The following is a 56829-nucleotide window of genomic DNA, read 5'->3' on the forward strand; positions in this document are numbered from 1 at the left end:
GCTGCTTTAAAACCTGTCTAACAACACTGATACTGCAGTTTTATACCTCAGAGGGTTCTCACTTCACACAATGAGTTGTTTGTCCGTTCAAAGACACCGTAGTTAAAACATGGCAACAGCCATGAATGTTGACCCATTCTAAGAGATTATAAACCTTTCCTGCTACATTTCCAAAGTTTTAGATTAAATCTCAAATTATTAAATGACATTTTGAAGTTTCTGTTGTATTTTAGCACTCTTTTCATCATTTATAAAGGTGTTACTACTGCACTGTGATAAAAAAAACAAACATTTAGACATCGTTAAACTAAAAGAATACAAAAGTACAAAAATATGAAAGAAAGCTGATTTACACAAACTCTGCCTCATATGTTCAGTTTTGAACTAAACTTCTAACCTTAAAAAAACGTTGTGACAGCATTAAAAAAGAAATGAATACAAACTTTTTTTTAAAACAGGGAATCTTTTGAGTTAAATCCACTTTTCAGTGTTTTTAAGCCAGAATGAAAAACCCAGTTTAACCCCTTGTACCCTACACACACAATCCCTCCTGCTAAAACACATATGGAGAAACAAACAGGGTGACCTTCGTGAGATAACGGCCCAGCAGAGTGTTGCGCTCCAGCTCGCTCATCTCCACCTCTGCCTCCAGTGTGGCTGGACCATTGATGGGTGTGACCAGTAGGAGGGTGCCGGTCTGCCGACCTGACCTCTGCACGCTGAAATGGCCCCGTCCACGCCCACCGGCTAGGCCAAATCGCAAGGTGTCTCCCAGCACTCGAGCTGCAGAGACTCGGAAAAGGACGCGAGGGGCAGACATGTTGGAAACCACGGCCAGGTAGTGGAAGGAGATGGAGTTTGGAGCTTGGGTGCATGCTTTGTCTCCCAGCATGCACGGGTTCTTCTCACAGCGCCTGAAGAAACAAGAGAACCATGGCTCAGTGTCTGTCAGCAAGCATCAGGCTGCTGCTCTCCACTTTATTAAACAAACCTGTTTTTATGCGACTACTACAGCAAGACAGCTGAAAGCATAAGGCAGGGGGGTCCACAGTCGGTCCTCGAGGGCCGCTGTCCTGCAGGTTTTCAGTGTATCCCTGTTCCAACACACCTCACCTCCATTAAATTGATCCAAGATTCCTGACGAAATCCCTGATTGATCTGAGTCTGGAGCATTGCTGGAAAATGGATACATGGAAAACCTGCAGGATTGTGGCCGTTGAGGACTGGAGCTGGACAGCCCTGGTATAAGGGTGCTGGAACTGCAGTGCTTTCTAACCAGTGCTGGTGCTATCCTGGACATGTCACTGTAAAGGAGAAGAAATCCAGAAAGGACACCAGACTATTCGCTGTGAGTTCTCCTCCATATTATTTACCCAGAGATTACCAGTGTTTTTCTGGTAGGGCTTTTAATCGTACGTGGTACTGCTGCAGACATGGCCTGTGACATGTCAGCTCCAGCGTTGCTAGGATACAAACACAGCATCCTATCATATTCACTGCGATCTGATTTTCTCTCCCACCAGTGTAAATAGGATCTTAATGTTAAAAATGTAAACACGTCGTGTACTGTGGAAAACATCCTGCCTTGGATAACAGATTTCCTATCAGTACAATGGGTTTTAAAGGCGGTTGTATGAATCTAATCCATTAATAGAAATGACTCCAGACCAGTTGTCCAAGGACATCACAACATGAAAAACCCAGTGCAGTTGGTTTATCATGATGGGGTTGGGATGCAGCTTCTTTTTCTGCTGCCACACTGTCTGCCAGTGTAGTGTGAAATCTAGACGTTGGAGTGAGAGATACGCTCCTGAAGTCATGTCCTGGTGATGTACATAAAAAATTCATATCCACATTTCTGCCACATCCATGTTAGCACCAATTCTCTTCATCTGAAGGTGTAGGGAGGAGTTTGGGGATTTATTCCAGACATTAGCTGGGCTTTTCTAAACTAGTCTCTTACAACAGGCAAACACAGCATGGCTGAGGAAGGCATGGACTGACAACTTGAGTAACGGACACTTGAAGTGTGTTTGCGAGAAGAAATGGGATTAAACAGGACACTAAATGTGTTAAAGCTTATTGCTACAATGTTTTTTGGATACTTTGTAGCCATTAATAAAACAAAAATAAATAATGTTGATATTTTAACTATGAAATGATGATGAGAAAAAAACAAACAAAAAAAAATGTTGGTTGTGTAAATCCAAGAGGGGTAGTTAGTGTAAACACAGTCAGGCACAAACGAGGGCTGTTTATATTCCATTTAAAAGCCTGATTCCTTTGTGTGATCCATGTCTCTTTTCCTGACACTTCCTGGACTTCCCATTCATGGAAACATCCAAAGGGGACATCTCTCGGATTGACAAACTGATCCGCAAAGCTGGACAGGTGGTTGGCTGTCAACTGGAGACATTTGTGACATTTGTGACAGTGAGGGACAGGGGGACTCTGGACAAACTGCTCTCTATTATGGACAATCCTGCTCATCCACTCCACCGGACTGTAGAGGGGCAAAGGAGCTCCTTCTCCAATAGACTTTTACAGCTGCGCTGTCACAGTGAGCGCTACAAGAACACATTCTTACCATTCTCTATACAGATGTACAATAACTCCCCACTTTGTGACAGATAACTAACATTCATTTCAAAGCCTCTGTGTAAACTGGCACTGCATTTAGTCACATGTTGTATATATTGTAAATTTCTAAATTTCCATATTCTATATTGCCAATTTTACTTGATAGTTTTATTTATCTTTTATCTTTGTAAAAGTGTACATATTCCAGATTGCTTTATGGATAGTACCTATTCTATTTTATTATTATTATTTACTTTTTTTTTCTCTTACCTACTATTGCTGTTTCTATTTCTTCCTCTATTGCTGTTCTGAGCTACTGTGACAACAGAATTTCCCTTGTGGATGAATAAAGTCTGTCTAAGTCTAAGTCTAAGTCTAAACCGCAGGCGTCCAAAGTCTGTATCTTTCTTTTCACACCCTGCAAGCAGTTGTGTTATTTCTGATCTCTCATCCTGCAGTCAGTGTTGTATGTGTTCATCTATCCAGTCCAGTGTGGGTTTCCTGGAGCCTGCTAATCTCGCCCATCGTACTACACTGCTCTGACAAAACATCCAAGACCAGTCTAGTGTCAATGACTTCCCTTAAATGATGTGGTTGTGGTTCGAATTGTCAAAAAAAATATTTGAGAACTGTCTCCACAAGTAAAAAGCATCTGACTGGAAGCTCCAAATTGCTGAGGTTCCCCAGGGACGACATATTTGTTTATTCCTTCTCAGAGTGATCAGCTCAAATCCCTGAATGATTTAGATTTAATTATTGTTTTCTCACATCGGACAGGCTAACATGGTATACTCTGAAAAAGCTAACAGGTTTGTGTGTTCACATGTTTACTGGATACGTTTGGGTTTGTTTCACAACCACTGGTATAATCAACCCTGAAATCTTGCACTGGTAAATTGTGATGGGTCGCTTACCCTTTAAGTGATCTACAGAATTTTCCAGGCATTTATATCCCGTTCGGGAGGTTTACAAACCAGCCACAGAATATAGTATTTATGATATGATAAATCCCAAATCCAAAAGATCCAAGATCCAAAACAGATCCATGATAACATAATCTTTTATCACATTTTCATCATTTGATCATGATAACAGATCACCATTATGTTGCCAAGAAATTTATATTTGCACCCAGAAATCACAATGAAGCCACTTCCTGTTAATCTTTTCACCAATCAGTTTAATTTGATGGTAACGTCTAATTTCATAAACATGTACAGGTAAATCCCAACTTTACCTCAGTAATAAACAGCACAAAAAATTGACACTAGTCAATTTGATAGAATATTTCTATTATATAAATAAAGAAATTAAAAGTTAACTATGTTAAAGACAAAGAAAACTGTCTGTACATGTTATATGTGGAAAAAATGTGGCTTTAAAAAAAATGCATCTGAGGGTTAAAAACAGGGTGACCAACAATAGAAAAAAACATATTTGGAGTTTTCCAGGCTGAAAGATGCATGTAGGAGTTTCATTTTGAGATGCTCTTAAATGCACGCATCGGGACTCCAACCCCTCCAAAGTATGGCAGTTTTTTCTCAAGATTTCTGACGTTATTTTCATCTCAATCTGCAATCTTGGGTAAATTTTGAGACTGTTCCATTACACCAAGCCTTTAGGCTTTCCAAGCTCTTGGTTTAAATGCTCCCCTGGAGACTCTTTCTGCATCCCAGTCAAATCCAGTCATGATTCTTCTGAAGTAATAACTCACAACTCTGACAATGGTAAACATGGAAGGCTATAAAGAGGTTCACGCCTCTCGACCAGTCAACCTGACTGGAGCCTGAAAATTCAGCAGTTCATCTCAGGCCAAACCTCAGTCTCAGCCCAGTTTCTGTGTCAAAGCAGCTAAATGATGGGTTCAGAAGGGAAGTGGTTGACAAGCAGGTTCAGCTCATTGTTTTCCAAATGGATGTCCTCTGAGATGAGAGGTTTTTGGTTTTCTTTGTCTCATCTGCCTAATGTGCATTCCTTTTCTACTTGATTTGTTTGCAGTTTTATTGTGCTGCTAAAATGCGACATTCATCTGTCTTTATGTTCAAATTGTCTGACTTCAGTGGAAACATCTTCTACCAGCTCTTTGGGTGACTTTGTGTTGTATCTATCTGCAGCAGCTGACTGAATAAAGAGAAAGTTAGAGGTAATCGAGTTTGAAAATTTTGAAGAGAAATAAAGTATTGTAAAAAGGTAAAAAACTTTGATGCCACAAAACTGTTTCAATAATTTATCCAATGCATAAGGATGACACTTAACGTAAATATAATATCAGCAAGTAGCAAAAAAAACCCCGTAAACTGCCAAAAATGACATTCAAGTTTGTTTTGGTGTACAATTAGGACAGCAAAGATGCTAAATGATGTTGGAGAAGCAAGAACACAGGGATATGTTTTAGCTAGCAGAAGACTGCCTGGAGGCTCATAGCGAATTCAAACAAGGATGTTGATCTTTGCTAAAGTTTTACAGATTGGTACTTTGTCAATCTTCTAACAGGCAAAAATCAAAGTGATCTACACGACCTTCTGATTTTAATCTATGCTTTAACCAGTCACCTAATGATGGGACACAGACGACATGGTATGTGTCTCTGAAACATGCTAACAATATTAGCAACCCAGATAAAACAGCACAGTAACAGATCTATTCTGCATACAGGTAAATCCTGCACAGAAGATGCTTCTCTGTTTATTCTCCATGATGTCTTGACAGTTGTAGTTACAGTGACAATACATCAGGTATTATTTGGAACATGGATATGGATGCATTGTTTCCAGTCTTAAGGTATTTACACACCTACTCTGACTATTTCATCTGAATAATTCACATAGTAATATTTTTGTTAAATCAGTGTTTACATTTACATCAGTGACTAAATTCTGTCCAGTTTTATATATTCAAATTGAAGGAGATTTTTCTTAGTATTAGCATCTGAAAGATACAATCGGCCAATCACAGAAGGCAGCTTGACTGGTAGATTTTGTTCACTGAATGGTTGGTTTGCTTTCACACTGGAAAAGAACTGAAACCGGAGATCCATTGTTTTCAATCAGACTGGATTTCAGGTTTGGTCCAAACAAGCATTCACACTGCTCCAAACAAACTGTACTATCTGTAAAAACAGACCAGTATAGGTTTAAAATGGAGCAAACAGCACCAATGTGAATTTGGATGTGTTGACATCTGAGTTATGACTAAATTAGTATTTGTGTTGTCCTCTGTTGGTCTGTTCATTCAGATAAAAGTTACAGTCATGATTATAGTCATTTTAAAATAATGAAGTTTACCAATACTTTAATTTAAATTAAGTAAATTTAAAACCATTCTGGTTTCCAGGACTTTGAATGTACTCCTTGTGTATCATCGCTAATAGTGGATATACAATAAGGAGTCTTTGAGCTTTAGATGATCAAGCACCACTTTCTATCAGTGACCTTTTGCATCCTTGCATTTCCAGCAGGTCCCTGAGGAAAGCAATCATATTGCCAGCAATCATATTCTATGATTGCTGGCAATCATAGAATAAAACCACGCTTTTACAACATTTCCCTTCCTCTGAAACATCTTTCCTGCCTGAGCACTGCAGACTCAGTGATCTCTTTAAAAAGCAGCTAAAAACCCTTTTAAACATGTGTTTGTTTAGTTTGATTTGTTTTTATGTCTCCTGTTTGGCTTTAATGTTTTATTGTTAAGCACTTTGTGATTTTTCATTTTAAAAAGGTGCTAAAAAATTACTTTTCTTCGAACAAACAGTCAATTTAGCAGCTGGATTGTAAACTTCCCGGAAAGGATATAAATATATGGAAAACTTCTGTAGATCGGCTGCAGGGTAAAATATCCATCACAGTTTACCCCACAGAGTTACACACAGCAGTTCTGGGAAGACGGTTGACCATGTAAAAGAGAGGACTTGGAGATGCCAGCTAATGACTTTTCATAATTTTTGGAAACATAAATGTTTCCAGAAATGCTGGAAATCCAAGAGGAAATATGGTTTATTCTTACATGGGAGACGTCTTGATGTATGTGGCGTTTCTCATGTGGGGACATTCCACCTTCACACACTGGAAACCGCCGAAAGTGTTCACACACAGTCGGTCTGCTGGGCAATTGTGGATCCGGTTTTCACACTCGTCGATGTCTGAATGTGAGAGGTCAGGGGTGAGGTTAATGATCAATTTTCCTCTTTAATTTCCCCTCAGCAGGAAGGTGGGGGGTCTCTGACCTGTGCAGCTGCGACCGTCTCTAGCCAGGCTGTAACCAGCCGGGCAGACGCAGTGGAAACTCCCGGGTGTGTTCACACACTGATGGATGCAGAGTCGGCCGGGCTGACCGAGAGGGAAGAGGTGACACTCATCAATATCTGAAACACACACAGATATTCACATAGACCTGGAACTCCATAGGCTCTTTATAACACTGGTGCGGGACATTATTGGCCTGGAGATTACCTGTGCAGATGTTGTTGTCTCGACCTGATATGGTGAAACCGACATCACAGGTGCAGCGGGTGGAGCCCAGGAAGTGCGTGCAGTTAGAGGGTCGGATGGAGGAATAGGAAGAAGACGATGTGGGGGATGAAACAGAGTTGGCAGAAGGTGAAGATGTGGGGGAGGAGGATGCTGACAGGGCAGCGGAGGCAGGGAAGGAGGAAGCAGCTGAAGAGAAGGAAGCCAAGGAGTTGGAAGTGTTGTTGAGACCTGGAAGGAGAAGAAGAGCTAAAAGAAAAATCCTGAAGCGGTCACAGGATTATCGCAAAACTCGGTGTGGGACTCACGCCTGCACATGGGCTGCTGGCCGCTCCACTTCAGAGACTCCAGGCATATCCTGGTCCTCGGACCAATCAGCTCATAGCCAGGCTTGCACAGGAAGTGGACCTCATGTCCGACATCGAACACTCGGCCCAGTCTGCGGCCGTGAGCCGGAGGTTCAGGTTTGGGACAGGATGCTGGGAACAGACAGAAACAGCTTTATTTCCTGGTCTAATCTTATTTCTGCTTCCTGACATACTGTTTTAGATCATTTCATGAAAACATTGTTATTTTTCAGCTTTTGCTTCTCAAACTGGTGGAGGTATTCAGGTTCTGTTTGCTTTGTAAGTCACTTATACGCTTCCTGATGAGTAAAATATCTGCACATCTTTCTGCAGGAGTGTCATCCCTCACCATTTTTCCCATTTTTAAAGATGGCCATAGTGCTGTTGTGAAGAGCACTGATCTTTTTCCGGAGGGAGCGCAGACCCTGCTGGTACGATGTCTCATGTATTGCCAACATCTTCTCCACCTGCCGCAGTGAGTTCAGCAGATCATGAGTGGATGGGCACTCCTGTTCGGTGAGCGGAGAGAAGTTGGAGTACAGATTATACTGCTACTGTTTTCCAGCAAAGATATGTACAGCTTGTAACCAGAGCAGCTCCGTATTAATCTTCCTGCTTGCATAAACTAATACCTGGCTGTAAAACTGTCTGAAAGCTCCACAGTCTTCTGTAAAATGTTTCAGGCCAAAACGAAAGCGGAAAGAAGCTTGGAAGCACTTCATACATGAGAAATACAAAGGCATATTAAAGTAAAAAAACAAAACAAAACAGAGACGTTTTCTAAAATAAAATGTTAACTATAAGTACAAAAAGTGCAATAAGTACAGTAACCTTCTGGAAATATTTGTGTAGAAAAAAAGGCTTGTGTCCGTATACAGCAGGTTTCAGGTCTGAGGTTGTTATATAAAGGTGAGTTATGATGAAGAGCAGTAACACCTGGGTGAAGACTATACTCTCAGGCCTGCTGTTGACCTCACATGGACAGCTGCAACAAGGCTGCACCTTAAAAAGCTGTTTGGAAAAGCTGTTTCTCTGCACACTGATGCAGTTGAAGATGAAACAGACTGAACTGGAGCTTAGTTTGTTGGAAACCGTTGCAACTAAGCAGATAACGAAATAAATAAGGAACTACATAAAAAAGAAGATGAAGATGTGTATGGGGTGATATTGTTCTAGGAAGAAATAAACCAATAACAAACAAGCATGAAAATCCTGGTTAGTTGTGCATTTAAAATAAATCCAGCTCTTATTTTCTTTTCTTTAAAATTTTTTTGCTTTTTAAAATTTAAATTTTCACATATATAATGAGGCTTGCACACAGAACACATGTGGTACTACTGCTTTTTACTAGAAATAAAATAAAATTAAATAAAACCCACATATTTGGATCTCAACATGCTGCTGTGGTTAAAACATGAAAGTCAAAACTGGATAAAGTAAATGAATTGATAGTGATTTTACCCAAAATTCAGTACCCTGATATTAATAGATATTTAATCTCCCTCAGCCTGGATATAATACAGACATATTGGGTAGTTAAGAATATCTGGGCTTATGTGGCCTTCAGTTTAAATAAAGACATTTTAAAGATGAACTCCTGCAAAATGCAAAATCAGAGCAGTTTTTTTCCTTGCTGTCATGTGCAGATTACAAATTATTACAAAATATTCTAAAATGTTTAATAAATAATTTTTTACAAAAATAAGTTACAATTAAGAAACATTAATTTGATTACATGAAGGCAAAAAGTAAAAAAAAAAAACAACAAAAAAACAGACGTTAAAAATGAGTGAATTCAACATTAATAACTCACCTGAGCAGAAGATTTTGCAATCTGATGAAGAGTCATCAGTAGCAGGACGACCCCAGCAGCCTTCATACTGGAAGAAAGCTCCGTGCTGATCCTCATGAACCAGCTCCGGACCAACTCTGCAGACTACAGATCAGCTTTTGGTCTTCAGCTCCTGCTTCCTCCAAACTACTGCTTCTTTTCGAGGGCTCTTGCCAAATTTCTCCTCCACACACTTTCAACCTTCATCCACCTCCACCCACCTCCTTGTCAGACATTTTTGATTTGGGAGGAGGAAGAAAATGAGAGCAGTAACCACATCTGGAGCATGCTTTCACTTCTATTTTGATTCATCAGCATCCCCAGAAATAGGCACAAAATTATAAGGACAAGTGAGCCACCAGTGGCGGCCTTTAATCATGACCAGTGAAACAAAGCAGCTACATCTCGCTGACTAGTTCACTTTCCCGCTCTGGAATGTGACTTCTGCTCTAATCATAGCAGCTGTAAAGTCCCACTTTAATTCTGAGACCTTAAACCTGCCGTCTAGTAGGAGCATGTATTTTGGCTCCGTAATGACAAGGCAGTTTTATCTCAAGCAGAGGCTGATATCCCCACCTCCCTCGCTTCATGCCAGACAAAATCCTGGAACCTGGAAGAATTCCCTGCAGCTACTGCAAGTCCAGACTATATATAACATAAAATTGTACATTGAAAATGTAAAGGTTTCAGGAAAGTCTATAATCTAGTCTAAGAAGAACATAAAGACTTGGAAGAAAGGCACTTCAGGGTATTAACACATCTGTAAGAAAAAAAAAAAAGTCAAGAGAGGGAAAAAAAAGCTAATGGATAACTTTAAAGGTGCAGTTTGTAAACATTACTGACATCTAGTGGTAAAGATAATTATAGCATTGAGTTAAAAAAACCAAGTACAGTTGTGAATTGGCAGAAAAAATTCTTCCAGACATGAACATGTTTTTATCTGTGCATGGATCCGGTGTCTTCAGGCACTGCAATAATTGTACATTGGGTACAACTCTACTTCTTATACGGTCCTTTTAAAGGTGTAGTGAGTAAAAATTAAATGTCAGTGAGAGAAAAATGCAGTAAATCAGGAGTGCCCACAGTCGGTACTTGAGGACCTGCAGTCCAAAACACCTGGCTTCCATTAAATGGATCCAACAGCCAATGAAGTTCTGAACAATGACGGATTAGTTTAAGTCATGTGTGTTGGAGCAGGGATACATGGAAAACCTCCAGGATTATGGCCCTCAAGGACCGGAGCTGGACACCCCTTGGGGTAACTATTTCTGTTGGTGTGTAAATAACTGCTATGGTTTTATTCTTAAAATGAACCAGTCATATCCAGGGATAGGTAGAGAAGCCAAATATTGTACTTAAGTAAAGGTAGTGCTACTTAAAAGTGACATTACTTTTCACTTCAAAAACTTTTCACTTTCAGTTCACAGAAATTTTCTCACAGACGGAGAGATGATTTTCGGACTTTGTTTGCTCGAACGACACAGAAGCAGAGGTGTGTGTCTGTTTATGGAGCTAAGTTATGGGACTCCTTAAACAAAGAGCTACAATGTTGCACAAGTGCTTTCATATTAAAAAAAAAGTACAAGGATAGATTTATGAGACTCTATACACAATTGTAAGTTTATTGAATCTATCTACAGATATACAAGACAAATGTTTTTCTTTTTTTTTTTTTTTTTGTTTTTGCTGAAGTAGTGTGTGGTGACATGGTTAAGGTGGGGGTTAATTTAATTTAGTTAAGTCAACTCAACTTATTATTATTTGAAATGTGCTTTATGGCGCAGATTACATAAGATTTAATCTTTTATCTGTGCCAATTTGTTCATGTATAACAATGTAAAGTTAAACTGAACATGAAATGAACAAATAAATTCATCAGCATCAAAAACATTACTCAAGTAGAAGTAAAAAGAATAATTCCAAGGAACCACTTAAGTAAGAATAAAAAGTATTTGATGAAAAGACTACTCAAGTACTGAGTAGCTGTTTGATTGCATCATGTTTTATTGATTTTTTTTTATTTTTAGAAACAATGTCAGACAGACAATACTGATATATATTCATTCACAGAAAAAACAGACAACTTTGACAGCCGTTTTGTGTGTTGCACCATCTTGAGGCGTTGTTATTACTGAGTTTGCCAGTCCTAATAACAATAAATGACAGAATTAGACATTGATATGCATATGTTTTTATATTAATGAGACATCAGAGCATTCATCTAAACTGATTCATCTGACAGAAACTGATATAATCTAACAATTCACACTGGAATATAAAACACAAATCGGGTTGCCATAGTTTATTAAACGTTGGTAATATTTTTTAATTGACTATTTTATCTGAAATTTAGCATAGTTTTGTTATGACTAATTTAGGCTCCAGGACACCAACTATGTGTTACTGACTGGATGATTTTTATTTTCGGGTCAGATCGTTGCCCTGATAAGAAAACAAATGTCAGACAGATTCAGAAACTTTATTGTCATTGAACCAGTCGGCACAACAAAAAGAATTCCAGTACAAGCCATCCAAGACTTAGACATACAACATACATGTGACGTAAACAGGATCAGGCAGACTGGGGTGCAGCCACGAAAGCGGCGCACCTTTTTATGCAGAATGAGGAAAAGATGACATGAGGAAGGATGGGTGGGTGTTGGAAAAAAAAGAAGTATCTCTACACTTCACCTGAAGAGGGAAGGATAAGGATGCAACAAAAAAAACACACCTCTAAAAATAAGCAGAAATTCAGATAACAGACAACACAAAATGTGAGGGGGGGTGGGTAGGGGTCTCCCAGACAGCCAAGTGGGGTGGCAGCCAGCCAAGCAGCGCGCCTATCCAACTCACCTTCCGTGAGAGTGTGTCTGTAACAGTGGGTGTGAGTGTCAGTGAGTGTGTGCGTTCAGTGAGTGAGTCTGAGAACTTTCCCCAGTTCATCTGTGCCACCCGATGTAAATGCAGCCTTGAGAGCTGAGTTCAACATCATTATATTTCCCAAAATTTCCCATATTAGTAACTTATTCGAAGCAACAGTGGAGCTGCTTGATTCTTCCACTGATCTCCAGTTTGGTCCTCAAGCCTCACAATTCTGCAGGAATGTTTCTCTGCTGCAACACACTGCAACACTCCTCTGTTCCTCCTTGATCTGATCGTACCACCATCAGCAGACAAACACCAACCACTTGCCTGGATAGTTTGATACAGACAGATGCAGACAGCTGCAAGTTTTTAATTTCTTAATTTGATTTTTAATGTTTTAAAGTAAAAAAGCGTTAAATGTGAGGTCCACTTTCAGTTTTCACAACATTAATGTTTTTCACTGCTGTTCAAAGGGCCTTCCGCGTTTTTACTACCTTAACTACATAGACTTATCAGTCTATACTGGTGTGATTATGGTAGCTAACATAGACTCATTCCTACATAGAACATGTTTAATGGCCTGAAGCTTCTGCAGCATTTAATGAAAAGGAGATTTTCTGAATTTTCTTTTTTTTCCCCCACAATCTGTTTTATTTACATCTACATTTCCTGTAATTTCCTTTTATCTCTCTGGTCTTCTGCTTCCTCTTACTCCATAACTTGTGTTGTACCACCTTCAGTTAGACACGGTCTGGTTGTTTACAGCTATACCATAAATTCAACATGCATACTTAGGTTTCTGTGTCCAAATGCTGTTTCTACATTTCACATAATGATGGCAAAATAGCTTTAAAGCTTATTTTACTCCAGAAATGAAATTTATTAATCATGTTTTTTAATGTCCTTTTTTTCCATTAAATCTTTATAAACTGGAGAAGATTGTGCTGAATGTGGAACCTGAAGTAAAAATGAGTTTGACACCCCTGGTGTGTATGAACTGTTTAGTTGGATCCAGTGTAAACTGAATGGTATCAGCACTGAATGCTCATTCAAAGTCTGTAATACCAAAGCAGATGTTTAATGATGAACAACCAGGTGGTCCAAAAATATATTTTGGTGTGTTGTTGTTGAACTGCATCTAAATCCAAGCATAATCGTATGTGACTGAACATTTAGAAAAAATATCGGACAAGTGTTAATTTTCAAGTGAGTTAAAGTTGATAAAGTTACTGTTAAAACAAGCAAAAATGTTACTTCTGCTAATGTCATATTAAAAAACAAAATGTCTTTGTAAGGAAAAACAAACAAAAAGCAGGATCTGATCTTTAAATGAAAACAGGACAGACTTTTTTGTTGGCTTTTATTAACCACAATGCTGCTGATCATTTTGAAGTTGAGACCAGGAAGAACCTTGAGCTGCTGAATGTATGAAGTTCACGCTGTATCAAATCATCGTCTACCACCAATACTTTGATTAAGGTACAAGTAAACACGAAACAGTTTGGAAAAATGTAATCCTATAATCTATTATCTTATGTTTTTATTCAGTGCTTGGTCATTTCAGCCCCTTTTATGTGCAGCTTCCTGACCTGAACCGTCTCATTCACAGAGGCTCATAAGACAATGCTCACCAAGTCTTTAACACAGAACCAGGACGTGCCTCTGTACACAGTGGCTAATAAGTAATAAAAATGAAGTGAGGGATAAAAAGCTGCCAGCTGCTGCCATACTTTATAAACAACAAATTCACAGAATCAAACTGCTGTAAAAGCATGAATATAATATGTTGTGTTGATGCAGAGTTGCTGGTCTATCCACGAAGGCAGTGAAGGAGATTCTGCTTCTGCTATCTTTTCTTACTTAACAACCAACAGAAATGACTAAATAAAGTCATTGGTAGGGTGTCCAGCCGGTCATCTAAAAGCAACTAAACCACCATTATGGTGCCTCATGAAACATAATAACTGTACTTTGTGTGAATCTGGTTGCAGCTGAGTTAGTAGTCGGTGAGGAACACATCGGGGTTCATTTTGAGGAAAAACAAAGTGACGGTAATGAAGATGATGGACACGTTGTCTTCAAACATCTTCCAGCGCAAAAGTTTCCCATCTGCAGTTCTTTTTCTGAAAGGATCTAGAAGAAAGGTGCTAGATGTAAGAAGACCAGAAGGGGCAAATGTGCTTCATCTACAAAAACATGCTGCAAATGCAAAAAGAAATACTATAAGGCAAAGTTACAAGTACTGAGGAGCACTGCAAATACAGAAACATAATGCAACAAAAGAAAAGTGCTGCAAATACAGAAACCTAATGCAACAAAAGAAAAGTGCTGCAAAAACAGAAACATAATGCAACAAAAGAAAAGTGCTGCAAAAACAGAAACATAATGCAACAAAAGAAAAGTGCTGCAAATACAGAAATGTAATGCAAAAACAAAAAGTGCTGCAAATACAGAAACATAATGCAAAAACAAAATGTGCTGCAAATACATAAACATAATGCAACAAAAGAAAAGTGCTGCAAATACAGAAAACATAATGCAAAAACAAAAAGTGTTGCAAATACAGAAACATAATGCAACAAAAGAAAAGTGCTGCAAATACAGAAACATAATGCAACAAAAGAAAAGTGCTGCAATTAATGCACAAACGGAAAGCGATGCAAATACATAAACATAATGCAAGATAGAAAAGCGCTACAAATACAGAAATGAGCTGAAAGTACTGAAAAGTGCCTCAAATACAGGTGGAGGCTGCATAACACTGGAGGGAAGTTTGAGCAATGCCAAAGCAGGGAGAGAAACTACATCAAAGTAGGGATTACCATGATCATTGATATTTGTTTTTATATTTAATCTGGTAATATTTTTTTTTAATAAAAGATCAACTGATTTAAATTATTATTGGAAACCATGTCGAGACTTTGATGATGTCAGAGTACTTCCATTGTGTGAGTGAATATTCAGCGTTGTCTTCTTGCAGTGGTTTTTACTTATGCAGCACTTCTCTGTATTTGCAGCACTTTATTGTATTTGCCATGCTATCCTGTATTTCCATTTAATAATTTTTATCAGTTCCTTTTTTTTATTATTGAGATTTGTTTTTCCTTTTTAAACCAAACCCACTTTCATAATAAATCTTGCATGTATGTGCACATCCTTGTCTTTTACTTATTCTAGTAAAGGGTTACGGGAGATTTGGGGCCTTGCTACCAGCAAGATGCAAGGCACCACCCTGGACAGGCAGACTGCCACACATGGATTTAGAAATCATATGAACATTTCTAGTTAGAAACTGTAACAAGTCTCTCTGTTATCAAGCTGATTAAAAATGTTCAAACATTTTTCATGACTTTTTTTTTTTTTTTTTTTTTTACAAAATAATCTGAAGAAAACAGGCTATGCAAATATTCCACTTCTCTCCTGACCTTCATGTGGGTGATGATAATGCTTACTGACTAAATATGTCTGATCAGAAACAAACAGACCATAAGTTTAAATAGCAAACAAACAACAACAAACACGAACAATCTCACATATTTTTCCTCCAAACTCCTTGTTAGCAAACTAAATGTTCATAATCTGCCGCTGAAACGACAGATATTTTACTATCTCTGTAGCTGGATGTACGATGTTGAGAGTAGTTTTTGCTGTCTCTAAGTAAGATATTGAGTGCTCACACACCTGTTCTTCCTTTTAAAATCATCCGGTGCCCAGCTGATCAGTAGAATCACAGATCATTTGCATTTTCGCGCTGCCACTGCTTTGTCTGAATACAAAATACAACATAGAAGAGGCTAATCCAAATATTGCACAGTCAGCTTTTATCAGCACAGCTTTCCAACTTCACCTCCTCATCCTCATACAAAGCACACATACATTTTATAGTCAATTATCTATAAAAGTTAATTTACAAGTCATTGTTATTGCACATAGACAGAGAAACAAACAGAAAAAAATAAAAAAGAACCAAAATCTAAGCACTGACAGAAACCATGCAGCAGATTGAGAGCTGGTCTCTTTCCTTCCTTCCTCAGATTTATGCAGCAGCTCTGTTCTGTCACTCTGCTAAAACACCTGCAGGCTAATTCTGAATAATTATGTTTCCACGTAAAGACAGAAAGGTAAGAAACTTCTTTCTGCTTGGCTGCTTTGCCAACATTGGTGAAATGATAAATACAAAGACTCACACAGCAACATTAACCATGTGACTCAGCAGGGATGATAACACATATTTTAAAGGGTTAATGAACCACACTATTACTCATTGATGGAAGTTCATTAATGGTCTCTGATTTACTTTCAACAACACACTAAACTATGTGGATGGATGAAGAAATAAACCTAGTAAAGTAAAGCAAAGTTTTTTGAAGTGTAGTACAAACCGTAAGGGCGAAGTACACACAGGTAAATAGGTGAAAAACTATATGCATATAATATAATATAATATAATATAATATAATATAATATAATATAATATAATATAATATAATATAATATAATATAATATAATATAAATGTACATATTAGAAGCATACAGCCCTATCTAACCATACATTGTCCAGAGGCCCGGACAGGAGGATAACAGGAACACTAGTTATGGTATACCAGTCATTTCTCTAGTTTGAGCTTTTTGAGTTGTGCAACAAAATTATTGACTTCCAGAGTAAAAAAAAAAAAAAAAAAAATTTAAATTTTCCACATTCCAGATTTTCCCTACAGATCACTTCACTCTCAAACTGCAGGTTTACTTGTGCTTTTTAGATCTTCTAAAAGTAGCACGAGAGGTTAACAGACTCCTCTCTTTTTCTCTCCACTGCCCCCTCAAGCAGCTCCGGAGGGAAGACTGAATTAAAGAGAATATTTGACACAATCTCTTGAATTCCTTAATTAGGTAATTATTGTAATGAGCTGGTTTATATGAACATGGTTATTATAAATTTGACTATTATGAATCATATGATTTGTTATAAATGGATTATGATGAACTGGATTTATTTAGGGTGCCTGTGCCTTGAGGTGACTTTATAGTCAACAAATACAAATATTGCTGAACTGAATGGACATGTCTCAGAGTATTTACCCTGTGGGAACATTTGTAGGGGAGGTAGTTCTCGTAGTGAAGTAACTCATCCTCACTGGCCTCTCCTGGTTCAGAACTTTCTCTCTCCAGACTGCTGACTGAACCTTGGCGAGGAGAGTCTGGAGAACTGGATTTCCTGCTCTGAGGACACTCTGTCACATCCAAATATGAGGATACAGATACACACATGTGTATTATTATAATCTGGTGGACTGAAGATGAAATGTTTTCAGGCAACATCAATGAATTGTAACATTCATTATTTCTCACTGAAGTACAACATGAACAACACAGAATCAGGTGTGGACTCTGCTATTTTCTCTGGGGTGAAAGGCCCAGAGAGTTTCCTTCATTACAGCTAAATTCAGTCCCTTAACTGCTTCGTTCAGCCAGGTTGAAGTTCATTGACAAGGCTAAGCCAATACTTAAAGCCGCTGGAAAGTTTTACCATCTGGAAGTTTGGTGACTGGCTTTATCTGGTTTAGATATGTGTTAATAAACTGTCCCAATGGTGCCAGTTGCAGTTACAAGCCAATTTATTTTCTGGTTGGTTAATTTCCAACATGTCCATAAAACAACCTGCATTCTGCGTATTAACAGTGTGTTCTGAACATTTATTATGATATTTATATTACCTGACCCAAGAAAGAAATGTGGAAAAGGGACATTTATTTAAATCCAAAGTCTTTATTTTGTCTTCTAAGAAAATTGAAAGAAAAAAAAGTTGGTATATTTATAGTTTCTTACCATGTGATAGGTCAAAATTATTGTAGTGCAGTCTTCTGCTTCCTGGTGTCCATTAGGGGCCAAGAAATAAGTATTACACCGAGCACAACAAAGTTCTGTGCAAAGTTTTTTTTTATAGTAATGCAAAATGTTCTGTTTGATAGGGTTAACTATTAGTTTCAGGCTCTTTGAGGGGCCTTTCCCTGCAGTGGGCTCTGGGAACCCTGTATCCCTTCACAAGTGTGGGCATGTAGGCTCCAACCATTTCTATCAGCAGTCTGTGGATCATCCACATCTCGTTTCTCAGTATGCCTTGGATATAGTTTAAAGAAATACTTTACTTGCATGTAAAATCAAACTGAAACGAATGCATAAGTGAACTGTTTCCAAGACATTTCACAGAAATCTCAGTGTATTACTGAACCAATACAGGAAGCTGCCAAAACGATGGCTGTCTCTACCTGAGCTGTCCCGCCTCTGTTTGTCCATCTTGTCAACGTAGTCTAGCAGGCTATCGATCTGAATCTTGATGATTGTCAGCTCCCTCTTTATGGCACCCAGCTCTGCCATCTTCACTGCAGAGAAAAATAAGCAGAGAGAAGAATATGGGCAGAAAGTTGATTGTTTATGTGAAAGTCTGATTAATTCATTAAAAATGTGTGATTTTGGCACATTTAGTTTACAAACAAAGACTTTACACACAAAACTTTACATCCCATTTGTAAAAACCTCTGTTTCTACTATTCACCAAGCCTCAGCATGGAACAAGATTTATTACTTCTTCTTGACAAAGGATGTTTTCTCCTCCTGTCTGAAATGATATACCCAAAATAAATGTAGTACATCTCCACAATAGCAAGAGCTGTATGTAATCATGGTCTTAAAAGAACGATGAGACATATGAGCTTACGGGAACAGAAATACAGTAGAAAATGTAATAATTAATAAAATAATCACAGGAATTTGTGAAATAGTTCTGTATATTAGTGAAAAATAATCTTGAGAATTAGTAAATGAGCATGAGGAATTAGTAAAGTAGTTTCAGTAAATTTGTAAACTTGTCCTTGGAATTAGTAAAATAATCATAAGCATGAGTAAAATAGTGGAAATCAGTAAAGGAAAGGAAAAAAGGAATTTGTAAAATAGTTGTAGAAACTACACAAAAAGTCCTGGGAATTTGTAGCACTGTGCTGAAATTATTGATGAATTTGCAGAACAAGCAAGAAAAGGCATCAAACACAAGTGTTCCACGGTTGTACCGCAGACATGTGGGAGATAATCTGTCTGCAACCCAGCAGGCATGAAACCGAACCGCCCAACGTCCTTTAAATGAAGTCTGTTTGCACAGATGATGCTTTAAAACATCATGTCATGATTTAATATGCCCATTTATTAGAACTGACTTGTGTGTGACTTGTTGGCACATGTATCCCTAGTTACTTTGTTGATAACCACAAAACATGATGGGAATACTGTGTCATATAAACCCTGAAAAACACTCTAACTCTAATGGTCAGTCTATTTCTTTTGTTTAGGTGTATCAAAATGTGGAGATGATAATCTGAGGATCCTACTTGTCCTTCGTATAGAAGGTGAATTTTTGTGAGATGTTTTAGTGCACAGAGCAATTTGTCTTCTTCAGCGCTGATATCCTCCTGCTGTAACTGAGTTTCTTTTTCTGTACTTAGAGTTTCTTTCTTTTAGCTTAATGGTAAAATAATATCTTTGTAATAATAATATAATAATATTTTAAAGAAAGGATAAAAACAGTAAAGAGTTTTAAAGTGGTTTTGCTTTGTTGAAAACATTTGCATGTAAGGAATGAATGGCATGAGGACATAATAGCGAGACCTTTTGCAGCTCCTTTCCCACTCCATGTGAAATACAGACGTATAACTGCATTGGTTTCAAAATGCACAAAAGACAGCTTTGACATACAGGTGACTGATTGTAGCATTATTCAGATGATCAGCTGATCATTTCTGATCAGATGCTGATAAAAATCCTGTTAGAGTTCTGCCTTCATTGCCTGCCAAGGAAGTTTTTGCCCGTGTTTATCTGTTCAAAATGAATAAACAGATTTTTTGTGAATTTTTCCTTGAGAATGGATCTTAGTCTAACTTAGTTTCATTAAATTTTGGAAGTTCTCTGGAAGGGATTGTGGACTCATTCATTTTTAAAAGGATTCTTTATGATACACAATGAATAAATATAGACAGACAGATAACAAGATAGCTAGACAGAATGAAGCACTATCTTACATTTAGACGCACGTGGCTTATTGGTCCTGTTGCACGCTCTCCTGCTCTTCAGCGTTGCCATGGAAGAGTCAGAGGGAGATGAAGGACGGGGTCGTTTGATGGGACTGGGATCCACCAGGACTGATGAGGGGACTGTTAGACAGAGCATTAGCAACAATAGTGCTGCAGCTACTGCTCCACCTTGTGCCCCGCCTTTTGCCCCTGCTGCTGTGTTGACTGTGTTTGAGCCAGTATCACTCTCTCAGCTCTGTGAAGTGGTTCAGAAGCTGAGACCAACAAGCTGTCCCTTGGACATTGTCCCATCTAGAGTTTTAAAACAGGTTTTTGACACAGTGGGGCCATGTCTACTTCCTTTTTTCAATTCCTGCCTGCTGTTAGGGTCTGTTCCGGCTGTTTTTAAGCAGGCTGTGGTCAGACCACTTATCAAGAAACCTAACCTAGACCCAGCAGTTCTCTCAAATTTCAGACCCGTGTCCCATCTGCCATTTCTCTCTAAAGTATTGGAAAAGCTGGTTTTTTCACAATTACAATCATTTTTGGATCAGAATCACATTTTTGAGAGGTTTCAGTCTGGTTTCAGAACGCGCCACAGCACAGAGTCAGCACTCCTTAAGGTGCAAAATGATGTCTTGCTCTCCCTGGATTTAAAGCAACCTGTGCTGTTGGTAATGCTTGATCTTACCGCAGCATTTGACACAGTGGACCACTCTGTCCTTCTCACTCGCTTAGCCCAGCAAGTGGGTCTTCAGGGACCTGTGCTCCAATGGTTCAAGTCATACCTGACTGATAGATCTTTCTCAGTAATGATTAATGACCTCTCTTCATCTTCAGCTCCTCTGTCTTCCGGTGTGCCACAGGGTTCCATTCTTGGCCCTGTTCTGTTCTCTTTGTATATGTTGCCCCTCGGCTCTGTGATATCCCGCCATAATGTCTCATTCCACTTGTATGCAGACGATCTCCAAATCTATCTGCCAGTTTCCCAGAACTCCTCAGACACACAGTCCATCTACAGGTGTCTGGATGACATTAAGCAGTGGCTATCGCAAAACTTCCTCTGTCTGAATGAGTCAAAATCTGAATTTATCCTCTTTGGTGCCCCCAGCCCAGCAAATGCAGCTCCATTGTTCACACCTCTCACCAACCATCTCAGTCAGACAGTTAGGAACCTTGGAGTGACGTTGGACAATAATCTCAGACTCAATAAACAAATAGACTCTGTGGTCAGGGCAAGCTTTTTTCAGCTTCGCCAGTTGGCCAAAATCAAATCCTTTCTCACTCGTCAAGACCTTGAAACAGCCATCCACGCCTTCATCAGTTCACGTTTGGACTATTGCAACGCCCTCTACATTGGACTCAGCCAGGCTTCTCTGCACCGTCTACAGCTTGTGCAGAATGCAGCTGCCCGCCTTCTCACCAACACACGCAAACATGACCATATCTCCCCTGTACTGTTCTCTTTACACTGGTTCCCGGTTCAGTTCAGAATTCAATTCAAAATCCTTCTGTTTGTTTTCTGCTCCATCCATGGCCTTGCACCTCCGTACCTTTGTGACCTCCTGACTCCTCACCAGCCCAGCAGAGCCCTGCGCTCCTCTGATCAGCACCTCCTGGTGGTCCCTCGGTCTAGGTGTAAACAGTGGGGCGATCGGGCCTTCGCAGTGGCAGGGCCCAAACTCTGGAACTCTCTGCCTCTGGAGTTACGCTCCATCATGGACCTGCCTCTGTTTAAGGCCAGGCTAAAGACTCATCTGTTTAGATCAGCCTTTGGCTGTTGAGATTTTTACATGTGAATGAACTGCTATTTTATATTTTTACTTGTTTTTATCTTTGTTCAGCACTTTGGTCAACTAAGGTTGTTGTAAAGCGCTTTATAAATAAAATTTGATTGATTGATTGATTGATTGACTCTGTGACAGTCAAGGACCCTGCAAAAGACACACACAATCTCAGAATACACAGGGACTACTTGTTAAATCTCAGAAGTCTACGTCTAAAAATACAACAGCTTTAGTGATCAGAAACAAATCCCCCCAACTTCTAATAAAGTCTGCCAGATTTTAATCTATATCTCTCAATACTTACTCTACTCTATTACAGAACTAGTGTGAACACACATTAAGACATCTGGGACAAAGTTTCGAAGGCCCAGTGACGTTCATTATTATAATAGTTCTGGTTGAGACTGAGAGACCTTATTTCAGTAGTTTTCCCCAGTCTATAGCATCACTTTACACTCTTATCATTTGCAGACACTTTGAAATGACACATCTATTTTGAGACTGGAATGCTGCCAAAGAAGTGCCTAACCAGTGTGTTCTTTGGTAATTTCCTCTTTTTTTGTTGATGAGTTTGCAACCAATGTGAACAAAACTAATACTTAAAATTACAACGAGTTCACTGACTGGATTTAAAACAAACAGGAGCAAATCATCTGCAAATACTGAGACTTTGTGAATCATCACTTTAAGAAGACTTTTTCAGGATGTAGTAGTACTATCGTCTCTGGGTTCCCATCACATGTGTGATGCTAAAGTTGTTGCCTGCTGTTCTGGGGAGATTGCTGTCCAGTAAGAATCCAGTCTGGTTCAGTAAAATGATGGTGAGCAACGACCACCCCAGACAGAGTGAAAGTACTTTAGACAAAAGTCTATGACTTCTTCCTTCCTTTTGACAATGGTGGTCCTCAACAGAGTCTCTGATAGACACACATATTGTAGAGGTCTTTCAATACTGTAGCAAGGACTAGAGAAAAAGAGTTGGGAGCTCAGTTCAGGAGATGAAGAGCAGAGAAATGGACAATAACATTGTTATTATCCCATTCATGAGGATGGCAGATGTGTGTAAATGTAGCACCTTTTTCCTGAAGGACATTCTTACGTGTCCTTTCTCCTTCTTAAAAAAACAACTTGTAATTGTAATTAAAGTATTTAATTGATCTATATGGAAATTAATTGAGAATGAAAGGCGTCCTATAATTATGCTGCCGCGGGTGAAAGTCAGCTGAAAGTTAAATTTGTCTTTAACTAATCGCAGCTGTTTCCTCTGCTGGAAGTGAGCGGAAGCTTTCTGAAAGACATTTAGTCTTTTATAGGGTCAATAAATACCTGTAATCCAACCCGACAAGCTTCCCTTTGTCTAACAGATATAGTTGCTATATTGCTGATTGATGATGCTGGGTTTTATTCAACACTTCTTGTTGAATGCAATGATGTGTGAGAGCTGAGGAACAGAGCAGGAGACGGGGAGGACTGTTGTCTATTAGAGCTGTTGGCCAAAGCTTTATCAGAAATGGTCTGCATGGAAAAGTGGCTGTCGAGAAGCCATTCTTAAGGAAGGGAAGTGGGGAGGCAGAAGTGTACCGTATACGACATGAACTGGACTGGAAATCAGTGGCAGCAGGTCTGATGGAAGGATGGATCCTCTCTAGAGCCCCACCTTCAATATTATTGAAGCTGTGTGGGATCATCTGAGCAGATAATGGAACAAAAGGTAAAGAAGAGCATCAGAAAGTCCATATAAGATCCTAAAGAGCTATTCCTGAAGAACCCATTAACTTTCACACTAACAAAAAGAATAGAGAAAAATACCTCCAAATGGTGGACCAGGACTATAAAGGGTTTAAGAAATGACATGACTGCATTAATGCGTCCTTGAGATTTCAGCAGCAAAACAGCTGCAGACATCTGTAGATCACCTAAAGGGTAAATTATCCATCACAGTTTAGCCCACAGAGTTACAAATTACTGGTCCTGAGAAACTGCTGATGACATCAGTAATAGTACTCTGGAGCACCGTGATCTGGTGGAGGTTTAAAGGTTAAAAGATGTGTTTTGAAGGAAATAATTTGCTTTAGATCTGTTTTTAACTTTTTCATCTTTACTCGGCTACGGTTACCAGGCCAACACATTCACTCCTGGTGTCAAGTTACAACCACCAGTTTACCAAACTAGTAAACCAAACTGGTAAACTGTTAAATGTTTCTGGATGGGAAAATATATACAAAAAAAAAACACTACTAAAGGAACCCATCTGAGATTTCAGCCAGAAACCTTTTTTCCCCCCCAAATTCTTTAGCCTATGCATGAATTAATAAAAAACAATGCAACATTTTTTTAAATACAGTATTTTACCTCTACAGACATATGCAATGATAATTTTTTATTAGTGAAATTTAGAATTGATCATGATTTATGATTTATTTTAATGTTTTCGATAAATTATCTATAAAATAATACATATTCATAATTATATCATATAAATCTTCTATAAAATATTTCTGTATCATTTTCTTTTCCTATTTATTGCAAAGGCAAACTTGTGTAATTACATCATGTTCAATTATATCATATATTTATTTATTCCCCAGTGAGTGGAAACGTATATTAGATAACTGTTACGTGCATCATCAAACTTGTCATCCCTGTTATCTCCAGGCGGATCCAAGTAGCTGAAGTGGAGATCTGCCTAGCCTGGGATCTATTGGCTGGTTTGGCTGGCTGCTTGTGTTTGTTAATGGCATGGTGGAACAGGTATGTGGGGAGGCATGAGGACCAGGTAAGTTGGGGCGCCCTTTACATTTCCACATGTAGAAAACATTGTATAGACACACTAGGGCTAGAGGCTGTGGCCACCCCTTGTAAATGTTTTGGTCAAGCTGGTTATTAGATCAGTTAGATAGGAGCTTATTTGGTTTTCATTTGGTTCACAGATACAGTCTGAGTTAGGCCTCGTTTTGTTTTATTGTTTTCTTTGATTTTGGCACAGCTTAAATGTCCCATCCTCTCCCACAGGTTCCATAATCCTGCCATATCCGAGACCTGCAAATAAACGTGTCAACCCTCTATACTTGTCTTGTCTCCCTCTGTGGTTGTCAGGTTGCACCCCTCCCAGGGGACGTAACAATAACTAACTAACATCCACTGAAGTGGTTTATTTACAAAAATACTGTCCTCATGAATATGCAAGAAAAAAACTTGGATATAGATGTCCACTACACTCTCAAAAATAGAGGTACAAGATAAGGACATTTCTGTACCTATAGGTACATTTTAAAGAAATGTTCTCTCAAAAGTACAATACTGGTCTTTAAGAGACCAGAAGCACACCTTCAGAGTACGAAAAAGGGTTCAAAGTGACATAAAGTACAAATTTGTACCATTTCGACCATAAGGGTACCTGCAGCATTGAAAAATGTATCGTTAATGGCTGTAATGTTACAAACTAGAGCAGAGTTGAGTGATGACAGTAGTACTACTTAACAGTCATTTACTACACCAGACAAAGAAGGTCAGATGCTGCAAACTAAGTGTATGGCTGGTCAGTATTTTGAGTTTTTGAAGATTATTTCTAGATTAAAGATAAGATAACATTGCTAAGTTGCATGGACCAGGCCTAATCCTGTGAAAACATAAAAAAAAATGACTTGATAAGGTGAGGTTGAACTTGATAAGGTACAAAAATAGACCAGAACTGAAGGGTACAGAAATGTCTCTCAAAAGAGTACACCCCCAGCGACAAGCAATCGTACCTTTTTAGGTACAAGCTGGTACCTCTATTTTTGAGTGTGTACAGGGCCACTATGCATGAAAGGATTATTAACTCATTGCCCCGTTGCCATGCTGTTCCCCAATTTAAAAACTTTTGCAGATGTGCAGTCAAGTTGTTGTAGTGATTTCTAGACTTCTAAAAGGAAATGTTGTCATCATATATCTGGTTAAGTTCAGATGCTTCTTTTCTTTTTTGTATTTCATTTTCAACAAACTAAAAAAATTAAAATCCTAATACACAAAATAAAACAAAACAAAAAGGAAATATAGTGAAATAAAGAACATAAAGGATTAAACACTTATATCCACCTCTGTATCAGATTTAGGTCTTTCATTTTCACTTATTTTATCATGTATTTAACATAAAATAATACTTCACTGTAATAACAACCATTTATTCACATTCTACAACACAACCAACAACCCTGCTTGCTGGCTGTAAATATGCTACTAAACTAATGCAGTTCTTCAGGTTTCCCCAATGCACAGTTTTGATTCCTTTCCTAAAGACAAAATTAGTGTTATTGTTTTCCTTAATTCCTTAATTTCCTTAATTCAAACTATTTCACGGTGTCACGGTTCCTCCCGTGTTAGCTGCCTCAGCCTCATGTGTTGCACCTGTGTCTAGCCAGCTTCCCTTATGTCAGGTACATAAGCTCTCCTCTCATTTCATGGCTTTGCAGAATTGTTGTAGGTTTTTTTTTCCCTTCAGCGTTTCAGCCTTAAGTGGTGTTTTACATAAATAAAGATAGTTGCGCCAAAACTACCATGGATTTGGGACCACTCTGCATCTTGTCACACAGTTTGTGAATATAAATGACCACAAACAGAATGAGCAGGTGATTTAGACCAGTGTTTTTCAACCTTTTTTGAGCCAAGGCACACTTTTTTTCACTGAATAATCACAAGGCACACCACAAACTGAAATGTTTTTCTTTTTTTCTTTTAAGTCCATATAATTAATTTAAAGTCCTCATCAAAGCCTCTCGAATAGAAATCGGATAAACACAAGAAGGAATATTATTGTCTTTGACAGGGACCTGTTTGGATTAAGATAGAGCAGCTTTTTAGAACAATGAGGTTAAATTGGGTAATTTTTCATGGCACACCTGCTAATCTCTCACGGCATGCTAGTGGTTGAAAAACACTGATTTAGACCCTGTGGGATTCATCACCAGCTGCTAAGAATGGACTTCATGTGTTGGATAGAGATTTTTTTGTTCAGGAAGATAATAAATTTAATTCAAAAGGTGTGTTTTTTCATTAAAAAGGTGCTCCAGATTGACTTCAGATTGACTCTCTGGATGCTAACTGGTATTTTAAGTGACTCCTCTTCTGATTAAAATGGACACACCACTTGGGAGAAATATACAGTTAAAAAATATTGATTTGCTAGCATTTCGTTTAGCATTTCATCCCATATTTCACTGACAGGAAAGAAGCAACTTATGATTTTCAGGTCCTAAACCACCTCTGGAGCCTTTAACCTAACGGCTCAGCAGCTGATTGGTTTCATCTTGGTTTGGCAAAATAGTATGGATGCACATTTGTCAGGATGGGGAGAAGTAAATTAGTCCAAATATCATTTCCATATGATATGTGATCCGAGAAAATAAAAACGTGACCTTGGTGGTGTAAATTTGTTAGGAGAGGATGTGAGGGTGAGAAAAGATGACAGGATTGTAAAGCTGAACATTTACAAAGTGAGAAAAGAGGGTTGAACTAAACTTGCTTGAGCGCAGAGGAGACAAGGTGAGAACATAATGAGCTATTTGCATTTAAATTGCAATCACTTAATGCTCACCCTTCCTGAAAGTAATGATAGCATCCGCCCTCTGCTGCCTGCCCTTTTGCACGCTAAACAACAAAAGTGCATTTGCGTGCTCGTCATTAATATTCATGCGCTGCTGGATGAGTGCCAGGCAGCAGGAGAGACTTCATCTTTCACCACACATTGGTTCAGATTTACTCTTCACCCTCCGCAGCCCGCTGCAGGGTCATGAATCAGCGTGTGAAGCTGTGAGCAGGGTAATGGGCTGTTTAGTTCATCCATGAGGGCTGGTCAGAGGGAACCGTGGTTTGGCTGTGACCTCAGGTCATCGTTAGCTCTCACAGTCAGTGCAGAGGGAGACCAAGCATATTTACAGACTTTATGCTGTATTAATGTAGTTCTACAAATACCACTCATGACAACTTTTAAATTACTGCAGGAAATAAACAAAGATGACCTTTACTTCCTGCTTGAAACTCAGTGACAAATGCAAACAGCCATACTTCCATTTTCTTAACTACTCAGTCCAGTTCAGGGTTACGGGAAGCTGGAGCCTATCCCAGCAATCGTTATGTTTTTTAAAAAGCACAGTTTGTTTCATTAAGTGTGGTGTGAAGGTGGTTGCAGACCCAGCTTGAGTCTTGTGGACATTTGTTAACACATGCGACCAGTGTTAACCAGCTGAAATGTAGCAACTGTATTGCCTGAGTAGCGTCACACTGGTTAACTTGCATGCAATTGGACTGTTTACTCATTTACTAAACTGCAAAAGCCTTTTTAAAGTCTTTTCAAAGAGAAATACTCCGTCATGTTGTGTTTTGGCCGTAGGTCCAGGGTTTGGATGGGACTGCCTGGTCGGTTTCCTCCTGTGACCTATATTTGTCTGGATGTATTAGGAGCCAACAGGCAACATGTCATGTAGACTCTTTAGCAGCTTATTAGCTCACAAATTAGCTAGCTACATTTAGACCAGGATTGTTTAAATGATCACATTTCAGAAGTACATGCAAATGTGTCTGATCAGAGTTTTACAATATCTGAATGCTTAAGCACAAGATTGCAAAAGCTATCACTAATTAATTTTCTTATGGTAAATCTGTTTCATTTCAAAACAACAACAAAATACAAGAGAAAAACCCTACAACACTGAAATTTCCCTCTTAGATAAATAAAGTATTTTGATGGTAATGATGTCAAAGACATTTGAAACAGTTTGCTTTGGGATTGAATTTCATTTACTTCCAGCACTGAGACGTCCTTAACTTTTAGCTTCAGTCTAATTAGACAGCCTACATTATTCTGGCATCCTTAAAATGCAGAAACCCTTGATGAAACCCTTGAACTCCATTAGTAGCTGTTGCCCATAATTTCAGTCACAATGTTGGTTATATTCATGTGCAAAATTTTCATGTATTGTGAAAATCAGTTTGACTGTCAGCTAAAATGTAGACTTAATCCTTTGTTTATCCAACTTCCTGGTTGGTTTTTCAAAATCTACCATTAAAGTGTACAACTTTTAAATTATTCAGACAAATTCTGGAAGGAAAAACAAATCAAGATTTGTTTGAATATTATGTACATTTCTTCTGGGACTGAACCTTCCTGTTGACTAGACTCCCCTCCACCAGCCCTTTAACCTGAGCTGGAGAATGAAACTGGAGACCTACTTTCGAGGAACACTGCTTCCTCTCTTGGCTGTCATGGTGCAACTTTCTGTCAGCTTTCCGTGTAGCTCAGTGCCTGGAAACAAATAATCATATCAGGTCTGAACCCATTGTCAGGTGGATGGGTAGCACAATTTGTTAGCACATGAATGGTCTAAGTATTTCAGAAACTGCTGATCTATTGAAATGTTCATGCATAACCATGTCCAGGGTTCACAGAGAATGGCCTAAAAAGAGAAAATATCCATTGAGTAGCAGTTGTCTGGACCAAAATGCCTTATTGATGTCAGACGTTGGAAGAGAATGGACAGCCTGGTTGGAGATGAATGAAAGCCAACAGGAAGTCAAATAAACATTGGTTCAACTAAGGTATGCAGAATAGCATCTCTAAACACACAACACATCCAACCTTGAAGCACATGGTGTACAGCAGGGATCCCCAACCCTGGTCCTCAAGGACTGGTGTCCTGCAGTTTTTCCAAATGTTCCTGCTGGAACACACCTGACTCAGAAAAACTCTGCACATGTCTGCTAAATACACATTGATTTGAATCAGGTGTGTTGCAGCTGGGACACTTGGAAAACCTGTAGGACACCGGTCCTTGAGGACCAGGATTGGGGATCCCTGGTCTACAGCAGCAGAAGACCACACTGGGTGCCACTTCTGCAAAAGAACAGGAAACTGAGACTACAGTCTGAAGATTCCTAAACACTGAACAATAGCAGATACTAAAAGTTTGCCTGGTTAAATGAGTCTCCATTTCAGCTCCATATGCAGATGGTAGGCTCTGAATTTGATGGAAACTACATGTGAGCATCCTGCCTTGGATCAATGCTTTAGGTTGCTGATGGTGGTGTAATACTGAGGAGATATAGCTGTGTTCACACTGTGAAATCAGATGGTTGTGTGTGTGCATGTGAGGTGTGGGGTGTGATGTGAGCTGGGACTCCAGTTATTCCAGAAAAGCCTTTCATACGGGGTTCTGCATAGCCCAACCAGTACAGATTGCAGCCATATTTACACAGCTGTTTGTTATTGTTTTAACTAGTATCAATTTTATCAGGAATGATCAGAGGCTGGTTCCTCCTGCCTTAGCCTAGAAGCATGGTAATTGGGGCTTTACCTGTAGCTGTGGCCCTGTAGGGTTAGTTTGCAGTGATTTTGATATTTGCTTCTTCTGGCTGGCACTTGTATGTTCAACTCGGTGGAGCGCAGCTGTGGTGACAGCCTGCCCCCAAAAAGTTTGAATCCTGTGTCCATAGCTGCAACACTCCACCTAGTAAATATTTTTACTGTCACCCAAATGCATTTTATCTTCTTCTTTATATAAATCTTTAATTTTAACTTTGCATTAATGTAAAAAAAATCTTCCCAGAGGGAACTGTTGACCTTCATTTATTATCATACTATCCTTTTTCTTTACCACTTTGTCTAGCCCAGGGTCGCAGGAACCTATCTCAGCAATCATTTGGCGAGAGGCAGGGTGCACCCTGGACAGGTCGCCAGTCCATCACAGTACCTCATTATTATACCACATAATATTCTAAACTTGAGGCTTACTTCCAATCATTAATTTTGGCTTTTCCATGAGCTGGTCAAAGGCAAATATAGTACACTTCCTTCACTGTCAGAAGTTTATATATCCTATGCATACACTCTCTTTTTTTTGTCCAAGTGGGTAGAAATGAACTGGTATCAGAGAGAAATTGCTGAGATTCCAAACACAGAGGCGACGGCAAACTTGGTCCCATAGTGGAAGAGCTGACGCAGAGCTGAGAGTGTGGAGCCAGAGATGACAAATCAGGTACAGTCATCTCAAACCTTTAAGTTGACAAATTACCTCATTCGTACACACCATTGGTCATACCAAATATGACTGCAAGCTTATCAGTGAAATCATGGAACAACACTGCTTTGTCCACACCAGTCATTACAGATCAGACGACCACAGCTACTTCAGGAAGGAAAGCTCGAAAAAATGCTGGAGAATAAATATAGGATTGCAAAAGACCGGGCTGTGGCAACAATTTCAAAAGTGTCCAGAGTCAGCTTAGCAGCAGATATGTGGACCGCCATCAATATGGATGCATACCTGGCAGTGACTTGCCACTTCATCACAGAAGAAGTGCAGTTGTCAACAGTTCTGCTGGGTGTAAAAAAAAAAATTTACCCGGTGTCATACTGCTGCAAACCTTGCAGAGGCCAAAAACAGTCTGACAGAATGAGGGATCAGAGACAAAGTGCAGAATTTGGTCACAGACTCTGCTCCAAATATGATAGCTTGTGCCAGTCTCCTCAATGTCCGCCACATCAGCTGTTTTGCACATATGCTGATTATGGTAGAGAAGTCCATCACATAAACAACTGATCTTGATGAAATTCACACCCGGGCAAGGAGAATAGTGGGTTACTTTAAATCAAGCAGCACTGCAAAAGAAAAGCTGTCTGAAATTCAGTGACAAATGGGTTGACCAGAGCATAAACTACTGCAAGAGGTAGATACCCTCTGGAATAGCACCTTCACAATGCTCCAGAGGCTCCATGAGCAGAGGGAGCCACTGGGTGCTGCCCTTAGCAGTCTAAATACCACCCTTTGTTTCATTCTCTGCTGAGGAATATGACTCTATTAATCAGTTTCTTTCCATCCTTGATTCATTCCATGAGGCCACAGAAGAAATGTCCACTGAAAGAGTCTCTGGATTCCCATTGGGAAGGTGCTGAAGTACTTTACATCCAGACAATGCACCACTATGACAAATCAGGTTGCAAGTAATTTGGTAAACAAATTCCACACAACCTCCAAGAAAAATTTGCAGCACTGGAGAAAGTAACATCTCTGGCACTAGCTACATTGCTGGATCCACAATTCAAAGAGGTAGGTTTTTGTAGCACATCAAGTTGCCAGGCTGCAGTAGAAAGGCTAAAGAGAGAATGTGCCAGTCTGATGCCTGCACCAGTCCAGCAACTGCAACCTGCAGAAGACACATCACACATCCAGGGCAACAACCTCTGGGATCTTCTGGACAGGACAGGATGCACAACATGTTTCCAGCAGTATTGCTAATGCAGTTGCAGAGGTCCAGAGGTAAGATGAATGTACTCTGTTTTATCCATCTTATGTTAAAATTATAATGGTCTCTTTTAAATTCTCCCCTTGCTTTTCCAGATATTTGAAAGACAAACTGCTTCCTCGGACAGAGAAACCATTACATCATTGGCTCCTCCACAAAGCCACGTATGCTCATCTTTTTAGAGTTGCTCTGCAATACCTCTCCACTCTACCATCTTCAGTCCCCTGTGAAAAGATTTTTTTCAAAGGCTGGGGTAATTGTCAGCCAGAGAAGAAGCCGTTTGAAGCCAAGCACAGTTGATCAGATTCTGTTCCTGAATTAAAAACTTGTGAAATAAGTGTAGCACAAGCACAGTTACCTCATGTACACAATTCACATTATATTCACTGTGGTACAAGGAAGTTATTCCGCATCATTCCCACATAAGTATTTATAGTGTTAAATTGATATGTATCATATTACCCAGTATAATTGTGTTCTCTTAATGAAATTCAGGACACATCATGTTATCCAAATCATAATCAGGACTATTAACAGTAATTCCCACTATGTTGCATCATATCCCCCCAAAAACCAGATGTTGACATACCTGTCATTATGTGTCACCGCACACAGGCTTTGTCTCTAAATCATAAGTCACAAAAACTGCCTGACTGCACAAACAGAACCAAAATTAAGACTGAGATTTCACCATTTTGAAATGCTTTCATATATTGATGACCCCTCAGAATGAAGACAGCTGCAAGGCCTATCTGTTTGTGTCCGAACTTAAAACAAGATGGATTAATTAGAAAATCTGTGCTTGTAATAACTACAGCTGACTACTAGATGTCCCTAGTATGGTCTATTTTATGAGGCTTTGAAGCTTTGACTCATTTTTCAGTACAATCAAATAGAAGCTTCATAAGGCTACATCAACCCATCTCTAGTGGTTGGTGCTGACCATTGAAAATCTATAAGTACCATCTATTTGTGAATTGCTGGCATTTTGGTGTCTAGGCTTCTCACTTTATTCCCCTGCTGCATGGGAGTCTGCCAGCTGTGGCTGCCATTGGGCTGCTGGGTGAGCTGAGCCACCTAATTCTCACAGCATCTCACAGCGTCTTAGTGGGGTAGTGAGTGCACTTCAGTCCCAGGTGGGGTATCTGTTGCTATAGTTGGTTGGTTTGTTACACCCAATTAATTGACATGCTCTTCATAGGCATATTGGTGAGGTGTGCGCCATGACATGCTGCTGCTCAAGGGCTCTTTGAGGCTCTGCTGTCTTGTCTGGTTCACAGCATTGGATTCGACATGCTTCCTCCACAGGATAGGCTCATCTACACGGCTACAGTTCCCACCTGGCATCCAATCTCCCATACTATTCCCTGGTGATCTTGTGCACGGCTGGGGTTATTGGTGACAGGGAGGCAACCTGCCTTTCAAAATTTTATATGGTTTGTTTTGATTTCATATCTTTAATTTTTTTTTGTGGTTGTTGTGAGTTGCCATTGCATGTTTAATTTAGTTTGAGTTGGAAGGTTGTTCTCCCTTAATCCTCAGGCTGGCCTCCTTGCCCATCGCCAAGCTGCGCAGTAAAATGCTTTTAGTTATGGACTTTTAGAGATTCTTTTGTTTTTGTTAAATTAACATTGGGTTTTCTTGTGAAATCCACAATTGATGTCCAGGGCTTTATTGAACCAGTGTGGTTGGTAAATTACTTGGGTAAAATCTCCTAGTTGGTGTTGTCAGACTCAGTCCTCCCCTCTACACTCGCCACACTAGCTTGAGCAACACTCCTCCGTTGTCTATTAACAAGTAAGTGCTTGTATTAGCATTGGAGAAGCTAATAAGTAACTTTCCCTTACTGGGGACATACTAAATTACACTGCTTGGCTGTGAATTTGGACTTAGACTGACCACCACCACAGATGAGCCATCAGCAAACTAAATCAACTGCTTTGGTCACCAGTTTGCAAAAACCAATGTAATTAGCTGCTTTATTAGCATGTCTTCATTTTTTTTTTTTTTGACTGACACACACTGCTGTCACCTCGACTTGATTGTAACTGCAGTTTATAGCTCCTTATTAACCAGACGCTGACTGCTACACAGTGTCATTGACTGCAAAAGTCATTATTGATCTCACATTGACTTCCTGAAAATAAATGGATTTAAAAGAAGCATATTTCATGCATTAGCATGCTCTTTGTTAACTTGAAAAGTCCAAAGCAGAAAAGACGCATGGATGATCAAACTCCAAGTTTCTGGACTGGAACTCCAAAGTCCAAGCTTGACCTGCAATTTCATGACTATTTACCTGAATCCATCAGCACAGTAAATTGCAAAATAACATGATTTTACAGAAGGACAACAAACTTCATGTCCTTGAAGCGTCATCATAGTTGTTAAACTTCTCCTAGTGTCTTCTCCGCTTTTCGGTAGCCTTTCTCTCCAATCAGACTGGGATAATTCAGTCTCCAATAGAGGGACTGAAAACTGAGCACCATCAGAGCTTCGCTCTGCATTCTGACCTCCTGCCTTTCAAACAGTGTATCAGAGGCGGCAGCTGGCCTGCCACCTCCCATCACCCTTCCCTCGCCACCGACATGGTACTGACCATTAATGGTGTGGTTGCTGATGAAAAGCTGCTTGTAGCTTGTAGAACATCAGTCTTTTAGTGTGATTTTCATGAGGTCTGTCACTTACCATCTGTTAAGTGTTGGGACGCCTTTGCCTTAATCCTCGTCCCTCAGCAAGGTTAACAGCATGTCGCACTGCATGTTGAACGGGTGATTGGTCCTCATCGATTTAGTAATTACAGCTACTTTCTTCATTATATTGCTTTGCATCGTTTGAACAACATATTGACTTTATGACAGAGGTCAAAGAGAAAATGAAAGAGGAGTCGAAGAGAAAAAGGAACAAAAGGACAATTTCACACCCTGGTGGTCTGTAGGTTTTCAGGACAGATTGTGAATTTTTAAAAAAGTTCATGAGAAGAATGAAGGATGGGTGGCGATGTTTGAATCTGTCAATCCATCATGAACATTTAAGACACTTTTATTTCAATTATTTCTGTGCCAGAACACACATCAATAACCATTTGTCTGGATCTTAATGTCCCAAAGGAAGAAGAGTAGCAGGAATTTCTCTTCCAGTCTGGATAATAAGCATACAGGTCAAACACTCCTTTAATTTCTTGTTGCAGAACTAATTTAATCTTTACCATATCTAGGATTTATTATTTAGTCTTTCTCTCTTGATCCAAATGTCCCAGAACAAACCTAAAACAGAAACATCACACACCAACATTTTCTACACAGTTTAAACATTTCATTTTTGGGTGAAATGTCATTGTTAACCATTAATAATATATGTATAATGAATGAAATGTGCAAATAAAGAAATGAAGACAATGTATTATAAAAGTAATGTATTTACATTATACACACACAAACGACTGGCTAGAAAGGGAGATGCCCCACTCTCCGGAGCCTTTTTGTAATCTTTGCAGAAGATTTTAACATTTTAATTCAAGTTTCAAGGTTTCCAAACTTTTTTACAAACATGCATAGAGCATTTTTTCAGTTCTCATATTACAAGGTTTCAGAGGTTTTTGCAACAACGCCATACTTGAATGTCAACTTAAAAAAACAGCAAGAGGTTTGACTGTGAAAATGTGAGGCTGAAACTCGATATTATGAAACACATATGAAAACTTTTTCTCAGACATCCAAAATACTTTTCAGTGTTTCAAAACTTTATTTCAGGTTTTCAATTTTCAGTCACTGATTTTCAAGGTTTCAAAACGTTTTTTTATTTTTATTTATTTATTTTTTTAATTTTAGATTTTGGCAAGATTCTAATCCCATAGATTAAGATGATGAACCACCATCCTAAAACAAGAATAATGAACTGAGCCTTTTTAGATTACTATAATTATAGACCTTATTTAAAAATCTTCATTTGGAGAAATTGAGTTATTTCTTTCGTCTAACAATGTTATTTTTTCCCCTTGAGGGATTTCCCTCCATTCAGCAGCATCCCCATCGCCTCTCGACAGAGACCCAAAAAGAAGACCATTCATAGGGAAGTTAGCTAAAAATTATCATTAGCAAAAATGGAAATATCTGAAAGAACATGAAATGAAAAGAAATGCTGTCGGGAAAGAAATACGAATGAAACAGCTGTTGTTATTCATCTATATAGATAATATCAGGAATAAAAAACAGTTTCTAGGCAGACTTTGCAGAGATAAATTAGTATTCATTTAAATAATAAAGAACATCCTTTTTCACCAGAGGATTATTTTCAAGTTAAGCATTTCTCTTTGAAATATTACTTTAAAAATCAGTGTAGCCTTAGATTATCATCACTACAACTGGTTTAATTTAATCCAGAATAAAATTAAACCAGGACGTTTTTCAGATAAGTCTTTGTAAATGACTGAGTTAAGTCAGCTACAGCAGGCATGTTAGCCCTAAGTCCAGGTTAAGTCCTGTCTCTGTCTGTTAACACTGAATTTCAGTCAGTTTTGAGCATCTTCAAATTCAGAAACTCAGACATCTGCAAATTCAGAGTCACTACATTCACACTGAACCATAACAAGGACTTTTACCCTTAAAAGATAGTGATGCAAGTGTGTGTGTGTGTCTATCTGTCTGTTACTTACATTTGTCTTGGTATCAGCCACTCCTTAAAAAGAAGAGGAGGGAAAAAGAAATTAAACCCGGTGACTCTGAGTGTGTTGGAGAGACTGAATCCCCCCCGACTGAGACTCTGGGAAGAGAAGTGACCACCCAGCGTGTCTGTGGGGTGTACCATGAGCTGAAAAGGAGGAGGACGGAGCCATTCATAGGAAAGCAGGGAAAAAGAGTAAATGTGCATAAATATGAGAAAATAACTCTGAATCTAATGCAAAATAAAAGTGTAATAAACAGAAATAAATGTAACAGAATAAAACATTTTACGGGAGTTTCATGAAGTTTTTACTCTCACTTGCAATGACAGGAAAGTGACTCCTTGCATCTCTCTTCCAGAGACGCAGCACCACCTGGCGGATGAAAACATGGCAAAGTTCGACTGGATCAGTGGTTTCAGACCAGCATAATTTTTATCAGGTCCTTTTTTTGCAGACATTATATCAACGTAGCTGCTCACATGCAAGAATATCACCAGTTATCCACCTGTCTACATCACTTCTTTCGAGTTAGAGCTGATAAGCTCTAATAAGGACAATCTCTTTTGATCAGACTGCAGCTTAATTGATCATAATAATAAAGGTATTGAGCTTGAGGTGACAAACTGATGGCTAGACATTGTCCTTTAAGATTTCCTGGTAGAAAGTAGAATTCGTTGTTCCATCAATCATAGCAAGTCATCTAGGTCCTAAAGCAGCAAATTAGCCCCAGACCATCACACTACCACCACCATGTTAGACTGTTGGTATGAGTATTTGTTTTTTTTTTTTTTTAATTAAATTCTGTTTTAATGTTCCTTCAGATTTAACAGGAAACAGACCTTCCAAAAGGTTCAGCTTTTGTCTCATCAGTCAAAAGAATATTTTCCAAAAGTCTTGGGAATCATCAGGATGTTTCTTGGAAAGTATGAGATGAACCTTTTACTGCTGTTTTATTAAATTGCCTCTGTCACATGGATTTTATTTGTAAAATTGGCCATCTTTTGTTTTAAAATACTAAGCTGAACATAAAAACTCCCCATACCAGTGTGCTAAATCCTCCAAGTGATAGACTGGACTCTGGATGGACTTGTTTTCCAGCTGCAGACTGACAGGAAACAAGTCATCTGTATATTTAATCTTAGATCTATTACTGTTTCAGCTTCGTAGGCTGACGACATTCTGTCTTGAAATGAGGCATGAAGGATGGAAAAATTTTTCAACATTAATTTATCTTTTCAGTGGTTTATGTCAGAAATACTAAGAATGGGTTTTATTGAGCCAGATGAAGGTGGATGGTTTGGAACATGTTGATGTAAGAAACTATTGAAAACCAAGGAACTCACACAAAATCACCTGAAATTTAAAAAAAAAAGGTCAGATTAGAAATGATCCAGCTTTCTGCAACCCTTCTTTGTACAGCATTAAACATCAGAACAAGATCTTATCAAATCAAATCTTTATTTATAAAGCATTTTTCATGCAACCAGCAACACTAAGGGCTTTACATTAAACATCTGCAGCTCATCCAGAATGCTGCTGCTAGAGCTTTAACTACAACCACGAGGTCTGAACACATCACACCAGTTTTAAAATCTTTACACTGGTTTCCAGTCAGTCACAGGATAGATTTCAAAACCCTGCTGATTGTTTACAAATCCCAGAATGGTTCTGGACCAGAATGCATCTGTGATATGTTCAGAGAATATAAACCAAGCAGAGCTCTTCGATCCAAAGACTCTGGTCAACTAGTCCAGACCAGAGTCCAGACTAAACATGGAGAAGCAGCAAACAAGTGGAAGAAACTGCCATAGGAGATTAAACTCTCACCAAATGTAGAAACTTTTAAATCCTGGTTAAAAACATTTCTTATCTCATGCGCCTATGCATGACATCTGCACAGTAACTTTTACTTAATTCTGCTTGTCACTATTTTAATATAATTTAATATTTTATTATGATTTTGTTATTTGTATTTTCTTTTATGCTTTTTTCTGTAATGCTTTTAATGTTTCATGTAAACTACTTTGAATTGCCTTGTACATGAAAGGTGCTATACAAGTAAACTTGCCTTGCCTTGGCTTACATAGGAAAAAACTGTTATCTGATTGTAAGTATAAAAACTTTCATAGAAATAAACATGGTCAGAGATGTTGTGTAAATGTTCACGTTACCCCATTCACAAAGCAGCTTCATTAAAATGAAAATAAGCATGAAGTGAAGACAAATAATTAGGAATATTTGAATTTACAGCATGATCTCTCCATCTGCCCATTCTGGTGACAACAGCCTCCATTGTTTACATTTTATGAAGAGGAGGTAGTAAACATTAAATGAGCAGATGGGACAACTGTGAAGGTAATTTTCCAGACATGCCAAATTAACTCTGATAAAATGTTTGTTTGGACTCCAAGCTGTGTGTGTGTTTTTTTTAAATTATTATTTGTGATGTACATCAAGCCTTTGTGGTTTTACTGGCTGCTCTCTTTTACAAAACTTAACATGGACCTGCATAAAGAAACATATTTTTTTTCTTTGGTTTCAGAAAAAGGATCTTGTAATGAGAAAAGACGTGGACATTTTCAGTTTTTTACAACCTCAGACTCAGAGGGACGTTTTTATCATTGGTAGTTTGGTTCAATAATATTCAGATTATTATATAATCAAATGTCATTGTTGACATTTAGAGAATCCTATTTACGTTCATTTCCACTGATTATTTAGAAAAAATGAAAAGAAGGACTCAGAAAGCTGTGAAATGAAACCAACGTGTTTTAATTAAATCAGGAGAGCCTTATCGGACATAAACAGCCCCAGCCTTTGACTGCGTCACATGCTGTTGACTGAGGGGACGCTGGTTGTAATGATTCATTAGAGTCAGGACGAACTTTGACTTCAGCTCTGTTTGTCAAATCTGTGAGCAACGATGATACAACCATCTGGATGAGTTAAAGACCTTACTGTCGCAGACGGGACGGGACCCCCACTGGTAGGATTTCTCTTACAAAAAACTACACACAGGCCTGACGTTTTGCCTTCTTTATTAATATTTACTTCATTTTAAAGTCAGATAAAACAACAGATAAATACTTTTAGACTGCAGATATACTGACTCTGTTAAAAAATTTGTTGATGATGTTTCACCATCTTAACACACTGAGTTTAGTTCTGTAGCCCTAACAAAGGGCAATATGAAGAACTGTAACCCTAATTTCTTACCCTTTCAGGTCGTTGGTGGACGACACGTCCTCTTCCATTAACTGCTTCATAAGTATTACAGAAGATTTTCTGCCTTTCAGATATTTGTTTGGTAGATTTCCAGTGAACTCTACCAGATTTACAACTAAATCTACCAAATTTCTAATGAAATCTACCACATTTGTAATGTAATCTACACGATTTCTAATTAAATCTTCCAGATTTACAACAAGAGCTACCAGATTTCCAATGAAATGTACCACATTTCTAATGTAATCTACCCAATTTCTAAAATCTACCAGACTTACAATAAAATCTACCGGATTTCCAATGAAATCTACCAAATTTTTCTAATGGAGTAGATTTACAACAAAATCTGCCAAATTTCTAATGTAATCTACCAGATTTCCAATGAAAACTACCAAACATATAAATTAGCTAAATATTTAACCCTTTGAATCCTAATCTGATTCCACAATGTCTCTATTTTTCATTAAAAAAAAACAAACAAAAAAAACCACATAGAATACAAATACAAAGTTATTTTCTATATAAGAGATGTTCTATATGTTTGGGAGCAGAAGATTAAAAAAAAGACCAAGTAAACAAAACTTGTAACAACATTTGACACATCGTTGCTCTTTTGTAGTGTCTGCAGATTAAAAATTTACTACATGTTTGGGACCTTAGAGTTTAAAAGAGTTCTCGTCTTACTTTATTCTTGTATTGTGTTGGCAGAACTACATAAGTTACCTTTTTATATTTATTAATAAATATAAATAATAATAAATATATAAATAATAAATAAATAAATATTTATTAATAAATATAAAAAGGTCCCGTTTTAAAAGATTAATTAATTAATTAATGAAAAAAGCCCTGTGATGGACTGGCAAGCTGTCCAGGATGTACCGAAAGACTGCTGGGACAGCCTCCAGCTTCCCCGCGACCCTTAATTGGACTAAGTGGTTAGGATAATGAATGAATGAATGAATGAAATAAACTCCACAAAAAAGTTATAAAATATTATAGATTAAATATTTGATCAAACTTAACACTGATCTTCAAACAAAAAGTCCCCTGCTCCCCAAAATATAGAAAATAACTAATTCTATGTTTTTAAAATCTTTCATTTTAATATATAAATAACATTTTTCAGCACTTTTTTGGACTGAAATATGTCTGTTGTGTCCTGTTGACCTTTCAGAAAAACTAAAATTAGAATCATAGTTCTTCAAGAGAAACATCTATTTTAAATACCTCATGAAGGGCAACTCAGTCAGAACGGAGGACAACAATTGAAGGAAAATTACCTGAATGGACAAAAAAGTCCCAGACGACCTATAAGGGTTAAATCAGAAGCATTACAACAAATGAAAAAGACCAGATCTGCCAGGCCTCTTCGTTTCTTCCAGAACTGCAGGTCTTTCAGGCCTCCCTGGGTCAACTGGGCCTCAATGGATCTAGAGTTTCTTTCCATTTCTGAACCTTCTGGCGTGAAGGAAACTAAGTTCTTATGATCTTTCTTCCATCCTGATCTTTTTTGTTGTTTTCTTTTTGTTTTATAGCACAACACACCTTTCCACGCAGCTATTCTCACTCTCCTCCTGAGGCTTTGGCACCGGTGTGTTCAACACCTTCAAGGCTCCATCAGCTTCTGTTGGTGTAAAACACCTTTCAGCTGTAAGTCTGTTTCTTGTTCTGTCTTTTTCTGTATTTTGACTGAAGTTTTGTTTGCAGTCTAACAACTGCACTTAAGCTTCGTAGTTGCCATGGTGACATCAGGCATCACAGCAATTACAAATAGGAGAAGCAAACACTCAGACTGCTTCAGGAGTTTAGTCCATTTTCAGGAGTCATATGGAAACCTGACATGTTCTGTAAGGTGTAGGTAGAGGCTGCACAGGCGGCGCTGATGTGGTAACTTCCTGTCCATCAGACCATGGCAGCAGCCGAATCCAGCCCTCTGACCACTCACGTGTTAAACACTAGTGATGGGGTCCCAGGGACTAAGATGGCTCTGAGCCTGCATCGCCTGGACACCAAGCTGATGATCTGGACCATGCTGAGTGTTGGGTAGGCTTATTTTCTGGTTATTTTTCAGAGAAGACCAAGAAGAGGAAACTAACAGATCTGACTTTCAGGACGACAAATGAAGATGGCCGCTGCCCTGGACTCATCAGCCGGGAAGCCTTCACTCCCGGTATGTACAAGCTGCGCTTTGAGACGGGTTCATACTGGGAGAGTCTGGGTCAGCCCTCCTTTTACCCATATGTAGAGGTAAGATTCAGTACTCTGAAAAACGATGCATTACGACTGTCACACTCAAACATTACAGTATATGAATGGAGAATAAAGGAAAAGTCTTTTCTTTAGTTACTGTCATCATAAATAGATTAAATAACTGACAATAACACAAATAATTAAAAAAGCATGACATGAAAATGTAAATTAATACCTGCTGTCATATGTCAAATTTGACAACGACATGAATTGAAATAATAAAAAAAAAAGAAGTAAATGAACAAAACTTTAAAAATCCTAAACAGATGATATAAATAAATAAATAGATAATAAAAAGTATAATCATGTAAAATCAGTATAATCATGGCAATGATTATACTGATTTTATTCAATAACGAAAGTACAACTATTCTTACTGTTTGAATAATCTGTTTCTAAATATATACAAATAATCAGAAGGAATTATTTTAACTACTATATCCATATTTTTATTTGTTTTTAGACAACAGCACATAATCATGAGATCAGTAAATAAACAATTTCACAGAAAACCTGAGTGTCTTGCTTCACATCAGAGGAAACTGTATTTATCTGGTCCAACCAACCTGCTCATGTCTTTTAGTTTCCATGAACTTAACAAGTATCAGCAGGGTTGCGTCTGTTCTACTGTCCACAGTAAAGTTAAGTCTAGTCGTGTGATACACACTGGTTTGTGTGTTTGTTTCCTCCCTATCTTCCAGTAGTTTGTGTGCATTTACAGCTCTGGATGAAAAGGTCATCCTCCAGACGGAAGGTTGTTGGAATGATCCCAAACTTTCACAATTCATATTTTGATGTGTTTTTGGGTAAAATACTAAATTAGATTAAAAGTAGTAATCCTATAGTTCTCAAACTGTGTTCTGTGTACGGCTGGTAGTACTTGTACGCCCTCTAGAGGTAGAATGAAGAATTTCTGATATCAAGTCATTAACAGATGCACAGAGTACCATTTGTATGCTGTATAGATTTGCTTTTTGTAATGAATACCATTGTTTTTCTAGTTTTCATGGCTCATCAATGTCAAACAAAGAGTGGGAAAACGTTTCAGATGTGAACTTTCCTGTGAAGAAAAGAGCAGCACCAGCCAAGCTGGTTTATGTAATGATGCTCTGAAAACACCTCACGGTCCATACCGGTGTGATCACAGATCCAAACAAAATGTCTCTGCCTTTATAATCTGTGTAATCTATAAATACTTCTGCTGTATTTCAAAGTCAGTCATACAGGTGGAACTTGAGCTATTTCTTAAGAGGTGTGAGTTTACACTTTAAAAAGTTGAAAACTACTGGTCTAATCTAAACCAGTAATCTAATATAATATGTGTGCATTCCCAGGTTGTGTTCAGCATCAGTGACCCAGGAAAGAAATTTCACCTCCCTCTGCTGATGAGTCGTTTCTCCTACAGCACCTACAGAGGCAGCTGAGAGCTATCAGCATGTTTTCCTCATGTCTCAGGCTTATCTTCACCTCAACCCCAACCAAATCCAGCTGTTACAGCTGCTAACTGTTGAATATGAAATACTTGAATGTAAGACAACATATTATGTTTGATAAATGCATTTACTGTAATAAATAAATGTGAAAAATCTGTCATGAAGAGCAAATGTCAGGTTTAGACTAAGCTCCTCCAAACAAAGTGATTTAACCCATAATCATTACATTTTTAATGTTGATGGGTGATTTCGTCAGTGACATGATGGATTCACTTTTACTCAATTAAATCCTTTAATTATAAAAAAACAACCCTGGCGATCTGTCCAGGGTGTATCCTGCCTCTCGCCTGCAACCTTGAGGTGCAGAGCATGGACAGATGAAATGAAATGAAAAATACTTTATTATTCCCCAAAGGGAAATTCAATATTGTAGTACATAATAATGAATGGTATTATTAAATATGTCCTCCCGATTATTACACGTGCAGCTGAAAGTCTGTAATGTTGTTATATTAGTCTTTATCATATAACACATTTTAGATGGAAACTACATGTTCGTCATGAGTCCTTATCACGTAACAAATGTCAGCCGCACAGTCTACACAGATTTGTTAACTGTTTGCATGAGCTTAATGGGAGGAGTCTAAATGGCAATGGGCGGAGCAGATCTGGCAGGAAAAACTTCTGTCTCAACCAATCAGATAGAAAGTGTAGAATGAGAACATACGGTTTGTTGTCCGTGCTGGTGCCTGAATCTAATAAACCCCAATAAAATTATATGAATTGATTTATATATGAATTATTTTGTAATGTTTTGACTATAGAGAAAATAAAGTTTTTGTGATAAAATTTGATGTAAGAATTGCATGATGTTATTTTTACTTTTAAAAATTTCGTTCAGGTATTTGAAGACGAGTCTCACGGGTCTTTGCATCAACTCGTTTGACATTTCACTTCTTTGCTGTTACCCAATAACAGTCATAAAGTATAACATAATGGAGTTCAGAAGAAAAAGAAGCTCAGATTAAAAATTAAGCGCTGGTTTTTGGATTTTTATTCAGATACTTGAAAGACGGCACAGGGAGGATGTCTCAGCTATTGAGGCTTCTCTCGACGGCCACGCTGCCTTTCTGCCGGGCGGCAGGAGCCCCAGCTCGCCTATCGGCGGTGAGAGCAGTCGGACCCCGGAGCACCGTTCTCCAGGTCGGTACCAGCGTTTACATGAGCCGACTGGCAGGAATTCCTCTAAGTTTATAGTTTAACTTATTAACAATCATATTTAATTATAGTTAGGTTCATCATACATGGCTGGGTAACATTAGTGTTTGAACAGTGTGTACAGTCTTTATATTCCTGTTGTCTTCTCCTTCTGGTTGAGTACATGAAAGGCTAATCACCACGATGTTATATATATATTTTTTATCTGGTTACATCCATGTGTTATGGACAAGGACAAAGTTGTCTTTTTACTTCTAAGCCAGGGTCAAGTGGTCTTTATTCAGTTCTGGTCCAGAGCTGTCAGAGGTCACAGAGAGGTCTCACACACTGACTCATGACAGGACATGTCCAGCTGCTGCTCCTCAGTGTTGGAAAAGTCAATCTTTGTTTTCTTTGTTTGTTTTCTAGAGCTGTGGTCTTTTTAGTCGATCTCCAGCTAATTTTCTGACCTGCCGCAGGTTCCAGTCAGTTCAGAGACGACTGTACTCCACTGAGCCTAAAGGTGAGTGTACACCTGGCTGACAGGATGGCTTTTAGTTCATTTGACATGTTAATACTTCTCCAGCTTTCATAAGAATATAATTAAATGTTTCATAAACATATTTAAGAGCAAGTTGTCATGTTTTCAGTTGCCTGGTTGTCTTTAAAGTTACATAGAGAAGCTGAGTTTAAATACATTTATTTTGGGGTTCTTGTGAGTTTAGGTCAAATGTTGATATCGTCTTATTTCAAAATGAATAATCAAAAGACTATTATGTTCTTAGTCTCAATAACAGATCATTTAAAAAAAAGAAAATACAGATGTTGGGATGAGAATATATTATGTGTGGACATAAAAGTGGATTTTATTGGAGTTTTAGACAAAAATAACAAGAAAATCAGCTGTTTCAAAATGTTTAAAAAAAACTAAACCAACTTTATTGTTTAAATTAATGGACTCTTAGAATAACAGTGAAGGACTCTGTCGTTCAAGTTTAAAATGTTTTCACTGTCCCAGGTAGATTATGTTCCTTGTGTGGTAAATAAATATAAACACTCAGGCAGAGTAATTGTGTGTTATACAACACACAAAAAATCTGTCCATTGCTGGTGTTAACTCACTCCAAGCAGAAGATAATGTCTACGCGATTTGTTAATTTGTATTTTAATATTACAATGCAGCACAAACTGAGTCTGAAGGGATCTGTCTGTTTTCGTTTCCTTTAATAAAACCTTACATGACAACATAATGCGGTTGTAAGATAAACATCCCAGAGATGGGGCTGGTGTTCGGTCTGTGATAACAACCAGTGAAAAACATCAACATGTATTCAGTAAACATGTTTAATCAGGTGAAACCTTTTCAATTCATTTAACCTCGTCCTGATGAGGCCATTTTTGTCTGCTTCCTGGCCAAAACTGAATAAAATTTAAGTTAAACTGTCATTTTAAATACTTTTACTAACGTCTCCAGCTGTTTTTTATACGTAAGAGTCTGCATCATGTTACAGCACTATGAATGTTTAAAAATGTCTTCTTCCACACTCTTCAATATATACATCATTATCTGACAGTAAAGCAGGATGTCTGGCCATGGAGCAGAGGTGATCATCTGCTCTGACTGCAGCTTAAAGCTTATTATATAGCAGAGGCAATGCTGCAAATATATAACTTACTTTTTTGTTATTATAAATTTACAGTGGTTTGTTACATATTTGAATACTTTGCAAACTACATAAAGATTTCTTCCATTGTCTTGTCAGCAGCACGCAGACTCAGGATGGGCAATTCCATATATATGGATATGATAACATGAGTTTATGTCACTTTTTCATCAACACTGATTTTGATACTTCTTGCCCCTTAAAGGAAAATCTTGATTTACATTGTGCATGAATATCTTTATTGGAAAGGTGATATGCAATATAAATAAAACTCAAGAACATCAGTGTTAAAAAGAAATACTTTTAAAACAAATTCAATAAAAAAATAAGATGAAGATATTCACATTTATTGAATAGAAAATAATAATAATAAAAAAAAAAGGTTAAACAAAATGTGATTAATACAATAAAACATGATGTGCAATAACCTGTGTTAAACCAGTAAAATATCAAGACAAAACTGCAGGGCATTAAGAAAGCAAGTGGTGGTTTTCAGATGGCATATGATCCATGTTTTTATGACTGGAGCAAAGTGCATCATTATGTCTTTTCTCATTTGACAAGATGTGAAATGAGCATCTGACAGGTGAGGTTTGTGTTATTCAGAAAATTTCTGAATTGTTTTTTAATCCTCCTTTGGAGATGAATCCATGATCACATGATAACAGAGTTCTTTAACAGATTTTTGCTTTGATCTGGTTATATTTTGTGTATTTGAATTAGTTACTTGGTTTTATTAAAAGTAATTAATACATTATGAAGGAATATACAGAACCTTTTGTACAGCTTTGTCAGTGTCTTTCACCAGTGTACCTGTGATTTTTCCTGTGTTTTTCCTGTCAACCTTTTTCCATTCACGTAGCTTCCATAGCTTAGGACACTATCTCTGACCCACTGCCAAACTGGTTAGGCTGGAGGATGTTGCAGGCAGCAGAACATTCTCCATGGAGTCTCCAGACACATCTTACTTATTTAGGAGCAGCTCTAAAGTGGACAGTGTTGTTCCCATCCTCTTCTTACATTTTCCTCTAATAGCTGAGGTTTGAACTATGTTTGGTTTGGATGCCAATGTCATTCAGCTGATTTTCTCCCTGTCGTTTTTGCTATGTGCTTCCTATGTTTATGCAAACATCTTCTGGACTGCATGTATTTCATGTTGCTTCTGGTACATGTGATAAAAGAGATTATTTAAACTAACTTTTTAAAAATATTTTTTAATCCCCTTTCACAGTCGTGAAATATCAGTCACTCAGACATGGACAAAAGTGCTTTAATGGAAAAAGTGATGAAAAATAGTATAAAAAATATTAAATCACACCATGTCTGAAAGCGTTAGATTATTAAAATGAGCAGAACATCTTATGATATTAAATATGTCATAGAAATCAATTAATAAACTATAGTACATCTTAAATGCTGATGTTGTTCTGTTGCAATCTGCCAGGTTGTTGGAGATAATCATCAAACGGTGAATAATATCTGCCTCTGGTTATTTTTGGATTTTAAGAAACCCATCTGTTTGAGTTTCAGATGGAAAAGGAGGATCAGCAGGAGGAAGACCAGGAGGAGGGAAGAGACCAGGAGGAAAAGACTGGTGGAGTCGAATGCAGAAGGTACGCTCTAAACAGCTGAAATAGAAATGGTTCTGTGCTGAAGTCAGAGTTCACGCCAAGTTAACTGGTTTAATAACACGTTCTGAAAGCTGGTGAGATTAAAAGAAAATTTTCCTAAATGTTAAACTACAAAACCGTGACATGAAGACAGTATAGTAAATGTACTTTATCTATATAGAACTTTACAACAACCCACTGGTGAACTATAGTAAATGTTTATTTATTTAGAACCTTTATCACAAAGTGCTTTACAATGTAACACAAAAACAAAACCACACAAAGAAGATAAAACCAAATAAAACAAAGTCAAAGCAAATTTTTAGCTGCTTTTTAAAAGAGACGACTGAGTCTTCAGATCTCAGACTGAGAGGAAAGGAGTTCCAGAGGGAAGCAGACTCTGCTGAAAAGGCTCCGTCACCTTTGCGTTTTAGACATGTTTGTTTCACAACCAGCAGACGTTGCTCACAAGATCTCAAGAACTTGCTGGGAACACAAGTCTCTGATACTATCAGGTGCTTTGTTATGTAGGTCTCCTTATGTTAATACCAGAGTTTTACAGTGCAGTACGAAATAAATAGATAGCCAGTACAATTGAAGTAGTATTGGAGTCTCACGAGTGAATTTGGAGGATTTTTCTTTTTGCCTTGGCACAGCGTTCTGGACAACCTGGGGATGTTCAGGAGATTTTTTGCTTAAGCATAGAAAAAAGTGCAATTTAGAATAGCTCTAGATGAGATAAAGGCATGGACGATCATCTCCATCTCACACGGTGAAACAGATGGACTCAGCACTGTTTTTTTAGATGATAAAAACAAGAACGTTCAAGTGATTTTACATGAGCATCTAAAGGCAGTGCATGATCAAGAATTACCTCAAGGCTCCTAACTGAGGGCTTAAAGCATGAGGCAAGTGGACCAAGCCTCTCAACTACAGACAATGACTTCAGTTTTTACAGTAATCAGCAGAAGTATGTTGTCATTCATAGTCTAAAAGATATAAATGGCTGATTTTCATCAGCATAGTAATGCTAAGAAATGTCTTTAAAGAGCCTAAAATATGCTGCAGAGGCAGTAAATATAAGATAAACAATATGGGCCCTAGAACAAACCCTGCAGAACACCATAGGCAATTGATTAAGAGAAGGATTTTAGCGTAACAGAAACCAGAGAAAATTATCTTCCAGATAGAAGGATGACTATTTAAGTGCAGATCCTGTTACCCCAATCTTCAACCTGTCAAGCAAGACATGATGATCGACCATCAACAATAACACAGAGCAATGACCTGCATCACTCTGCATCAAGATATCATTATAAACTGAGTAGAGCTGTTTCGGTGGAGTGAGCTCTGTGAAAGGCAGACTAAAAACAATCCAGGATATTGTGTGCCTCTATCAGAGCTGTAATCTGCTTAGCAACTATTTCTAAAATCTTAGAGATAAATGGCAAATTTTAAGTGGGTCTGTAGCAGCTAAGAACTTTAGGATCTAGCTTGTTGTTGTGTTTTTTTAAGAGGATAAATAAAATTCTTGAAATAAACAGGGACTGTACCAAGCAGCAGCAAAGTATTTCTAATTGTGTTCACACGGACACCCATAGTCAGGAAGACCTCTTTAAATAGAGAAGTAGGTAGGACGTCAAGAGAACAGGAACAAGCCTTCACTGAGCCGACTTGTCTGTCCAGCTTAGATAAAGAAATGGTGAAAAGTTATCTAAAATCTACAAGCCAAGCTGAAGGAGACATAGAGCTTCTCACAATTCAGGCTGTTTCAATAAAAAAGACCAGAAATTTTTCACAATTCTCATTTTGAGGCAATGAGGGCAGCAGGAGTAGGAGTACCTAAGTTGCCAGTGGTGTTAAAAAACACTTTAGGATTATCTTTACTTTTTAAGATCAGGTTTGAGAAGTAGGCTGCCCTTGGATCTCTAACAGTATTGTTAAAAGAAATCAGGATGTCCTTTAAGTAAAGTAGGGTGACATGCAAACCAGTTTTCTCCCATAGATGCTCAGCTTCCTACAAGAGCGTTTTAGACACAGAGTACTGGTGTTTAACCAGGAAGATGACTTTGCAACAGAAGCACATGTTGTTTTAACCTGAAAGACTTTTGGTCTAAAATGGAAAGACTGTAATTGCTAAAAAAAAAAAAAAAAAAAAAAAAAGGTCTATGGAGAAATCAAAATCCTTATAGGAGGATCAGAAACATCAGAAAACACAGCAGCAGCAGAAGAGTTAAGTGTACGAGAGCTGCCCACTGTCCGAGCACGAGAGAGCAACCCAGAAAAGGACCATTTAAAAAGAGTAGCGATGATTGGAAATAGAAATGTCTTCAAAGTCAAAACAAGGTCCAAAATGTGGCCTTTTGCATGTGTGGACCTGGACACATGCTGTGTAAAAATTAAACGAATCCATGACACTGATGAAACCTCTAGAAAAGAGGTCAGAGTCATGATCAACATGTGTGTTAAAGTCACCAACTCTAACCAAGCTGGACAGCTTTATAGTGGAAGATAAAAAGTCGCTCAACTGAAGAACACGCTGTTTGAACCGGGTGGATGGTAGAAAACAGCACAATGATAATGGGTCATTATCTCCCACTTTAATCAGCTGCATATCAGCTGAAGTATTGTGTCTGATGTTCAGTGAGTGACGTGAAAGACGGCTCCTAAAGACTGCAGCCTCCTCCTCCTCCTCCTCCTCAGCAAGATGTCCAGGGGCTGGCTGTGTGAGGCACCCTGCCAGGTTTTTAGAAGGGATAAAATTTTCAACAAGAAAGTCAATCTCAGAGGAGCAAAAGCCCAATTTTTATTGGGGATGGTCCAAGTCAAGGGCCGCAAGAGGTGAGGATCAGATCCCTGACCCTTGGATCATCCACACGTAAGAAACTGAGACTAAGCAAGAGAAGAGTAGGGATAAACACTCTGCAGGTAGAATGGCCCCATGATGGCTCAGAAACATTTTAACTTCACAAGTAAACACAACCAAAAACAAGCATGATGAACAATAGGAGGCTCTGGACAGGAGAAATGTCTCACAGTCAGACATGGAAGAATTTGGTAAAAATTCGAGTGGAAATCTGATCAACCCAGACCCCTATGATCTGATGCAGCTTCATACTTTCTTGCCTTCGGTGGAGAATGAAATGCATGGATGTGAATGGACCTTAACTCAGTCAAAATCCAGATATGAAGTTTTTAGAACAGTCTCAGTTGTCGGATTATGAGGATAAAACAATGTAAAACATAATACATACATCACCATTTAAACTGGGGTTGGTAATCTTGCTCAGAGACTTTTTTTTTTTTTTTTTTTTAAACTCTGGGTGAAGTGGTGTCTTGTCTGGATTGTAGTCTGTACATTTTGTAATGAACGATAAGAAATATAGTTAGGGTCGAATTTAAGTTGTTTATTTCTTATATTTCATACACTTCCTCTCCCGGTTCTCCTCCTCCTGCAGCACATACCTGATTCCACACACTGCATATAAATAGCGTGTTAGGATGAAAATAGTAGTAAAAAAGTAGTGAAGAAGAAACTTGGAAGGGAAACATGGCTGAGAAAATACAGGAAGGATTTCCCCGACCCGGCTCAGTTTATTTGCCTCCTCCCACTAAACAGCCAAGAAAGAGAAAATCGTTGGTGGGAAAAAGCTGCGAACTAGAAAAACACACGGAGAGCGCAAACCTCTACCACGGCATTTAAAAAATTCCTGGATCCAAACAGTGATCCGGATCACCACCAAAATTAAATCAGTTCTTCTTTTTCACAACAACTCCTGAAAATTTAATAAAAAACCATCCATAACTTTTTGAATTATCTTGAACACAAACGCAAAGATAAACGCTGGTAAAACATAGCCTTCTTGGTGGAGGTACGAAAAAAGCAAAACCCTACTCAGAGGGGCAGGAGCCAAGACAGGGTGCTACTTTAAAAAGCTTGCTAGGTCCCCAACATTACCTACCCCAACAAAAATGACAGAACAGAATTTATTACTAACAGTATTTTGTGGAAAAAACACAGATAAATGGTGAACAAGTCTTTTCTCATCTGCTCTCAACAAACAAGAATACAGCAGAAACTCTTTACATATATATAAAAAAGAAAAACAAACTCCGACTACAACATTGCTGTTTTCCTTCTGGGATTATGAAAGTATTTTTCATTTCACAGTGACCTTTTTCATATGAAAATGTAACATAATTGATGGATCATTGTGGATTTATTACATGAATAATCATTACATTTTGCAGCTAAATTGTAAACTTCTAGATGAGATGTCTGGAAACCTTCCACAGATCACCTAAAGGGTCCACTATTGATCACAGTGTTCCTGAGAGTGTTATACACGATCGTTCCTGGAAAAACAGTTCATCATATAGCACTCAGGGTGGCGGAGACCTGGCAGAATTTTAAGAGTTACTAAACTAAAAAAAACTCAGTGGATGCTTGTAAATTTAAACTTGTTTTTCAGACTGTCCCATCATTGACTGCATTATTAGACATTAGATCAACATGATGGATATAAATCCTGGTCTGGTGCTCAACCTCAGGTTAACTGTGATTGATGCGATTCACCTGTACAACATGAATCCATGTGTCTGAGCTGTACTGCGGACTGCATACAATCTGATGCAGAAGGATGGAAATTATTCTTTCACATAATTTCACATCACATCATTGCTAAAGGATGCATCAGTTATTACTGTGAGTTTCTCTGTGTTTAGTAATGGCCACTTCAGATGTTGTCGCACAAATGTCGTCTGCTTTAATGTTTCATAATGGCCTTATGTTTGTGTACAGGGTGACTTTCCCTGGGATGAGAAGGATTTCCGTTACATGGTGTTGACACTTACTGGAGTCAGCTCAGTTTTGCTGTATTTATACTTCCGAGACAATGGCCGAGAGATCAGCTGGAAGGACTTTGTCCACCGCTACCTGGGCAGAGGCTTGGTAAGGAGAAACCTTGTTGTTCTTTTTGATTTAACTCCAACAAAGCCTAAAAAACATGTTTAGGTTAACATTGTGGTGCTCTGTGCAGGTGGATCGATTGGAGGTGGTCAACAAACATTATGTCAGAGTGATCCTGATGCCGGGAGCTGATGCTGAAACGGTGAGAATGCTTTCTGGGAAAGATTCTAATTTATGGAATGGGAACAGAGGTGGGAAGAGGAGGCAAAAAATGTACTCAAGTAAAAGTAAAATTACTTAAAGATAATATTACTTAAGCAGGAATAATAAGTGGTGATTAAAAAAATACCTAAGTATGAGTATTTGTTGAAAAAACTGAGTAATTGTTTGATTATAACATCTACTTTATTTAATGAAATGATGTAAGATCATGTTAGAACATTGTAAAATAAATAACCACATTATGGACTGGGACAATGTAAAAGTCGTCAGATCAGAGAGCAACTCTCTCCTGCAGGCCCACCTGGCAATCTGACCGATTTGCTCAGTAGGCCACGCCTCAAACCCACCAGAGTTCCACCACCAGATGATAAGGACACCTAAAACTATCTCCTTTCTTACTGAAATGGTCATGATTCCTAATCAGACTCTGATGTTACTTATTTGGAGTCGATTGTCAGTAAATTACCAAAACTATCTTCCAGCTATCCATCCATTCTTCTCCATTATTTGGAGTCACCTCACCTGGAAGGTGTCCATGAGGTATCCTAACCAGATGCCAGAGCCACCTAATCTTGCTCTTGTCAGTGTGATGGGGAAGGGGCTCTACCCTGATCTCATATTCTCAATCTTGTTTTTTATGTCACTTCTCACAGCTCTTGAATGTTACGGTCTGATTAGACCAGCAGAACAACATATTTACTCACAGACCTGTTTGCCAGGGGCTCTAATCATTTTGGACTCCACTACAGTAAGGTGGTGGCTCAGAGAAGGACACATCCATTTTGACCATCCAGAATCTGTAATAGCTGATGTGACTTTAATGCATCCTTCTATAGAAAATGTGTAGTGGCGTGGTTAGCTTACGCAGCATTTAATTAAAAGATTCCGAACACTAAAAGTGTGGAAACAAAAGCCTCCTTGAAAACTGCATTATATTACTGGTCTTTCACACTGTATGGAAGTAAAACATGAGCATTCATCATCCTAAGATTTAACATCAGACAGCTGCCTCTGATAGGTTACATGTTTTATTCCTTGTCTGATAAGGTGTCGATGAGCGATTATGCTGCTATGGTTTGTGTTGGTCATGTGACTGCATGCAAATGTCTGACTGGTGAAACTGGCTACATGTCTGGCAAAAAGAAAGCATGTCTAATTGGATAAATGGTCAAATCTAGTCTTGCTCAATGTTGTGGAGTAAGAGCCGTGTCTTTCCTTCACAAGTTTCTTAAAAAATAAAAGGTATGTTTCGTGACTTGTATCATTTTTTGGTTTTTCTTATATTTATGTGTGTGTGTGTGTGTGTGTGTGTGTTCTGTGACCCTCAGAGTTATGTGTGGTTCAACATCGGCAGTGTTGATACTTTTGAGAGGAACCTGGAGGCTGCACACATGGAGCTGGGCCTGGAGCCAACCCGCCGAGCCACCGTTGTCTACAGCTCTGAGAGCGACGGGTAACTTTTCCACACACACTCGATCAAATGGCTAAACTTCACTGAAAACTAGGGGTGGGAAAATCGAACCTACAAATTGAAAATCTGGATTTTTTTTGCTTTACAATTTGAAAATCGATGTTTTTGTTAAAAAACATCGATTTTTTTTCCAAACAAATAAAAATAATCTAATTTTAAAAAATATGGTCATTTTTTGTTGATCTTTTTACTTGTCTTCTGGGGCGTTATAGCAGCAGAATGATGATCTGGCTACTGTGTCGTTTTTTTCTAATTGAAATCAAGAAATATTACGAGCAAAAAGTTTTATACATTTATTTTGTTTTTAATCTACAAAAATCAGCAATATCAAAGAATTGTGAGAATCGCAGTTTAAATTGAATCGGCACCCAAAAAATTGGAATCGAATCGGACAAAAGCATATCGTCACAGCCCGAGTGAAAACACTCAGCTAACTCAACTTTGTAACACTTGAGCAAGAGGAAATGTTTGACCTCCCAATCCTCTTCCCAGCTCTTTCCTGATGAGCATGATCCCCACCCTCCTGCTGATCGGCTTCCTGCTTTTCACTCTACGACGGGGGCCGATGGGAGGCGCCGCTGGCGGTGGGAGGAGCCCCTTCAGCATGAGCGAGTCAACAGCCAAGATGATGAAGGACAATATTGAGGTGAAGTTCAAGGACGTGGCGGGCTGTGAGGAGGCTAAACTGGAGATAATGGAGTTTGTTAACTTCCTGAAGAACCCGCAACAGTACCAGGATCTTGGAGCCAAGATCCCCAAGGTGAACACACAAACGCAAGGCGGCTCCTCAGTGGGACGGTTTTATGTCCACGTGGACTGAATGTTGTCCTGAATATTGCTCTAGGGTGCGGTGCTGTCTGGACCTCCTGGGACGGGGAAGACTCTGCTGGCCAAAGCCACAGCCGGAGAGGCCAACGTACCCTTCATCACGGTCAATGGCTCGGAGTTCCTGGAGATGTTTGTGGGCGTCGGTCCAGCCAGGGTAAGCAAAAAAACAAACAACCATCATGATGAGTAACACTGCTGAAACTCCGAATGTGTGACTGAGCTGCTCTCTGAAGGTAAGGGACATGTTTGCCATGGCGAGGAAGAATGCGCCCTGCATCCTCTTCATCGATGAGATTGATGCTGTTGGGAGGAAGAGAGGCGGAGGGAACTTTGGCGGTCAGAGTGAGCAGGAGAACACGCTGAACCAGCTGCTGGTAGAGATGGATGGTAAAGATCTTCTTACTCTGCAGGTTCAAACCTGAAGTCGGATAAAACGCCGGAACTCATCATGTCTGGATTTTCCATCAGGTTTCAACACGGCTACTAACGTGGTGGTCCTGGCTGGAACCAACAGACCAGACATCCTGGATCCAGCGCTGATGAGGCCGGGACGCTTCGACAGACAGATTTACATTGGTACAGGAAGTTTTTATGCATCATACTGGTTTTAAACTGGTCTTATCATCCATAGCCCAACTGGTGGAGCCTGTGCTTTATTTCAGATTTAAAAAGTACAAAACATTTTGGATCCAGATAATCGTATCCCTCTTCCTTCTGTGACAGAAATGTGATTGGTTTTTGAGTGAATGTGTAAAATTTGGGACAACTGTTTCTAAATATGACTCATATTTTCAGACTTGGAGAATGAATCCATTGCTGCCACCTCTACCTGAACTTGTTACAGGTAGAGGTTCAGCTATGGAGATAAAAGTTACAATGTCTGTCCGGGCTCCCTGTGTATCAGCTACACCAGTGTATGATTTCATTTCCGTCTCCTCTCAGGTCCTCCTGACATTAAAGGTCGGGCGTCCATCTTTAAAGTCCACCTGCGACCAATTAAACTGGACCCTAGTATGGACAAAGATGCTCTGGCGAGGAAAATGGCCGCTGCTACACCGGGATTCACTGGTGTGTAACATCTGCATAAGTTTATACTCTTGAGACAATCTTGATGTTTGCTGCTGTTGTTTTTTTAAGCAAATGAA

General features: G+C 38.6%; 3 protein-coding genes across 3 annotated transcripts in view; 2 read left to right on the forward strand and 1 right to left on the reverse strand.

Moving 5' to 3' along the window:
* Positions 1-553: 553 nt before the first annotated feature.
* On the reverse strand, positions 554-20217 carry LOC306768218 (fibulin-7; the record flags this gene model as incomplete). Its single annotated transcript, XM_079256477.1, has 10 exons — positions 554-914; positions 6583-6718; positions 6803-6940; positions 7029-7277; positions 7355-7525; positions 7743-7902; positions 9207-9329; positions 17170-17321; positions 18357-18470; positions 20157-20217. 10 exons carry the CDS (start codon positions 20215-20217, stop codon positions 554-556), a joined length of 1665 nt encoding a protein of 554 aa, XP_079112603.1.
* Positions 20218-42009: 21792 nt separating this feature from the next.
* On the forward strand, positions 42010-43774 carry urahb (urate (5-hydroxyiso-) hydrolase b; the record flags this gene model as incomplete). The annotated part of the gene is made up of 3 exons (XM_079252940.1): positions 42010-42143; positions 42212-42347; positions 43685-43774. 3 exons carry the CDS (start codon positions 42010-42012, stop codon positions 43772-43774), a joined length of 360 nt encoding a protein of 119 aa, XP_079109066.1.
* Positions 43775-44738: 964 nt separating this feature from the next.
* afg3l1 (AFG3-like AAA ATPase 1) overlaps positions 44739-56829 on the forward strand; it is a 17277-nt gene continuing 5186 nt past the window's right edge. Inside the window, exons 1-11 of the mRNA XM_079253943.1 lie at positions 44739-44986; positions 45410-45503; positions 48175-48257; positions 53056-53205; positions 53294-53365; positions 54714-54838; positions 55349-55616; positions 55701-55838; positions 55918-56071; positions 56153-56260; positions 56627-56752. Coding sequence (XP_079110069.1) covers positions 44870-44986; positions 45410-45503; positions 48175-48257; positions 53056-53205; positions 53294-53365; positions 54714-54838; positions 55349-55616; positions 55701-55838; positions 55918-56071; positions 56153-56260; positions 56627-56752 — 1435 coding nt within the window. The 5' untranslated portion in view covers positions 44739-44869. The remainder of the gene's footprint in view (positions 44987-45409; positions 45504-48174; positions 48258-53055; positions 53206-53293; positions 53366-54713; positions 54839-55348; positions 55617-55700; positions 55839-55917; positions 56072-56152; positions 56261-56626; positions 56753-56829) is intronic.

Source organism: Telmatherina bonti (assembly GCF_933228915.1).
Source record: "Telmatherina bonti genome assembly, chromosome: 2".
Lineage (NCBI taxonomy): Eukaryota > Metazoa > Chordata > Actinopteri > Atheriniformes > Telmatherinidae > Telmatherina > Telmatherina bonti.